A 53,836-nucleotide genomic window follows, 5' to 3' on the forward strand; every position below is an offset into this window, starting at 1 on the left:
AACCAAGATGGAAGGTATAGGTAATAAGAGTTGAAGAAGAGGGCTCTCCACTTTATTGATAGAGCAAAGGTAGCAATCAATATTTATGTCGATGCGTGTTATGTGCATCAATTTATCATCAACACTGAGTACTTATGGTGATGATTAATGCATCCGTTACTGTACAGATTCTTTCCTCTGATGTATATATAGGGGTTGTATAGAATTCATAGGTCAGTAACGCATCTCAGTGGATACGTTGATTATTGCATTGTGTGCAGATTAGTTTCCTTGGGTTAGATGTGCTTATTAGTCATATTATAAAAAGCACCTCTTTTTTCTTCACAGAGAAATGAATAAAGGACATCTATTAGTGATAGATAGATGTTAGGAAAGTCGTCTATCACTAGAAAAAGCGTTATATAGACATTAGATTCCCATTAATAGCAGAGGGAAAGTTATGTCTAACTCCACGCATATCGCAATAGAGTAATTGAATTCAATAGATGACTATTCAATTCTCTAATTGCATAAAACGGAGCTCCTTATAACTGTTAGATCGATATAGATCTTACATCAATTCTGTCTGATAATAGATCAGTGCATTCAATTTTCAACCATGCACTTATAAAGGACAAGTCTTCCCTTATGCATCACCCAGTTTTAGGTTAGATGTTAATCTCACTGGGTGATAGCTAGTGGAAGACTAATCTGCCTAGGTGAACTGTTCAGCTTGAAAGCTAAAGACTGATATTAGCCACACTAGGAGATAGAAAGATGTACAACTGATCTACCTAGTTGAATTATTTAGTCAGAAGCTGCAGACTGATATTAGACACACTAGGAGATAAGAATAAATGCCCAGCAACGCGTTTCTACTGCATAGTATACACTAGCAGTGTCATCAGGATGGACATAGAACTGCAGAGCAGTCAATGAAACATTCAGCACGATGGCTGTCAGACAAATGAGCATAGGGGTTAAAAGTGCACTTTAGGCAATTGAGTTCTGTGTCCAATATATTCACAGGAGACAAATTTAAAAACTAAAAAAAAAAAAAAGGGGACTTTTGGGAAAGTTTTCCAATTTTAATGCGACTATTAGTGGGTTAAAGTCTATGGAAGCCTTCGGGGTAGGGGTACGACACTTTTTAAATATTTTTTATTTAAATGCATGTATTTTGGGCTGGCAGTCATTTTTGCAGTAGGGTTTAACTCAAATGGTTGCACCATTTGTATTCTGCAGTCTACATATCACAGTTTATAGACCCTGCAGTCTAAGGGTGCATTCACATGACCGTATATCGGCTGGGTTTTCACACCCAGCCTATATATGGCATCTCTCTCTCTGCAGGGGGAGGAGGCTGGAAGAGCCAGGAGCAGTGCTCTGAGCTCCCGCCCCCTCTCCACCCCTGCACTATTTTCAATGAGGAGAGCCGGGACAGGGGCGGAGCTAATTCCAGAACTTAGCCCTGCCCCCATTCCGCCTCCTCTCATTGCAAATAGTGCAGAGGGGCAGAGAGGGGGTGGAGAGGAGGCAGAGAGGGGGGCGGGAGCTTAGAGCACTGCTCCTGGCTCTTCCACCCTCCTCCCCCTGCAGAGAGAGACGTGAAAACCCAGCCGATATACGGTCATGTGTATGCACCCTACTACACTTGACAATTATTGCTGCTGAGCTTTCACGCAGGAGCAATAATTGTTGAGTGAATGGAGATTGAGCAGGCCGCAGATCGCTTCCATCCGCCGACCTCCATTCACAGTAAGAAGGCCAGAGTTCATAAATGAATGAAGCCCTGTTTACACAGACCAATCATCATTTGATTTTCATGCCTGTATAAACTGAACAATCAGCGATAAGCGAAGTAATTATCGTTCGTTGTTAAGCCGCTGGCAGTGTTTACACTGGGCGATTATTGTTCAGTTTTGCATGAGACAGAGATAAATTGAGTGATACATTCCATGTAAAAGGGTGCAAGGTCTCAATAGGAGAGCCGCCAGTGAGCGGGACTGATGGCCTAGGGAGCTTTTAGATGGAATGATTCACTCAAAAGGTAAAAGAGCTGGAGATGTGCACGGTATGGCGAGGTAGAGAGTGAGGGATGCTATACTCATAGACAATGGTCATATTTAAGCCGTATATAGTGGCTGAATCAGTATGACTGCAGGGGGTGGTTGATTGCGGCTGGCAGGGACTGCAGTCAGTAGGACAGGGAGTGTTTAGGCTGCAAAAAACAAATGGCGCAAAACTTTTAATTAAACCCCATTGTGAAAACGATCGTCAGCCCAAAATATATCAAGTTTAAGTTATAAAAAAAATGCCCCACAAAGTGTCTGTAGCCTTCAGAAGGCATCCAGGAAGTGTCCCCCTTCGTGCAGGATCTTCTATTCTATAAGACAGCAAGTTCTGTAATTAGCACTTGTTACACATCTCCATACTTGTCCTGTTGCATGCCTGCCGTTGCTGCACAGAATTTGTGCCAGGGTGTATATCATAAAGTTGGACCTCATTTTGATTTCAGCCTCTAACTACTGTACTTCAGAGGTCTCACCCATAGTCCTTCTGTCTTTTATGAAGGAACAGTACTATAAAGAACACACAATATTTGGGGGCCAGTTTACAGAATTACATGGGGGCCAAGGAGTCTCAAATTATGAAGACCACAGGGTTCTCTCCAGAAAAGGAGAGCAAGATGGCAAGTGTTGGAAGTTACAGATTGGCTACATTCAGAGATTGCATTCTTTAACAGTCCATTAGTGTCTCCAACATGATTATGATGAACTTACTCAAAAGACTGTCTTGTGTGTCCATAGATTTCTGCCATGAGTGGGCTGTTTCTATACGCCTCTTACAACGAGGACCTGTCTCTCCAGACCTCGCTATCCACGCTCAGTACTGGACCACTCAACAGGGCTGATCAGGCTGACCGAGGGCGAAATACCAGCGAAACCATCTGGCTTTGGATTGCCATTCTGGCCACTGTTGGGAATATCATGGTCCTGGGGGTGGTGTGCGCTTGCACCTTCTGAAACCTTCCATAACGCAAATGCATAAGATGTAAATGAACAGAGAAGCTGCAGGCAGTGCGCAAATAAACAAACTCCAGAGCCAGATTTGTGTCCATAGGGGGCAGTATTATAATAGTACTGCATGGTCAACAGTTGAACAAGCTTAAAGAGAGATAATCACTGAAACCTGTTCATTGGCAATTATCATATCCCATCCCTTGCTGAAGGCCCTTTTATAGTGGAAGACTGTTGGGTACATAAGCGCCCAGACAGAAGATTCAGCGACTATTGCTTCTGTGCTTTACACAGTCGTTCAAGTGAATGGAGGTGGCGCAGGCTGGCGATCGTTCCCACCCACTTCCATTCGTAGTAAGCAGGCAGTGGCTCAAACATTCAGCAACTCCTGTTTACACTCAGCAAAAAGCCATTCCGCAGCCGTTCCTCTTTAGTGAGCTGAAGAGGAATGACTCAGTGCAATCTGCGGCCATGTGTACGCGGGCCGAGAGTTGCCCCAAATCACTCATTTGAGCGATTGATCATGCAACTGTCGGCCTGTGTAAAGATACCATAATTCTGGCAGCTGATATATTACCCAGCAGGGGGTGACAGTGAGCAAAGGAGAAAGTTCTTGTGGTAGAAATAGCGTGTTTTTCATCCTGAGGCATGATGGGAGTGATTCAGAATAAAGACCTACAGCATGTTGCAAAACATACTTCAGGTGTCCTTGATCATTCAACAAAGCACTTTACTACACCGCTGCTGTTAATATCAAGTGAGAATGGAAAGGATTTGTCATAGTAAGGCTGCCTGCAGACGGCCGGGTAGGATCCGGCTGCGAGAATTCTCACAGCGGGGCCCGACCCGAGCCCCTGCAGGGACCAGCACGTACTCACATGCTTCCGCAGCTCCGGCTGTTTTATGTGCCAGCTGCTGGGCAGCCGGCGCATGCGCAGACTGGAGCCGGCGGCCAGGGAGTGAGATTTCTGTGAATGCCACGATTTGTTTTTTGCGCGTGATTGCGCGCAGACAAATCGCGGCCATCTGCCTAGGATTGCGTTTGCCAACGCAATCCTATGGCAGCTTCCACGGGCGGAAATTCTGCGGGAATTTCCACCCGTGTGCAGGCGGCCTAAGGCCTCATGTCCACGGGGAAAATCAGATCCGCTGCAGATTCTACATGTAGAATCTGCAGCGGGTCCCTCCTGCCCCGCGGACATGAGCGCCGAAAATAAGAATTTAAAAGTATTTACCATCCGGCGCGGGCGGAGAACATCAGCTGTTCCTCACGGCCGGATCTTCATTTTCGGCCGGCGGATGAATTCCTGACGCCGGCGGCACGTCGCCGGCACGTCGCCGACGTGCCGCGCGCATGCGCCGGGCACATCCGCCGAGCCGAAGCAAGGAAGATGCGGCCGTGAGGAACAGCTGACCTTCCCCGCCCGCGCCGGATGGTAAATACTTTAAATTCCTATTTTAGGTCTCCCGCGGATCCGGACGGCTTCCATAGGCTTCAATAGAAGCCCGCGGGAGCCGTCCCCGCGGGAGACCCGCACGAAAATGGAGCATGGTCCGGATTTTTCCATGCTCCATTTTTTTTTAAATCCCTTTTATTGACGATCCGCGGGTATTTATCTACCCGCGGGTGGTCAATGCATCCCTATGGGATGCGGATCCGCACGCGGGAGATCCGCTGCGGATCCTAAATCATATTTTGCCCGTGGACATGAGCCCTAAGGGGGTTACTAAGAGCTTTGCGCTAGTTTTCTGATGAAAAAAAAAAGTCAAACATTTTGGCACAAGCAGTGTTTACAGAATTCTTTTTTTACTTTTTTCATGCAGTGCAACACTGTAAAAAAAATTTTAAAAGGTGGGGTTTAGTGCAAGGGGCACAGGACCATAACATTATGGCACATGGTCTGCCAATAAAGCACCAACCAATCTACTGCCCCCACAGACCGCATATATCTATATTACACTCAAGTTCGGCACTACCAACCAATCAGGTTGAATCAGGGAACCCAAATAACCAATGAGGTTGAATCAGTCAAGCCAAACAACCAATGAGGTTGCTGGAATTGGGAATCAGAACCAATGAGGTTGCTGGAATTGCTCCATAGTGCCGAACTTGAGTGTAATATAGATATATGCCCACAGATCTGGCGGGCTGAAGGACCTGCTGTGGCATCACCTCCACGTCACCAGCGCTGCTGTGAGAGGAGTCATTCTGGAGTTTGGTAGAAAGTACTGTATACTTGATAAACATAAACCCAAAGAGCCACCTACAGAGCCAGACAGCAGCTACCAGGATCTGTGATTATGTCACCGTCGTGTGTTCACCTGTGTGGGTGAAGTTAGGGATCACATTACCAGGGGCTGATCACTGTATCGAGGAGTCGGCTGTGCTGGTTGTCATCCCTGCTGGATGAGCTAAAGGATGTAGTAGAGCTGTGTGGAAATCAGGATGAATATAGTAGAGCTGTGTGGAAATCAGGATGAATGTAGTAGAACTGTGTGGAAATCAGGATGAATGTAGTAGAGCTGTGTGTGTAATGTCTGGGAATCAGGATGGAAGTAGTAGAGCTGTGTGTGTAATTCAGGATGGATGTAGTAGAGATGTGTGTGTAATGTCTGGGAATCAGGATAGATGTAGTACAGCTGTGTGTGATTTCTGGAAATCAGGATGTAGCAGAACTTTGTGGAGTATTGCGCCACCAGAAAACACTGGTATTATCATTTCCTAATAATTACTAGACCTTGTATTAAAAAGACAGCTGTTCATCTGTATGGTCGTCCTGTAGTGCTACATTTCCTCTGCAGCGGATACTACAAGAGGAAGTTTTTGACCATCCATGGCTTCCCCCAGAAAAGTCAGTTGTTTGCCAGGAGTGGCACCCAGGGTGCCCAGATGTTCTTTCCAGCCACTGCACTCTAAAAGGGGTTGTATCTCATGGTATAGCCCTTTTAAGAGCCCCTGAATAAAATTTGCCACACATCACTCTAGCACGCCAGTCTTACTAAATTCAGCTAAATATCTACGGATTAATTAAGTACTCCTGCGCCTAATGCAGGGAGGAGAGGGATGCGGAGAGTCTCTTTCAAGCAGATGGAAAAGAAAAAAGGGTAACTCTTTACATGTTTTAAGCCTCACAAACTGGGCTCCTCCTGGTTTGTGAGGCTCAAAACATGTAAAGCACTGTCATTTTTTCCATCTGCTTCTATGAGGAAGTTTTTAAGGATGCTATAATAAAAGTTTTGTTTTTACTTGATATGAGTGCTGGAAGAAATCTTGTGTTTTGGAATTAGATCCGAGGCCGAAGCAGCTTTCTTCCCTGCACCATGCTACTTAGTTTTCAGGATAGAGTCCGGTGTGGGTGAGCTGCTTTCACGTTTTCTACAGTTTTTTTTCGTTCTTTTTGTTTGTGAGCCGGCATGCTGATAGGACAGAGGGGATGGGGCGGCTCTAACTGCAGCCAGTAAGCGGACCTCAATGGCCTATCATTTATGTACTAGTGTGTGGTGGTTTTAAGAACTTACAGCTTCTTTCTGCAGTTACTGGCAAGAGATGAGATGCACTTATTCATGAGGTGTTGCCAACCCTAACCAACATCCATGACTGTCTGTTTTCCCAGTGTGTAGTGTAATAGCTAGAAAACTGGCAATTGGGGTAGAATGCTGGGGGTAGGAAGCACCTCATCAATAAACTGGATTCCTCTCTTGCTGAGAGCTGCAAGAACAAGCTGCAAATTATTTAAAAGCAGCAGACTTTACCCCAAAACTGATAGACTGCTGAAGTCGGCATGTCTAATCACTACTCAGTGAAGGCACCATAAAGGGCACGACAGGTTCCCTTTAAAGTATATTGTGGAAATATCTTTTACAGTGGTCTCACAAAAAGAACCGCTGCCCATATGCCTAAGTAGGTAGATATGGATATCATAGGAGGCAAGTCTCCTGCTCAAGATCCCACCTCTGTGAGTCAGAACAACTACTCACTAAGAGCAGCTTCTGCTCTAGCGGACTTACAGCAACCCTTTGGGCCTGGAGAAATAAAGATGGGCGAAAGGCTTCTCTGACAACCTGGTGCACACTGTGCATAGCATACATTGGTAGACTAAGGCCTCATGTCCACGGGCAAAATATGATTTAAGATCCGCAGCGGATCTCCCGCATGCGGATCCGCATCCCATAGGGATGCATTGACCACCCGCGGGTAGATAAATACCCGCGGATGGTCAATAAAAGGGATTTTAAAAAAAAAAATGGAGCATGAAAAAATCTGGACCATGCTCCATTTTCGTGCGGGTCTCCCGCGGGGACGGCTCCCGCGGGCTTCTATTGAAGCCTATGGAAGCCGTCCGGATCCGCGGGAGACCTAAAATAGGAATTTAAAAGTATTTACCCATCCGGAGCGGACCGGGAAGGTCTTCTCTTCCTCACGGCCGGATCTTTCTTGCTTCGGCTCGGCGGATGTGCCCGGCGCATGCACGCGGCACTTCGACGACGTGCCGCCGGCGTGACGAATTCATCCGCCGGCCGAAAAAGAAGATCCGGCCGTGAGGAACAGCAGACCTTCCCCGCCCGCTACGGATAGGTAAATTCTTTTAAATTCTTATTTTCAGCCCTCATGTCCGCGGGGCAGGAGGGACCCGCTACGGATTCTACATGTAGAATCCGTAGCGGGCCTGATTTTCCCCGTGGACATGAGGCCTAAGACACTACATGCTGCTCTGACTGGACAGGACTGGGTAATCAAAGCAGGTGTAGAGTCTTGGCTGCCTGCCCACGGGAAGCAGGGGTCCCAGGACCTTAGGATTTCTTTATGGGATGAACCTTATTTTAGAAAACTTTTGTTAATTCATTCTGTTCAAACAAAGGCTGGACAAATATCTGGGATGATTTAGTGATCCTGCACTGAGGAGGGGGTTGGACCCGATGACCCTGGAGGTCCCTTCCAACTCTACCATTCTACGATTCTATGAATCTCGGCAAAAAACATTTATGAAAACATAGTAGAAAATGAAGTACAAAGAAGGACAGGTATCTTATTTTATTAAACAATATTATAGAAAATATCAGGAGACAAAGTATCAGACATACATACAATACAAAAAAAAAGCATAAAAATAAAATATGTCTTAATAAAAATAATGGCACTGAGGTTTACTAATACAAGTTATTGTCCTGAATAGAAATGGATTCAGTTTACCACCTCTCATCACGTCCCTCGAGATCTTTTATGTCCATTGTACTACGGCTATGGGATCCCAGTCTGCTGGGAGCACAGCATTGGGGCAGAGTTTCCTGCCATAGATAAAAGCCCCAATTTCCAACATATCCAAAAATGCTACACCTTTATTTCATGGTCACTAACTTTTAAACAAACCTGTGCTTATGCGATATCCATAGGATAACTACCAAAAGTGCAAATCACTTCACTTACCTAAAATGATGTTTTTGTGCTGAAAAAAAATCATGCCACAGTACTGGCCACAAGGGGTCTCCCTTTCTACTAACTTGCTGTCCACTGCCTGTTGTCACATGAAATCTGTCTCTAACAGCTAAGACACAGAGACAGATTATAGGAAGTGTGTGCGACCAAGAGCTGGCCACATACATTGGATAGAACTAGTTTGCTAATGGAAGTACTAATGAACAATTCATTGGTGAACACTCATTACACAGATGCAGCAATACACATTTAGGTCCATATTAGCAGTCAGTTGTTCAAACTGGCCATACATATACAATGACACTAGACCACAGAGGAACAATCCTTCCGAAAACATTCTTCCAACGAAAAATCGTTAACGAACGAAAAGCTTTCCCTCGACAAATAATCTTCCTTCTACCATCATACAAAAAAGTCAAGCGCAACCAACTTTTTTCCAAGAAGGTTACGGTCATCACTTGGCTAAAACGATTGTTTCAACATGTTTTGGTTGAAAATATCCATTTTCATCAACTTTAGTCTAACCTGCATGGGCACCTTAAGAATCAACTGCAGATTTAAGACACGTCAGCGCTTATTGAGGTCCGCGCATCGTGGTTTAAATATATACGAAAAAAGAAATGGTCTTTACATTTTCCTCTGGTGCCAGAGTACGAAAATTAATACTTACGGTCTTGATTACCTGTCAGCTAACACAGTGATTTCTGCAGTGTGTATATATATATATATATATATTAATTACACACCTGTGAATGTGCAGAGGGAATAGCCCTCGGAATACTGGCCTTATTAGATTGCTTTACTGTATCCAATACTAGATTTGCTGTAGAAAAAAGGTACCAACAGGAGGAACAAGGAAAAGCTTTTCTTTAAGGCTAGGTGCACACCACCATATTTGGGACAGTGTGCCGCCAGTATTAACCCCCAGACAGCCCATTACAGGCTTATAAGGCGATACACTAATTTTTCTTCCTCCCACATGGTCCATGTCAAAAAGTTTTACGCCATGTCCTTTCCCTGTCCATTTCAATGAGAAACTGGACATGCCATGTAAATCGGACAGCATATGACTGGTGCCCACGTGTTGGCTGATGCGAGTTGTGCCTGAGCCGCTCGGGTGCAACTTGAAATAATGGCTAGTGTGGCGGAGGGCTTAAATCTATTCCTTTTTCCTTCTGTCGGAACCCACTCACATTTTAGAAAGAGGAATTAGACAAGAGACACAAACCCACAGAGTCAGAGAAACACCAAACCCACAGACATCGAACAAATTCAATTCCTTGGCTGATCATCCAGTAGGAATACAGAGTAACAGAACTTAAGGGCACGATCCACAATATAAGACACATTACCTACAGCAGATACATTCGCAACACTTTGATGTCTTTCCCAAACTACAAAAAAAAAAAAACTGCAAGAAACTCTAAAAAGAGCAATTGGAGGGGAATACTAGAAGTACAGAAGGAAGATGATGGCTGGGTGGAGTTGTTGTAGAAGTAGGGAGTCAGGAACCACGTAAATCAGTCCCATTACCAAGAACTGTGATGTTGGTAACAAAGGTGGAGGCACCACAAATTCAGGTCCAAGAAAATATAAACTGGTGATAACTAATAGGTAAAACTGGTTTTCTCACAGTGTGTCGGATTTTTGAGGGTCTCAGCAATTTATGATCAGAATTTAGATGAAGCTCTTGCCTAATAACAAGTAATTACTCTATTTTTCAGGCATTAACCCCTTTTACTAATGTGCCATCTTAGGCCCTAATGACCAACTATTGTTTTCCTGTTTTTTTTTATAGTCACATGCCTTAGAGCCATAACAGTTCAATTTTGCCATTAAAGTAACCGCCTGAGGGCTTGTTTTTGCATGACAAGTTGTTTATTTTGGATTTCCTGTGTACAGCGTTTAGCATGCAAATTAATGCGATATTGTCCTCTGGTAACCACGATTCCGACAATACCAAAATTTATGCAGTATTTATGATTTTGCTATTTTTTTTCCTTTGCATTTTTTAGGCTGGGTACTCACAGGGCGGAATTCTGCCAGAAATCTTGCAGTTTGGCCGCAGCGAAAACAGCGAGATTTCTGCCAGGAAAGTGCTGCTTCAAAACCTGCGGCACTTAGCTGTGGGTTTTGGAGCGGCTTGGCTCCATGCTTTGCGCTGCGGCCGGCGCTCCCATAGGAAAGAGCGTGGCTGCAACGGGGGGAAAAAAAAATTGATATGCTGCAGCAGGGAAATCCACACTGCAGCGCCGGCTTAGTGTACAAAAAATAAATACATAAATGTAAAATTGCTTTGGTGCCTCTGCATATAAGAGCCATAACTTCAGTTTTCTATTGCTGCTCTATGGGATCTTTGTTTTGCCAAGTTAAGCTTTACTCTTCATTGATCCAATTTTTGAGAACATAACATTTTGATCCCTCTTTTATTCCATTCCATTTTTCTAGAGGCAAGATTAACAAACGTTCACTGTGCTAATATATTTACATGGGCCATCACGAACGCAGATTATTTTTTTTTTCTAATTCGAAACATAGTGTGGGGGGGGGGGGGTTGACTTTATATATTTTTTTTACTGTATTACATATTTTTACATTTTTATTATTTTTTCCTACTAGGGACAATATTGAGGTATTACAGCGGCCCATTAGGATTATAGCCACTGTAGTTGGCAAACCTGGAGGCCATTTTAAGCCTCCAAGTGGCATAGCAACCCATCAACACCCCACGACCACATCACAGGTTATGGTGGGCGACGGAGCGAGCCTTGCTCACAGCATATAAAGGCTTAAGCAATAGAGATCAGAGCTTCCCTGGTATAGGAAACCCATACCAGCCTTATTCTGATGCGCTGTGAAGAAAGAAAAAAAAAAGAAGGTTCGTGTACTGGAATAAGGCCCCTTAGTGACTTCTGTAAAGAAGCATATTGGCGGTTACTAAGGGGTTGAGAAAAACTAACTCTTCACCCCTGACCTGCAAGCTGAACTGACCAAATCATAGAAACATTGGATGATCAATATTTTAGGTAGAATAATACCTAAATATGTACCCAATGAAAAAGAGCAACAAGCCAAAAGGTCAGGAGACCAAGGTACTGCTTCCTGAAGTCAAATGCCCGTTTCCAAGGGATAATCATTACAAGCCAGTTTACAGTGATAGTGGTACGATCCACGACATTATATAAATGCATCATAGGTTAGAATACTAATACCGCCAGTAGTGATGTCAGAAGGACGATGCTAACACATGACAGTACAGTAAAGCTATGCCCTGTTTATCACAGTGATTAACATGTTATACCTGGTTAGATACCCAATATGACATTACGCTGTGTGATGTAAGTTTATGTCCTGAGCGGCCAGTGCTTGCCGCAACAGGTTGTAAACCTACGTCCCGTGCATGGCATAGACTCAAAAGCTGAGCCAGTGCCATTTGCAGCAGGAGCCAGCTGTAACTCACAACCGGCGTCTTGCTGCATCACTGGAGATCCGTGAGAATACCGATCCCCACTGTTAACTGTTTAGATTCTGCAATCAATGTTGATCGTGGCATGTACAGTGTTCACAGAAAGAGCGCACTCCTCTGTGGCATCAACAGCCCACGGTGCTGTCACCACAGTAGGCCAATGGGTTAGCATGACAAACTGATGCCCTTCCCTGGCATCTGCGTCTGACAGCCATGGCATATGACCACTACAATGTATTATCACAGTGCAAATCCTCTACAGGCATGCAATTGTGTGAAAAAAAAGTCAGAGTAAACATAATAGTGGTTCAATTTAAAGAAAAAAAGAGCATTCAATGCTGCCGTGCCCATAGTGACCTTTACAATAAAATTAAAAGGCCAATTTTGATCATTTCTCTTTCCAAAAAGCTCAATAAAAAAAATAAATAAAAAACAGACGTACCCAAAAAAGGTACCATCAAGAGCTACAGCAATAAACAAGCTCTCACAGAGCTCCATTGACTAAAAAAATAAAAAATAAAAAAAATTATGGGATCTTGAATGCAGCGATATAAAGAAGAATCATCCTTTCAAAAAAAAAAAAAAAAAAGAAGGGGGTTTACAGTGCAAAAGGGAAGGAAAAAAAACAACTAAAAAAATTGATAAATACCAAAACTACATTTTTAGTGATGTCTTTTATGCTGCATGACTCATGCTGTAAAAAACAATGGCAGAAATAAAGCATTTTTCTCTCCGGCCCTCCAAAAAAAATGTAATAAAAAAGTTATACAATACATTATATGTACCCAGAAAATGATACCAATAACAACTAGAGCTCGTCAGGCAGAAAACAAGCCCTCATACGGCCACCGTGTCGTCAGGAAAATAAAAATAAAGTTATGGTTTTTGAAAAGTGAAGATTCCAAAAAAAATTGCTGCATCCTTATGCCCATAATAGGCCAGGTCCTTAAGGGGTTAATACAATGATCCTGTGTTATCAGTTATGCTGGTATAATGACCAGAGCCAGAATGGCACTCCGAAAAAGGCACCAATGAGCAATGCCATTGTTCTAATAAGGCACAAATCAGAATCCAAAGGTGTCAGCTGGGATTTGATTCAGTATTGCTGCTGCTATTAACACATTATAGTAACATAAGTAAAAGAATATAGTCGTATCTAAGAGTTTATAAAAGTGGATGCATAATAAATAGGTAATATGGGGAGAAGGCAACAGAATTGTACAGTAAACGAGAGCATCAGTTGGCCGGAAACAAACTTAGAAAAGTTGTGCTGCCAGATAGATGTGCCCACCCGGACCTCTCAACAAATTCCAATTCCGATTTCCCATGATGCAAACTCTATACATTCGTGCACACGTATTGCATGAAGCATAACATAAGTACAACAGGTAGGGCTCATTCACATCAGCATTTTGATTTCCATTTTTAATGGATCTGTTTTTTTTGTTTTTTTTTAATGAATCGGTCTACTGGATCCATTAGAAAACGGAGACTGTTTTCCATTTGAACTTTGAAGTTTTGTTGGCCGTTCCAAAATAAAAAAACAAAAAAACAGATCCGAGTTCAAATGGAAACCAGTCTCCGTTTTCTAATGGATCCAGTAGACAGATTCATTAAGTGATCCCCCTCTATTCTTTCGTCTCTACCCTTCTGTGCATCTGTGTTCAAAAACAGCTCTGTTAAATGGACATCAAAAATGAAACCAAACTGAAGCCTTTCCGGTGAGTTACGTCACGCATTGACTATAATGTTAAAAAAAGAAATCCATGAGATTTCAGTTTTTTAACCTAAAATAGCGCAGACCGTTCTACTATTATTTGGGGGGAAAAATGGAAATCAAACGAAACAGAATTGAACTGAGCAGAACAGGAGCTCAGAAAATCCCACTGAAATCAATGGGACTTCAAATGGAACCATTTCTTCTCTGTTTTGCAATGCAAAAACAAAAAAAACAAAACACACAACTGATGTGAACGAACTCTAACATTTTTTTCGGACATTGGTCCTTTCAGGATCTCTAGATCCAAGAAGAAAAGTAAGACAGGACACATCTGTACTCTCCCACCCCATCTCCTCTCAGGCATAGTGTGACGCAGAAGCACACTAGATGGGACAATTGCGGAGACAACCAGCAAGCGTTGTGTGCAGGACCTGTTATCCAAAGAAGGACCCCTGCACAGTATTTGCTAGCCATCACTACTGTCCCACCCCGTGTGCATTGAGGTCAGATGGCATGGGATAGTATGCGGGCACAACCCATTCAACATGCTCTTGGACAACAAAACGGTTGCCAGCATGAGCCGCACTCCTTGCTGCTTCTCAGTAGAACTGTGATGGTCAGAAAGACGTCTCATTCAGTCTGGGCTTTGGTGGGGGTTTAGGCGGAGATGGTGAAGGTGTGGGAATATCAAATACTGATGCCAAAGACTGAGAAGACAGTGATGGAGCAATGCAAAGAGGTGATGGCTGCTGAGGGGCCGGTGAAGCTGGCCGTTTCACCGATGCCGAGCTCCGTGATGGCTTGGCTCTGTTAGCAATCACATCGATGCTTGATCGACGGGAGTCCGACAGATGGGACTCTGTGAAACGGGCAAGCTCTTGACAGCGCTCCACAAAATTTCCACTGATGTGGGGAGATGGCGGATTAGAGACTTGGGCCTCAACTTTCAGATGGTTGTTCTGAGCTTTGCTGGGTCTTGTGCTGGAACGAGGCAACGTGTCCGACTTGTGCAATGAACTGAAGCTTCCAGATAGCTGCGGTTGCAAACTGCATAGAGAAGCCCAAGCATCAGAGGGGCGAGCAGCTGCAGCCTGAGGGCGATGAGAAGAGGACACCACAAGCCTGGAGAACCGATCACGTGTGCCGTCGCTGAGCTGGGACTGCAAGCTGCAGGAAGGGACCATGAATAGAAGAGTGAAATAGACACTAAGGACATCACCAAAAGGTTACATGTGCAAGTAACATACAGTTCCAGAATGAGTCAGAGCTTATTCAACTTCTCCATCCAAGGTCAAAAAACATTTTTTTCACGGTCCTGGATATGTCTATTCTACTACAGAACAAAAAGGGAGCAAGGCACAAGAATCTGATCATGCGGTCTTAGGGTGCGTTTATATGAGCGGATCTGCACCAGCATCGGCAGCATATTTTGTGCGGCCGATTTTGGTGTGGATCAGCATCAAAATTTGCACCATTTGGTGAGGATTTTGACACATATTTTGCTGCGAACCTGAAGCAGATTTTACCCTTTCGGTTGAGGGGACGAAGTCTGCCGCAGATCACATCAAAATTACGCACCAATGGCTGCAGATTTTGACATGGAATTTGACGTGTTTTAGTGCAAATTTACCGCTCGGAAAACCTGCACCAAATCCACTACATGTGAACGCACTCTTATGGCTCAGGTCCACGGACGGGTTTGAATTCTGGGATCCGCGTGGGGAACCCGAGTTCAGGCCGCTAATATACAATCATGGGCTCCTGCCGCTTAATTAATGGGTGGGTTTCTTTCCCGAACATTCCAGGCCGGAAAACAAATCGCAGTAGTCTCCGTTTTGCCACGGATCCCCCAGGGACAGCTTACATCGAAGTCAATGGAAGTCGTCAAATCTGCGGCACACCCTGAACTGTCACCCCGGGTGTGCTGCGGGTCCCGCAGGAAAGCAGATTTAAAAAATTTTTTTTTTTATATTATATATATATATATTCACTGTGCATGTGGTGTGTCGGCCGGCGGGCCCACCCACATGCACGGAGGAGACGACGAATGACCCTCACGCATCCGAACTGGTAAGCAATGTCTTCATGCCGCGGGCAGGTCGGGATCCTGCGGCAGGGCTTCCGCCCAGGGAACCTGATGTGCTCATGGACATCAGGCCTTAGGGTGGCTTTAAACTGGGCAACTACTGTTCGAGTGGTCAGTGAAGATAGTCACTACAGCGAGTTGTCAGTGTATGAACAACTGCTTGTGTGCTTTTACACAGAGCTAGTGTTGTTCAACTTTACAGTCCGTGAAGCGCACACCTCTCTGCAAAGTTATTGGCTAGTCGTTGGAAGACAAATGCCTGCCCGTTTACACCAGACTATAAGTAAATCAACCAGTGACTACTTTTTATAGTAGAGCTTCAATATAGATTTTGTCCTTCAATAGCAGAACATACCTGGATATTGATGCACGAGGGTTCACGGTGTGAGAAAAGGATGTGGCGGGGCTCATTTCAGGAGTACGAGTCAGAGCCAGGTCACATTGCTCCAGCTGTTCCAGCAGCTCCTCCTGTGTAAGGCCGCCCTGCTCTGCTGTAAGGGAGAAGGAGGAAAACGAAAGATAGAAATTTATGGGAGAAAACACCAGCTTAAGACTCAAATCTCCATTGTGGCTTCCGTTATAAAAAGAAGCCACAACGCTCTGCTGGATCATTCAGCCAATGGAAACTGGTGGCTTATGAAATGGGATCTGCCAAGGTTTCCATCATTTTGGCCAGCAAACAGCACTGCACTTGCAGCACTACTTCTTCAATTAAACATGACCAACTCTTCAAAAGAGGCCCCAAATAGGCCTACAATGTAAATGTAGATCTGCATTTGTAACACGGAGTATCCACAAAGCTCAGCTATAAGCTCTGCAGCCAAAATTAGTGAACTCCTTATTTTAATGGTCGCTGATATAGCAAAGGTCAAAAATCAATGCCATGAACTTGACTGGTGAAGCCACCAGAGTGTAAGCCTGTAAAAGTGGGCTAACGGGACTGTTACAGCAAAGGTGACAGATTATGCGGCAAGACTATAGTCGGATGATATAGGCAATAAAGACCTGCTAAGGGATCACAGTCATTTAGGTCCAGAGAGCAGGGTAATAAACCAGTCATGCATTAGAACAGAGTTTTCAAAACTCCAGTCCTTACGACTGTACCAGCAGATCATGGTTTGAGGATATCCTATAATTACATCACCTGTGCAATGCTATGGAAATTCTGAAAACCTGACATGTTTGGGGGTTGTTGTTAGGACTGGAGTTTGGGAAACACTGCATTGGATCATACAAGTCTAGTCACCAGAAGATCAGAAAACGCATACCTTTACTTTCTCCTTTATTCACCACCTCCATAGCAGTGGTGAGATCCCACATCTGCAGACAACCACTGGCATGTCCAGTAAAGAGGTAGCGCCTTGGACGGGAGCCTATGCGACTAGATCCTTCACACTCATGAACGGTGAAGGAAGTAATAGGTGTCCCATCCACAGAACGCACCTCACAGATCCTATAGAAAAAGAAAGTGGGATTAGCCAAGGAAAAGAAAAAAAAAAAAAAACACATCAAAACAGATTTGCAAATGACCTGTGTGATCTACATTAGCAGCCACAAATGAGCTCAAAAACAGAGTTGTAAAAAGATTTACCTTTTTCCAGTGGAAGACAGACGGACATAGACAATGCTAGAATCTGGAACAACGCGCTGTATAAAAACCTGCTGGTCATCTCGTTCTCCGAAGGGACCTGAAAGATCAAAACATGAGACAATGAAGCCAAATAGCATAAACCAGTGAATGATTATTACTCGGACCAAAAGGTCAAAAAAGGCTCATTCACATCAGCACCAGAAGTTTGGAACCTCCATCACCGAATTCCATTGAAGAATAGGACGAAGTAGTGCTGCATGCAGTGCCATTTCTTCCAGTCAAATCCTGGATGGATGGCCAGAAACAGAATGGACCCCATTTTAGTCAATGTGGTCCGTTCAGCGCTGTGGTGTTCTGTCATAGGACAGTTCCAGTCGACAACCGGGTGCCGCTTCCCCGCTGCCATAACAAAATCCAATAGCGCTTGTGTGAATGAGCCCAAACACTGTCCCAGTTATTACCGATTGGGAGAGAGATTTCATTGGACATGGCTGCCCAAACAAGACATTTCTACAGTCTTCAATAGTTAACTTGAGTGATCCTACCGGCACAGCAATACCTCTACGACTATGATCAGCGCAAGTCTCCAAAAAGTCTGGAATAAAGTTGCAGCAATATAGCAAAAGAAAGCAGCTACAACTAGCCACTACTACAGATACAGCACGGCTCCCTAACATTGGTCTCCACGGAAAAAAGGAGAGTCAGGAGCGGGATCTGCAATAAACTTCTAAAATCTGTTATTTCAGAGAAATATATATAAAATATATATATAAAAATCATCACTGAAAGACGTTTATTGGAGGGCGTTCAGTCAGATGCATTTACCAATATCATTTCCTGCACTGCAGCCAGCGTGTCCGTCAATGTCTTCTAGAGAAAGGATTTTGAAAGATGCCAGAGGGGTGGATCCAGGCTGGGTAGAAATCATCCCACGGAAGCGAGTGACCGTCCACGTGCGCACATGGTTATTATCGGCACAAACTGAGCAGGAGAAAGAACATACAGGGAGTTACAGCTGAAAACTGGTGCGGCCTCATTCACAGGGCGTAGGTGTATTTCAGTTGCGTATTAATGTATTTACACAACAGAAATACGCATATTCCCTGTGGATTGCATTTTGATTTACACATGTATAAAAAAAAAAACGTAAGAGTGCTGCTATTTTTGGCAAAGGGCAATTTACTTTAATTTGGGCTACTTTGGGACATAATATGCCCAAAAATAGGTCATACTGCGATTTGTTTACACTGCGTAAATACTCACATGTGAATAAACCCATAGAAATGAGAATGAGCCATAAGTGAACAACTGTTCATATCTGCAGTCTGCATTAGTACTAAACTTATCACTTGAAAGCGGTAGTAAACAAGGATGGGCAAACATCACCCACATGACCTCCCAGAGACGTGTTCTTGGCTCAGAGTCAAATATGGATGGGCGAGTTGGCATTAAAATATAAAGCGTGTAAGGCTACGTTCACATCTGAGTTAGGAACCTCTGTTCAAAGGTTCTGGCACAAAATGGCAGAAGAAAATGTCCTGCATGAAGGACTTTTTCGGCCTGTAATATGCTGGACAGCTGAACGGGGACCAAACGAACACCAATAAAGTCAATGGAGGGCCGTTCGGTGCTGTTCTGTTCCGTTATAATACAGATCTGTTTAGCTAGGGAATTATAACGGAGCAGGAAAACAGAACTCGTGAACGCAGATGTGAACATAGCCTAAGGCCTCATGTCCAAGGGCATAATTAAATTGCGCATGGGTCACCTGCGCGGATGATCCACAGGGATGATCCACAGTTCAATATGCCCATACACTAGCATTGGGCATCGGCAGGTATTTAAATATCTGCGGATGTAATTTTTTTAAACACGGTGTACGGATCGCTTGCACGAGAAAATATGCAGCCGTCCGTGTGGGACTTCCCACACGGACGGCTTCCAATGAAGTCAACCGTGAGAAAGCAGGAGTTTAAAAAAAAAAAGCCACAGCTCATGCGCGCGGAAAGCTGCAGCTGTCCCGAGTGCATCCGCCGTGCAGAAGAAAGAAGATCCCACCGTACGGAGGAGACCCGCACCGCGTCCGGACAGATGAATATAATGTATTTTTTGGCCTCATGTCTGCGGGCCGGGTGGAATCCGCTGTGGGATTCTGCATGGGGAAACCGTGCAAGCCCATGGACACGAGGCCTAAGAGTATATGAATTGGCAGAGGTTTCTAAATCCTGTGTGCATTCTGCATGAATAAGTGTGTGTGTGTTTAGGGCATGGTCTGGAAACTGAATTCTGCAGCATGCATTAATTAGCATTTGCAAATTCTCCTATAGAAAATATTGTGGCTTTCATCATTTGAAGTGTACGAGTGTGTCGCAAAATCCATATAGGTCAATGCATTAAACTTTCAAACTCAGCAGTAAAATCTATCCTTTGTGGCAGTGCAGCCATTGCAGTGAGGAGTGTCGGCCACTAGAGGGCCCTAGTGTAGGAAAGGAAAATAGAGAAGACAGGAATTTTGTAACCATGAAATCCTATTCTCAGATGTTCGTTGGGGAACACAGCGAAGCCCTTTGGATATAACGCCTGCCACTAGGGGCAGAGTCTAAGCAAAGGAAGAGCTCATTCCTCCTACCCGCTATATCCCTCCTGTAGCCACTCAGCTAAATAGCAGTACATACACAGGAGGAGAGAAAAAGCCCACAGGATAATTGAAAACAACATAACTAAACAAAGTAGTGAAGGGGGGAAGCTCAGAACAGAGAAACAGACAGTTTCTGAACATTCGAGAAAAAGATGCGATGGCAAGCAACAAAATAGCCTGTTTTCTTGGCCGTCATTGGAGGGCACAGCGTAGACACTGGGACATCCAAAAGCAGTCCCTGGCCAAAATAACCTCTGATGCGACCATGGTCCTGCTGCCTGCAGAATCCTGCGACCAAGAGCAGCATCAGAGGACGCAAAAGTATGCACTCTGTAAAACTTCATGAGGGTATGAAGTGAAGACCTGGTCGCAGCCGTGGAGTAGAAACGTTATGTGACACCACCCAGGGGCACCACTAAATGTTAACAGAAACACTCGTTTTCCTGTAAAGCCAGTGGTCAACCAAGACTATTTCCATTATTATTACAATACTGATATCTTATGAAAACATTTATTAGAATTTTTGGTTTTTATTTTTCCTTTGTTTGTGTCCATTCATGCTCACATTTATATCATTTATCTGGACTACATTGTATCCTTTACTAATTTGTACCCATGTCACCCCTTATTGCAACATTGATATGAGATGTTGGAACACACACACACACACACACACACACACACACACACACACACACACACACACACACACACGGAAGAGGTTCACCAAACTTTGAAACATGTGAATAAGAGAGATAAAACAATACGTCCAACTCCCTTATTAGTATATTGCCCAGAGGAGCATGAGTGGCCTTTTAACTCTCCTCACTCACTGTCTAGGTGCTCTCCCTAAGGAGAAAAGATAGAGTTTCTGACCCTCAAAACATTTATACGTGCTGTTTTTATTGCCAAAATTCTCTATTGAATAAACAATCTTATGTAATTCTATTATGCCTGAAGGTCGCGCCACATGCCCAAGATTGTTGACTATATAGACAAGGAAAATATAAACTATATCTACCCAGCTGGTTATAACATTACTTGGAATTGGTTGCACCTTCTATATTTAAGGCCCCTTCACTGTGTCTCTGGAACCAATCCCTAGCGTACCACCCTTCAAAATGAGGACATGGTTCCCACATTTTATACCTCCATTTAGATTTCCATACACTACTGGGGTTGCGTCACCACTTTTTCTCTTCTACTACTCTACACTGCGCTGGTAGATGACTTATGGACTATGCGAATGTGAAGTTTTGAGGTGCTAGGCCTGGCAAACACTTAAATGTATAGCAAGAGGCCAGACGGACAGGATTTGGTTTGTTGTTCCTATGCTTTATGAAAATTGCTGCATTGAAGCACTAAACCCAGTAGAAGCCAATTTTGAATGTGTCTGGTATTGGACCAAGTTGTTGAGCGTGTGCAAAATGTCTTGTGAAAAAAAGATGGCGGTCCCAAGCAAGTGATGAATCCCCTGAGGTCACATCTTATATATGAATCCACAGGTAAAAGGTTAATAAGCGCTTCCTAGTGCATGCAAAAAAATAAATAAAATTACCCGATATGAGGTGTCGCTCTGACAGCATGATCTTAGTGACCGGGCTACGGTGAACTGTAAAGGTTTGGAAAAGTTGAGGCCCAGACCCAACAGTCTCCGGGTGCTGAACTATAACTCTGACAACTCCAGAACTTGTGCCATATGCAATTTCAATCCAATTACCACTGTCACCTGCACAGGAAGGAGAAATGTGACACATGGGTGACTTTAACAAAGAGAGGAATATCGCAGAGCAGATAGATCAGAACTGAATTGGAGTTAGAAGACTTTGGGTGGGGGGGGGGGGGGCGTACTTGTCTTCGGTGTGAGATAGACACTGAGCGCAGTGATGGCATCCTCTGAGGGGTCACGGTAAAGCTCTGTAACAAGAAGATCATTGTCCTTCATGCGCAAAGGAAACTTCTGGACATCTGTGGAAAAACAAAAGGTGGAATGTAAGATAATCACATAGAGATGAAAGAAAACAATAAGTGGAAAGTAACAGATTAGTTAGTAGAGAAATAAGTAGTCACAGTTACTCGCAGAATATAGATCAAGACTGGATTTGATTTTCTGCAGCTCAAGACAAACCTGGGTGTGCATCATAGGGGTGCAAAATACATCAGACATTTACCTACATAGTAGATGGACCCATTGTTACATCCAAGCAGAAGGAAGGATCCTGCCGTGTCATAGCTGTTTATAGGTACCACATCCTGGATCTGTCACAGAATACAGAAGCAGGCAGTGTCAGGGAAGGGGTAATAATGAAAATATGACAATCTTTGGACTAGAGTTGCAACTAATTAAGGAGATCAAACTATAGTCTTTTGCAATGACAGATTTGGTCTCAAACCTGCTATGAAGCAGTCTTCTATTACAACATAAGAGGAATGTCATTTAACCACATGAAGTTCTATCTGAAGTTTGAAGAAAGTTTACTTAAGGGCTTATTTACAAGGGTCGTAAATGCTGTGGATTTTCCAAAGCAGAGTGGGCTCCAGAAAATTTGAAAATTCAAAGCATTTAGGATACAAGCATTGTGGATGGAATTTTACAAAACCAATCTACATGCTACAAAGAACAGCCGCAGTGTAAATGTATCTATGCAGTGGATTTTATATCCACAGCATGTTAATTTATGCTGTGGATATTCAGCTGAGGTTTCACTCCTGCAAATAAAAGAGGCGAAATCTGCACCATTTAGGGCTGTGGGTTTTCGGCAACACGTGAAAATATCCTTGAAGTGGTTATCACATGAAGAAAACCCTCTTATGAAATGAAGTTGGCTTGGTGATCAGCTGATTGCTGCAAGTCTGCCTTCTGAAGTCTCCGCCAATCAGCTGTTATTGCTAGGAAAAGTTATGAACATTTGCTTTGTAGCAGCTGCTATGGAAGAGATGTCATTTGACATGGTGGTCATTTTAAATGAATAGCTATTAGAGATGAGCGAGCATACTCGCTAAGGGCAATTACTTGAGCGAGCATTGTCCTTAGCGAGTACCTGCCAGCTCGGAAGAAAAGATTCGGGTGCCGGCGAGATCTCGCTCTCCCCCCCCCCCGCCCCCCCCCCCCCCCCCGCCTCCCTCCTGCTCACTCCCGCAACTCACCGCTTCGGCAGCCGAATCTTTTCTTCCGAGCGGGCAGGTACTCGCTAAGGCGAATGCTCGCTCGAGTAATTGCCCTTAGCGAGTATGCTCGCTCATCTCTAATAGCTATCCATGTAATACATGGACACAGGATCCACAGACAACCCCTATGAGTCCATATGCTCTTCAGGTGGCCATACACATTAGACAGAAGTAGGTTGATAGTTGAACAATTGTTGCCTGAACGATGGTCTAGTGAATGATTGTTTCGAATGCAACCATACCCATTTAGCCTAGATTGGCCACTGCAGTCGCTCAAACTTGCCTTACATGTTCAATGGCAAGGAACAAATGATCTTTCTGGGAATTGTTCTTTCAACAAAAGATCTTTCATGAAAACGAAAGATCTTTAATCGGACTATCGAAAAAAAAATATCAAGCATGGACGATTTCTTTCCAGAGATGACAGTTTGCCATTGGTCAGCTAAGACAATAACTTGTTACATTTCATCTAAAGAACAATCGTTTTGATTCAAACTTTCCGGTTTCATCAACTTTAGTCTAATGTGTATGGTCACCTTTATAGAGTATCTGGAAAGGGGTTATTTTAGAGAGACAATCTACTACTTGTAGATTAAGAGTTGCATGTGTGGACAGGCGTGCAACAATTCCACATGCACCTACCCACATTGCACATCTGGCTGCTGTTTTAAAGGGCAAAGTAGCATCATAACCCAATATGCAATGTAGAAATCTCACCTGCCAGTGTTTGGTTACTGCATTCCACACTCCTATCTTGCCTGTGTGGCTGGTGGCTATAAGCTGATTTCCCACGAAAAACAAGGCTTCTGCCGGAACCCCAAGTGTGAACACACCTATAATAGATAACTACAATGTTAGTAACTAGCAACATCCCAACATGGCGCTTCTCTAGAGAAATGCAATGATTATAGCTGGGAAAAGTCTAGCAAATGTGAAGTCAACACATTTCCCAGAGCTAAGGGTGCTTTTAAATGGAACGATCGGTCGGGCAACAGATGTCTGACAGGCTGTCCCAGTGATAATCATTCCTATGCAGAAACAAGCAGCGCTGACTGAATGGAGATGGAGTGGGCTAAGGATCATTCCGGTCCGCCCCGCCTCCATTCACAGTAAGCAGCACATAAGCAAACGACTGCCTATTTACATGGAACGATACGTCATTCAGTTCTGCATGCCGAAAACGGAAGTGAACAAGTTCTTGTTCGATGCACGCATTTACACTGAATGACAATCATGAAGATTATCGCTGGGTCGAGGTAATCCGAAAGATAATCGTTCCATGTAAAAGTACCTTAATTATAAGTGCTTTATATGCTTGTAGTCTCACCTATTTCACTTCCTGTGCCATCACCAGTGATCGCCCACAAGATAATCTCACTGCAGGAAGAAACAGCGAGCATCTTATCATTGTCTCCAAGGGATCCTCCAATGGTCTTGGCATTAAGAGCTACCCGCTCAATCACCCAGTCCAGACAAGGGCTTGTGAAAATCAGCTGCCACCCAGATGTCTCTTTCATTCTAGAAAAGCAGAATCATTATGGTGGACAAATAAAAGGCCAGAGACCCTGAGATGTACATTTTCACTTCATTATTTATCCTTAAGAACGTAAGGGAATGACTTCTAGCTCAGAGCCCAAGTATAAACGTCTGACATACCTTTATGACATGAAGTTGTGTGAAATGACAGTAAGACCTAATGTGCAATAGATTATGGCCAACTGATGTTGTATACCACTTATGACAAAAAACTAAAGCCCCATTTACACGAAAAGATGATCGCTCAAAATTTGTTCAAAAGATAGGGAGGATGACAGTTTGAGCGATCATTTTGCATAAGCTGATAATGGCCACTAATACCCATTAGCAGTTTATTAGCTTCATTTGCATGTAAATGAGCCTCCATGAGCTGTATGCAGAGAACAGCAGGTGGTCTGTTATCTGCATACAGCCCCTTTGCTCTGCCGCTGAATACAATGCTATCAGCACTTACGTGGAGAATCACAGCGTGTGGTCCCTGCTATCAGCTCCCCAGCCGAACAATGGATTTTAAACTCAACTAAAAATCATTGTTCCGACAAAAAGCAAATGAGGATAGCATTTACACGCAACGATTATCGCTCAAAAGACATCGTTTGAGCAAATTTTGAGCATTAATCAGTGTGTAAACGGGGCTTCAGATTTCTTTTGATACCTCCATAACATTACCTGTAACAGACTATGAACTGAGCAAAAGCAACAGCAATCCAGTTATGATGTCCGCAAATTATTCGAACCATGCCAGGGTCTCCAGACAGCCCTAAAATAGACCAAGTCATATATTTAAGTGGGGTATCAAAATCAAAAGGAAATTTTAAAAGGTTTTTATCGTCTTTCCACAAAAATAAAAAAATTTAAAAAAAAAAAACAGGAGGGAATATTACTATGTAATCTATGAAGGTTGTCATCAATGCCACCTAATGTACAGGGTGTTCCACTCAAACCTCCCATATTTTATCAGTTTGTTGATTTGAAAGTATAAAAATCGTAAGAAAATGCATACTACAGGGAATGTAAAAATTGTTTTTTTTTGCACACATTAGTTAATCTATACATGTGCCTTATTCGTACCACAAACAATATCCGGTCTATACTTAGTTTCTTGCCACATTTCCTCCAATATGTCCACTGTTACAGTAGCATCGTATCACAGATGCAGGTTCACAAATCTGGGAGATCATATACTGTAGTCAGGAATACTCAGTCCTTCATGTAACCCTAGAGTAAGATCGGGTGAGCGAGGCGGCCACCATATTGGTCAGCCACATCCAATCCAGTGATCTGGAAAGGCATTACTGAGAGAACTCCAAGCATCCATACTTTAATATGGAGGCGCCCCATTTTTCTGGAAGATGTCAGGTTGCAGATCGGCTGCTTGGGGATAGAGGAAATGTTCCAACATGTCAGGGTATCCGTGGCCAGTTACTGCACATTCACCAAAAAATATAAAACGAAGCTAATCCTATCCTACATAGCTCAAAATTGAATGTTTGGGGTGGAGCAATCTTGGACATGTTCTCTGTAGTGTAGACATGGGAATTATTGGTTCCCCATAGGGCACATTGTGTCGATTGACGTATCTTGACGTGAAATATTATCTTTCATATTTGAACAAGATCTTTCAAGGAAAGGGACTGTCAATGTTAATACAATAACAGGACTTTTGTTACTTACAGTAAATCCTATTTCTTGTCCGTGTCATTGGGGGACTCAGCAAGATCTTGGGAGGTTCAAGAGCAGTCTGCAACGGATGGGACAAAGATCCACAAAAGTGATCATAAGCAGTAGGTCGTCACTTGTGGGCCAGAGTGAGCGATAGGTGTAACAGAGGATGCAAGGAAATACATTCTGTAGAACCTAGGACAACAGGCGAGGATTGGGAATTGCCTTTGTAACTAGGAAAGCTGAAGCGCTTAAGGATTCTCTGTTGTCAGGGGACTGTCTATCAGAAGAGACAGTACCCTAGGTTTACAACAGGTACCAGAAGATAAGAGTATAATAGGGTGAATAGGAGCCAGGGAAGGGGGGGGGGGGGGGTTCATGTGCCAGCAAGCCCTTCTGGAGAGGAACAATATCCCAAGAGAAAATATATACTAGTGAAAGGTGCTCCTGAACATGCAGGCCAAACTTTGTAGAGGGACCAGATATCTGAGGGGACTGAAGGAAGTGCTAGAACTTGACCTTCAGGAAAAGGAAAAAGGCAACTTGCAGGATCATTGCGCTCGCTCAAGGCAAAGGACATAGCAATTATGGTTACTCTATGGTGAAAACGAGCCTTGATCTGCACCAACCTGATATCAAGAAATGTAAGAGGTGAAGAGAGCTAGGACTCTGTAAGTAATCCACCACAGATAATGGGCATCCTCAACATGGCAATGTGGATACAGCCCTTCCTTGAGTGATTAGGGCAGCCATTGTTGTAGCAACCCACGACTGACCGTGAGAGAGGATCGAACAAATCTAATGCCTGAGGGACAGAATAGTGGCCTGAGGTCCCAGAGCAACAATCATGAAGGAGGAGTCTGTACTGGAAAAGTTGAAGGGAAACATCAAGAGCGTGGAGGTAGAGCTTAGGACTGTGCCGTCCCGTTGTGTAGTGTGAGCCACTGTGCTGCCCTTTGCTCACAGGCTAGCTAGTAATACCGTTTATAGAAGAAAGAAAACGTTGTCAAATAAGATTGACAATAAGTGTGCATCAACGTCAGTTATACGACCAGCAGGGGAGGAAACCTGCAAACACAGAACTACTCCACCTCTGAAGGGAGAAGCATGGAACACACTTATTAGTGCAGCATTAAGGATATAACGAAATCAGCTGTCGGGTGACCAGTAGTTGGGACTCTACAGCAAGTCAGTCATGCAGGGACAGTCAAAATATCAGCTCGCCCAGTGGGATCATATAAGCTGTTAAATATCCAGCAAAATCTGAGTGATCATAGTAGTAAAAGGAAGCTGTGGAAGACTGGCACTTACTGCATTATCGTGTAACTGTACGGTGGCCATATGCAGTAACCCTTCCATAGGAGGGAAAAGAGGAAAGCTGTTGCCTAAACAGCCTGACGACCTAGTAATCAGCATTTAGCAACGTAGATAACCATGTCCACGGAGAAGGTAATACGATGGTCTGATGCTCATTAGGAGTAAGTAATGTTAGCATAGTCTATCAGAAGCATAGTTAGTTTTCTTACAGAAGCATTCATACACTGGGTGACCCCCATGGCTGGAGGTTAACAGAGTATTAGAGCTGCGCTGTTCCACTTTTTCTTCTTGGAAGAGGGAGCATCAGTGTCCCTAAGGCTGCATCAGACACAAATCAGGAAAGTTAGCTCCTCCCAGATTCCCACTGGAGGCAAAAAAGGAAAAATAAAACTAGCCGAGAAGACCTGCAGAGCAGGAGGTCTGCCTCCTACCGACACTAAGCTATAGCTGGTAGAAAGGCCAAACTCTTGCTTAGAGTCTGCCTCCTAGTGGCAGTAGTAAAACCCTAGGTCTGCGGTGTCCTCCAATGACACGAAAGAGAAAAAGTATTTTGGTAGCAAAATCCTGTCTATGCGGCTTGTCATCTGGCTTCAACCCTTGGCCAATGAGCACTTTATAAAGATTCTAGCAATTATAGTACCAGTGTTTCTAGTGGCGCAATGCGTCACTTACTAATATAATATAGTGAAAGGGATTGGAGTTGTAAGCACACGGCTGCTGTTTTAGGACCTGTGATGACATCATAGTCATGTGATCAGGGGCAAAGCTCAGAGCCCTGGTGACATCATCACATGTAACTCACGGACAGGTACTAGTTAGTATTTTGAAATAAGAAGCCGTTTATGTACAACTATATGCACTCTCATTGGAACTATGTTAAATTGTCTTGATGCTTGGCAAATTGATTTCCTCAAACATCTGTGAAACAATGATCAAATTTCATCCACTTTCTCACTGGAAACAACTTGACAGGCTTCTCCAGACTGTTTTAATATTCCTTCAGGCACCAGAACCTTCTGGAAATACAATTCATGTGTGTTTCCATCAGATGCATCTCCTCTGTACACTTTTTGGTAAGTCCTTTGCACTGAAGATTATTAAATTTGCTGTTTCGGCATACAGCACCGCTGTCTGTGCACGCCGTTTCAGAATCACCATTTCCATTCATGAAGCCGTAGTGCTGTGTAATGAGCAAGAACTTCAAAGTGAGACAAAAAGTCTCACTTACCAAACTCATCTGGTGCTAATTAAATCCATCCTATTGACTGAAATGTGAGAGGTTTGAACAGAACACCCTGTATAACACTTGTGAGAGAAGTTCTCTGATGGAAACCATCCTTGTAATATATGTGTACAAGCCATCTCATGATAGTCAGGATCCATACACTGGTTATATACAGCTGCACCTCTGCAAGATATATGCCTGTATATCTATTATAAAATAGACACTATGAAACAAACCTCCATTTCCAAACGTCCTCTCTTCTAACAAGCGTCCAAGAATGCCAGCACCCCCCAAATTAGGGGGCATAGTGTTACTCCTGCGAACAGGTGCACGCTCATTCCCCGCACTTCTGGAGCTGACCTGCAGCCCGGACACACTGTGCCGATTCCTCCTTTTGGCTGGAAAGACTGAAACACAAAATATTTTGTGAGTAGAAATCAAGTTATGGTAAACTACTTGATGGTTAAGTATTAATCACATCGACGTGTTTAGGGCTATTTCAGACGACCGTATATCAGCTCGGTTTTGACACCAAGCCGATATACGGTGTCCTTGTCTGCGGGGGGGGGGGGGGGGGGGGGGGGGGGGTTGGGAGGATTGAAGAGCCAGGAGCAGGAACTGAGCTCCCGCCCCCTCTCCACTATTTGCAATACGAGGGGCGAGACGGGGGCGGAGCTAATTGCTAGCGCTTAGCTTCGCCCCCGTCCTGTTCCTTCCGTTGCAAATAGTGGCAAGGGGCAGGAGCTCAGTTCCTGCTCCTGGCTCTTCAATCCTCCCTCCCCCCCCCCCCCCCCGCAGACAAGGACACCGTATATCGGCTCGGCATGAAAACCAAGCCGATATACGGTCGTCTGAAATAGTCCTAAGGCTGTATTCGCACAGGCGACCGTAATTTTGGTCAGTGAGAAACTGACCATTTCCCTTATGTTTTCCACTTTTTACATCTATTTTCATGCACGTTTTTTCACTTTCTAGTTCTTTTTGTCATGTGGTCCCCATTTTTCCAGCTTGGGCTATTTGTCCGAGTGTAAAATGACGTATGAATTAGCCCATTCAAACGAATGGGTTTTTGTCTGTGCGAGTTCTATCCATCCCTCACTTGGACAGCACTTGCACATGAAATTTGCCTGTGTGAATACAGCTTTACCGTCCGTGCCTCCTAAAAATCTGTACATCCTGAGAGCAAACATCTAATAGTGGAACATTTTAGTTACTTGGTAGCCCAGTGCAGGGGAAACTTATAAACTCTGCTTTCTCCTAGCAGCCACCACTAGGGGGAGCTTGTAGAATACAGTTATATTCAGCTAGCACAGTTGAATTGCAGCTGTAATCCTTATGCAGTGAGCTCCCCCTAGTGGTGTAACAGTGGTAGTAATAATGGTAAAGTGAAAAAGAAAAAAATACAATTACGGATAAAACTTTCCCCCACCCCCAGAAGACCATGTATATCTTTGTCAGTTCCTTAAACAATGAAAAGAGCAGCAGTGTGTTTGCATAACCACCAAAGCATTCACACATGGGACTAAAGACACCCATGTTTATGATTGGTGGGGTCTCGGCAGTCAGCCCCCCAGCCTAGTGATCATATATTATCACCCATCCTGTCTACAGGTGATAAATGTTGCTTATGTTTGTTTCAGACCCTTTGCCCATTCATCCACAATGACTACTATTACTTTTTGAGCCCAGTGCTAATCTGCTATCAATGAACAGTTTCCTTCACCCACTGTCAATCAAAGTTAACATCAGCGCTTTATACTAGGTTTTTAAAGACTGCTCACCTGATACCGGACTGATATCAGGTTCTGAAAATAACGGGAGCCATTCCAAGATAAAAAGGGAGGAAAAGGGGGCAAAAAAAATAAAAAAATAAATAAAAACCCTAGAGCAATCAGCAGGGCACGGCTGTAAGGGTATCCAGCTTGTCAGAAGACATGGCAGGGCCTCTTCAGAAGACTCAAAGTAATACATCAACTATATTCACAAGACATGAATTCAATATCCACAATTATGTAAAGGTGTTTGGTTGTTCTTTTGAGCGATAATCATTTAGTCTAAACGCACCTTAAGGCTCACTTCACACAGGTGAGCGCGATATGGATCTGTGATTTACAACCCATATCGTGCTCCCCACCATGTGAATTCCCCATTTATGTCAAAACAGCCTTGCATCACTTTGCAGAAGCAGCAATCCTCCATCATGGAGGACTGCAGAGTTTCTCACATTGTTTTTAATGGGAGACCTGGCATCAAGTGCGCCTAGTATGTGGTGTGATGCTGCTGCCAGCCCCATTGCAAACAATGGCCGCTGTGATGCGAGAGCTTGCAGAAAGATAGAACATGCCGTGATTTGTTTCCTGCATTGCATCGCGGTGCCATGCGTGAAAACATCGCTCATGTGCACAACCTCATTCAAAAGAAGGGGGTTCATATATGTTCATCTTCCAACGCACAAATCTAGCGCAATTTTCTCACCCGTGTGAAGGCAGCCTCAGGGTAGTTTTATACGGATCAAATGTCAAGTGCTGCAGCTTCCAACAGCCATCCCAGCAACTACTGCTCCCATGCTTTCACACAGGGGCGAGTGGTTCAGTGAATGAAGGGATGCTTTTCCGGAAGCTTGCTTCCATTCACTGTGAACAGGCAGTCAGTGAGATGAAACAAAGTGAGTAGCAAATAACGAGCACTTTCCTGCTCAGAACTTGGTCAGGTCCCGCTTTTACACGGGACAACAATAGCTGAAAACTGCTTATTTGAGCAATTTTTCAGCCAATAGTCGGTCTGTGCAAGTACCCCAAGACATCACAAACTGTTTTGATTGGCTAATGCTGCAGATATTAGCAGCACTAGACAATCAGGGCAAAATGTAGCGCCTTAAGGCCCTTTTACATGGAACGATAATATTTCAAAAGACTGAAAGATTTAGCAATTTGCATAAAGTGATAATGGCCATTAACACTTTATCATCTTCATTTGCGCATAAAAGGGCCTCCAGGAGTTGTTTACAGAGCCCAGTGTGTGTGTTTAATCACACTCCCAGCTGTGCAAGCAGCTGAATTGTTGCCTGCAGATTATATTGTTCTCTCCTGGTTACTGTAAACATGCCGTGGGAAGAACAGTGTGCAGTCTATTGAAAGATAAATGTGTTTGCTTTATCTCTCAGTGGCTGAATGATTGATTTAAGTTAACCTTAAAATCATCGTTCAAACAAAAAGTGCACAATGTCCGCGTTTCCATCTAAAGATAATCGCTCATTTGAACTCATTTTGAGTGATAATTGTTGCGTGCAAAAGAGCCTTTAGACTACTGATGCGTACTAATGCAGAGGGGGCATCAGTAGTCAGAGAAGCAGCCAACTTTGTTTCTCTAACAATTGGATTGCCACAATGTATACAACTAACCTGTTCATGCCCCTGCTTAGATTAAGCCAGAAAGCCATCTCTTACCTGGAGGGGGGAGGTAGCCATTGAATAGTACACTCCCACAAGAGGAGCGCTCCAACTCTTCACACAGCTGAAGGCGTCTCACTGAGGAGGAGGCACAGAGTTAGCCGAGATGCTTTCAGTCTTATACGACCACCAAAGCAAGAAAAAAAAAATGTTACCTAGTGGGGTGATCCCATAAAATTCTGCTTCATGTAGCAGAAGGGAGCCATTCACACCTCTGTAAAACAGCAAAATACATCAAATAAGAAAAACACACAGAAAGTATATATGTACGATGACAATAAGAGGAGCCTCTTGTCCGCCTCTCTCTAGACCAACCTGGTATCTAGCTCTTTGGTCCGTAAGAAGTTTAGTATTGGAGCGAACACTGTAGGGTCCCGGTCAATGAAGATCTGTTTAAACAGAAAACAACACTAAGTGAAAAGGGTCTCATCAGACAGATGCAAACGGCGTCCTGCGAGGGGTCGCTCAGCATAAGGCTGCATATTGCTAAAGAGAACTGCTGCAGAGAAGCCCAAGATTCTATATCTGATCCTTCCAATGTGCTGCTGTACACAGTCTCTGCTTCCATTATCCATGGCATGGACAACCATGCGGCCCTCTATGGTAATGGCCCCCATAAGCACAACTCTTGCATGCTTCCGGTCACATTAACCTTGTGGTTCACAGTCTTGTTATCAGGGACGGTCCACGGTCCCCAAACTCTGCAGCCATATAGCGTTTAACCGCCCTTTAATTGTTGGTGAGCGAGGACAAGTGTACACACCACACTTTCTGTTCTGCCATGTCGTGATGCCCCCTGCCAGAAATAGTTGCTTTATGTTCACATGAAGGGGTAGGTCTCATGTCCAAGAGCGGATCAGAGTCGCATGCGGAATCCAACCCTGCCCACGGCCAGGACACTGAGGGTGTTCTACTTACCTGTCCGGGTCCTCATTTTTTTCCACTGCGGATGTGGTCGGGAGTGCTGGTGGCCCACCGCCATACATGCACAGTGGAGTTTTTTTTTTTAACTTCTGCTTTCCCATGGAATCTGCGGCTTGTCCGTAATTCAACTGCGGACGGGTCACAGATCAGACGGCTTCCAATGACTTCAAGGGAAGCGGTCTGTGTGGGATCCGTAGTAAAATAAAGCATGCTGCAATTTTTTTTTCCCAGACCAAAAAGGTCCTCAAATCAAATCCAGATGCTTTATTTCCCTTGCGGACGCCCATGTATCCCTATAGGCGGCTGGATTTGCGGATCTTCCACAAATCAGATCCGCCAGTGGACATTGGGCCTTACTGTGAAATTTGAATTATGTCACATTTGAGGCCCACAACATGTTTACAACCATTTTATGTATAATTTTAGGACACTCTGCAGTCACATACTCAAATCAATTGATCGCATACTGGTCTCTAGCCATTAGCCTGTAGCAATGACTTGCCATACCAAATGGACAGTGACATGAGAATACGCAGAGCTTCCAGACACTTACGGCACCAGTTTCATCCTTCAGAGAAGATATGCGGCCACTAAGAAGGCTGAAGAAAAAGAAAAGGAGGAGAGAGAAAAAGAAAACCAATATCAGTGTCAGTGGAGGCCGCACAAACATTGCATTTATGTGACAATCCACGCTATTACTCAAAACATGAAAAGCTGAGCTGGCTCACCCACACGGGGTTATAGGATACAAGTGGAGAGAGAAACAGAGGAAAATTAGATCTGTGGTCTGTAGTGTCTCAGATTAACTCCCATCAGGAAAGACAGATATGGAGCACCTACTGACGCGTTTCCGATGACATACACGCTATGATTAATGACTGTCAGCTTGAAATGCGCCAGAAGGTGCGCCATATTCGTCCTTCCTGATGGGATTTTATCTGCGACAATGGAGGTCATAGTTTATATAAATGCTGATTATTTCCCTCTGCTCATTTTATTATTCAAAATACCTACAAATACTTTCCGCTTAAGGCCCATTTACACGCAAAAGATAATTGGTAAAAAGATAGTGAGTTGTGCAAAATAATCACTCAAAACCTAATGTCCATTAGCAGCTTATCACCTTCACTTACATGTAAATGAGCTTCCAGGACCTGTATGCAGAGAACAGCATGTTCTCTGCATTCAGCTACTTTGTTCTGCTGTGGGGCTGCAAGCTGAATACAATGTAATCAGCGCTTCTGTGGAGAATACAGCACCATGGACAGCAAACAGCATGCGGTCTGCGTTATCTTCTCTTCGGCTGAAGGATGGATTTTATGCTCACCTAAAAAAAAAAAATCCTCATTCAGCTGAAGAGTGAAAGATGGGAGCATTTACACACAAGGATTATCGCTCAAACAATAGCTTTCGAGCGATAATCGTTGCATGTAAACTGCCCTTTATACATTTTAGTGCAGGTCACTTACAATTGTGAAGATGCATTTGTGTGCACGCTGCGGTCACTCTGTCGCCTCTCATATTAATAACGAGCAGATGCACATTTCCAGCTGAGAACTGCGACTCCCTTAATGTCCTTTTACACGGAACGATTCGTTCAAAAAAACGTTCAAACAAGCAAAATTGGACAATAATTCAGTGTAAATGCAGCCGACCATTGAATCGTAAAACGTTTGCTTCAGGTTCATCGGTCATTTTATTAAGGCATAAAACTCATCGTTGACTAGTTTGCTAATCGTTCGGTTTACACTGCCTTCCATCAGTCGTTCTCGGTCAATTACACAGTGAATGTGAACTACTTCTTATTTGAACGAGCCAGCGATGTATCTGCCTGTATAAACAGGCCGCCCGAGCGAACGCTGACATCGTTCCCCTGTTCAAACGATGAGTCATTTTGTGTAATCAGGCTCTTACCCTAAGGCCTCATGTCCACGGGGAAAATCAGGCCCGCTACTTATTCTCCATGGAGAATCCGTAGCTGGTCCCTCCTGCCCCGCGAACACGATGCTAAAAAATAAGAATAAACTCACCTGCAGCGGTCCATGCGTGTCCTCCTTCCGTCGTGGACGGATCTTCTTTCTTCGGTCCGGCGGATGTGCTTGGCACGCCGGCTGCGTGCCGCGCACATGCGCCGGGCACATCCGCCGGGCCGAAGAAAAAAGAAGACCTGAATCACCCGGAGCAGGCGAGTTTAATTCAGGCGCGGGTCTCCTGCGGATCCGGACGGCTTCCATAGGTTTTAATAGAAGCCTGCGGGAGCCGTCCCTTGCGGGAGACCCGCGCCTGAATGGAGCATGTCCGGATTTTTTCCTGCACGCGGGACCCGTGCCTGCAGGGAAGAATGACATCCGCAGGTATTTAACTACCTGTGGGTGTCTAATGCATCCCTATGGGGCGCAGATCCACGTGCGGGAGAAACGCTGCGGATTTTAAATCCGAATTTGCCTGTGGACATGAGGCCTAAGGATTGGCATCCTATTAGATAACATTTGGACATCCACCAATCACATTTATCTAATTGACACACTACAAATAAGGGTTAAAAAGGGCTGCCTCACCAAATTCGATATAAAAAAATGCAGCCCTGCCCAACTCAGAGTCCCATCTGGCGCACTACCTAGAAGCCCACGGGCTGTGGCCCGTGTTGGAGATCCCCTCGCTGCTCTCAGGTAAAATGCTCCCAATACACAAATTGTGATTTGGCCAATGGATCTTGCCAGTCTCCAGATTTGTAAAGCCAGACATTATCGTACATACACCTCTGTGGCGAAATCCCGGACTTCCAGAGATGCTCAAGTTACAAGACGACCATAGATGGGAAGGTCGAGGCATACAGACTTCAGGAACGCCATCTACTCTTAATACTTTGCTCTCATTTGGACAGCTGCAGACTAATTATGAATTACCTCCATTACACTTCTACAAATTCCTACTAGTCAGGCATGCACCGCAAACACAATTTTCAACCCCCAGGTGCTACATATCCTATTAGCCCTTAATAGGCATTTTGCGCTCCCAAGGCCCTCAGGGCCTTATATCCATATTGTATTCCCACCGCATCCCACTCAAAACATCCCAGACAACACCTCCTGCCCTGGTAAAGTGGAGAACAATCATTGAAAACGGCCCAAAACTTACTGATACAGGAGAGCAGAATCCAACTAATAGCTCGCATTTATTATCTATCATTCACATGCAGTGGGGCTTTAAATACCGGGGGAGCCCAGGGTGGCTGTACCAATGTGGCTCACTTTTTGAGGTACAGGGCAACCCGACAAACTATTATGGCGTCATTAATGGGTTGCTAGTCTGCATGGTGCACTACATGTATCAGGATGGTCTGCCACTCTGTATTTACTCTGTGAAGGAGTATACACCAAGCAGCCACACCCCCCCTCCCCCCCCCCCCTCTATATAGGAGGTTGTGTGAGTGGCTGTCCCATCGGTGTCCTACTAACTGGCTCCCTCATTTGGCTGTTTGGCTGCCAGCATACTGAGGTTGGTGCACATGTTTGCCCTCCTGTATCAGTAAGTTTATGTCCGTTTCCAGTGATTGATTGTTTTTATATTTCCCTTTCTGTGATACGTTAAAATGGGGAACACTCATTCCGACATTGACAGACGATACTTATCAGGATTTGTTGGAACCTCCTTTGTTTCACCAGCAGCAAACAAAATGGTTAAATTATATACTGTATTTCCCCAAATATAAGACCCTGTCTTATATTAATTTTAGCCCCAAAAGAGGCACAGAGTCTTATACTCACCTAGCAAGCGCCGTCCAGGTCCCTCCTGCTGCTCTCCGGCGTTCCTGCAGGCTTCTGTGCAGTTGTCAGCACAGACCATTCAATGAATGGCTGTGATTGATGCATCGAGCGCTGGCTCTGATTGGCTGAGCGCGGCGCTCAAGAGCAAATCAGAGCAATATCTTGCTGGAGGCGGGATTTTCAACCCTGTTACCAGCAAGAGATGGTCTGTTGAAGCCCGACAACTGCATGGAAGCCTGCAGGAACGGCAGAAAGGAGTGAGAGGGATCCAAAAGCGCCTGCTCGGTGAGTATTGCTTTTTTCCCCCACGTAGTGTAGCTAGGGCTTATTTTCAAAGTAGGGCTTATATTTCAAGTAAATAGCACTGTCAACACTACAGTGTCCCCGTTTGGTACTGCAGGCACAACTCCCACTGAATTCAATGGGTGCTGTGCTTGCAGTACTAAATCGAGCCGCTGCAAAACAGACAGCGCCATCTGCTTCTTCAGCATAGTCCACACTGACAGCAGGCCAGGCGATTGGCAGGAATCACAAGGGGCAGACCCCCGTTGATCAACTGTTCATCAATAGAGAAGTCCCAGACAACTCTATTAAAGGGATGTTCTTGACTTTGATTGATTCGCTACCTTCAGAATAGGCCGTACGTGTGTGTGCATAGCGCGGGTCTGACCTCCGTGAGATAAGAGTGATCACCAGAAGGGAGGGGCCACAGTGCTAGCTGCAGCACCTAATGCAGTGCTCTGCATGCCTCTGTGTCTGCCCTGTACTGCCAGGTCATGTGAATGGGTTAAGATGCAGTACTAGACACACGCTCGTAGCTGCTAGGTGGCGCCAGTAACTGCAGTGAAACGGCTGCCGTCCGCCCGTAAGCTTCTTTTCAGAGATCCCCTTCATTGCATCAGTAATGATGAAGAAATCCAAGATCTAACTGGAAAGCCTAATTTGGTGAGTCGCATACTTCCTGAGGGAACGCAGTTTTAGAGGGGATCCATGCTAATTGTATTCTGTAGATGTATGCCATAAAGAATTAGCGCATACACTTATAATATACAGTGTGTTAGGTTCTACAGGCAGCTGCATGTACAGGGCGTCATGGTGGCCGCAGGTCAGTCGCTGCAATCTGCTGCCCAGATGAGGTGGCTTCAGTGCTTCTCAGCAGAACTAGTCCTAGCAGGGGGGGAAGCTCAATAATAAAGAGGTCTACAAATGTAGATTATACATACCTGGAAAAGAAGGAGTCTGAAACCCATGTCAGGGTCTGCCTGGAGGTGCTGAACCTGTGGATGAGAAGGATAGTTTATGATGGTGTGAGACACTGACGTCACGCATGTGCAGAGCAGCGCAATTTTCTCAAGCTGTGTGATGCGATTAAATGCCCCAACCACTGATTCTGCCTAGAAAGGGACACAGACACTTCTATCACAGCTACTGATGATGATCACAGAGCTCCTGTCACGCAGGTATAATAGAGGAGATCACAGCTTATCCTCCTGACTGTATACGCAAGGTCTGTAGCTGATTTTGGTGACTACAGAAGGTAATGATAATTAAACTGTTTTCCCCCCAGAAGAGAAAAATGGTATAGAATCAGCTAATGCTGTGCATCATGGGATTGATGTGGGACTGAAATCAAAACAATCTCACTCTGAAGATGGTGCCTGATAAGTATCAGACAGGGGCTGCACTGCAGGGAAGTATACACAAAGGAGACCCTCAGTCTGTGATAGGCAATCAGGTGAGGGGAGACAGGAACAGACAAAAGCTTTTCGCCGAAGCGGCCCTTTAAGAGGGTCCACCACAATCCCTAATTGTTAGAAAGGTCCCTCAACAATAAGGCTCCTTTCACACTTTGATTCTTCTGTAAGTGCAAGGTTTCTGTTGAGAGGTTCTAGGACAGAAACCTTGGACATATACGTTTAATGGATGCCGCTATATAAAAACATACTGCACAATATAGGTTGTTTTTTTACTGGATGCCTCTGAATGGGATAGTGCAGACTTCCATGGGAGATCATACAATGCCTCTTCAGCACGACCTCTTGTGAGGCAGCGTCCCTAGAAGTCAATGTCTGACCTTCTAAAAGGCCAGAGCCAGAGCCAGAGCCAGAGTCTTCTCCAGAAGGAACAGATCACCAGGTACAGACAGCAGTTTGGGGGTGATCGCCCCTCATCAGTGCGCAGTAGGTGATCGGCTGGGTGAGAGGCCTATGATTTAGGCCAGGAACGGTATTGTTTCTCCTTGTGGAGAGTACATAGAAGGTGCGAAGAAACGTATCCAGTCACTCTACAAGGTGTGTTAGAAGGTCTGCTATTGGCTTATATTGAGGCTACCTTCCAATAGGTGGCACTCTAGAGGCATTGTACCATCTCCTATTTGCATACTAAGTTTCCCAGAGGAGCATGCATGGCCTTATAAAGCTCCATTTAGACAGGACGAATGTTGAGCAAACAATGCCTGACACTCGTCCCGGCACATACTCACTCCTGTGCTGCTGTGCGGGAGCTGGTATCGCTGGCTCACAGCGGAGCGGCAGGAGGAGATTTCTCTCTTCACTCCCCTCCACCCCATTGACATGACATAGCGGCCATTCAGTACTGAATGGCCGCTATTTACACTGAGAGATCAGCTCATTGTCCATCGTTTATGCAGCATAAACAATGAGCCGATTGCTCAGTGTAAATAGCGGCCATTCAGTACTGAACGGCCGCTATGTTATGTCAATGGAGAGTGAGGAAAGAAGTCTCCTGCACTGCCCCGCCATCCTGCTGGCGCTCTGTGAGCGAACCAGCGATACTCGCTCCTGTGTAACAGCACGGGAGCAAGGACACATAGGGAAGAGTGTTGGGCATCGTTTGCCCGACGTTTGTCCCGTCTAAATGTAGCTTAAGTCTCCTGATAACCAACAGGTGCCCTACCCAACCTACATCATAGGCCTCTTAGTCAGCCAGCAAACTACTGTACTCAGATGATGAGCAAAAAGCTCAAACAGTCTGTCTGTACAGGGTGATCTTTACCTTCTGGAGAGGACTCTAGATTTGGATTATATGCCCATTAATGTTACAAGGCCTATTAGAAGGCCTGACACTGACCTATAATAAAGCTGCCTTCCAATAGGTGGCGCCACAGAGGCAATGTACCATTTTTTATTTGCATACTAAATTTCCCAGCGGAGCATTGCATGGCCTTATAAGTCTCCTCACACCTACTAGTGGCTCTCCGACTAGCAGGGCTGCAGAGTCGAGTCCTAGTTTGGCGTATTCGGAGTCGGTAGAAAAGTCTCAACTCCGGCTTATAAAAAATAAATATATTATAAATATGGTATAATTCATTGAATTCAGAATTCGTCGCATTTCCTTTCAAAGGAATTTAGGAAAGTTTTGAAATGTCCTATAAATATATGTTTTAGTCATCTAAGCCCCTATTAATAAAAAAAAAAAGTCAGTTATTGCCCTTCCTCTCCATCAGATGAAGTATCCTCATGCTGCTCCTTCAAGGCGCTAAGGGTTCTCCCACACATGGACGCAGCAAAGTGCCAGCAATTGCAGCGCTTTGCAATGATTTTACTTTCGTTTTTGTTCGAAGCTTCAACAGCGTGTTATAGCGCCCCCCATCGTTGTGTTGGGTGATGAGGTGCACTAAATGCCCCAAAAAATAGAGCAGACAGCGCTCAAAAATCACAACGCTGGAAAGTGCCATCCAGTGCAGCGTTATACTGCGATTACCACGGCGTTCAAAATGCTGCGTTAATCACGGTAAAAAGCACCTGTGTGAGAGCGGCCTTAGCTGAGATGAATCTGTGCTGCACTCTCTGCACATGCTCAGTAGTGAAGCTCCGCCTCTACAGACCGGCGGAAGGTGCTGGGCAGTGGGCGGCAGCGCTGGGCAGTAGGCATGTCTGCACTCCTCTCAGAGCCGCTAGAGAGAACAGGACGACAGGATTAATTAAAAGTATAGCTAAACTTTCAATAAACGTTGTATAACTCGGTAGTCCAGCGGATGTTCCTCCTCCAGGGCTGTGGAGTTTGAGTCTCTGGACCCATCATGAGTATTTTCGGCACATGCGGTAAATGTACATGGTGGTGGCTCCCTAGGGGGACTACCAGCAATCAACTGTTATCAGTGAAGACACCCGGCCATACACAGATGTGTATTGGCTGAGCCTGCCGATTTCTGCAGAAGCGGCTGACCATCTAATGTGTATGGGGGGCGGGGGTGATCGCTTTATAGGTTAGAGAAGGAAAAGAACGCACAACTTCTTATTTTTCCGCTCCATGTAACAGCATGGATGACTCGCGAATGCAATCCCAGGAGCAGGCCTGGTATTTTTTTTAGTGGCCTGATGCAAGTAGCCAATTTGTAGGTCCAATGGCCACCTAGATCCTGGGCTTTGCCCCCTATCTCTTTGTTTCTTGGACCCCTGGAGTAAGATGAGAAGATGATGAAATATTTTGGATCTGCATCTCCTTCTCTAATGGTAACTTACAGTATTCATGTAGCTCACATCACTGCATCCATTAGGGAAGGAGATTTACGAGTAGGCGGAGGCTTTATTAGTTGGGCGGAGGGGTAGATTTTAGTAGTATAAATGGGGGTTTTGTACAACTTCCTGAGACAAGTCTCTCCGCCTAAATGTATTTATGGAAAAGGCCTGAACAATGGCGGGACTGTGGCCAACTCTTCACATTGTTCTGTGAGCGCCGGGCAAACGCACCACTACCTCCAGCTGGCACATGCATGGGAAAGGGGACAGGCTGGCAGTCTCTCCACGTCATCCCCGATGCCACTGGGGCAGAAGAGCGCCACCATCTATACAGCCGCATACAGGATCACACGCTGACGCAGCCATAGAGGGGCGAGTTGCATCATGTAGCGGCAGCACTCCGGGGGGCATAGGATGTGTTGTACAGCTTTTATTACAGGTTGTTGCACTTTGTTTTTACTGCCATGACCATTCGGTAAAACTAAAATGATGGATCAGCGCAATTACTACGATACCGAGTTGTACGGTTTTTTGGGAGATGAACAAAAAAAAGCTAACAATTCTGGCATTACTTATTAACATTATTTTTACAGCCTTCACTGGACGGATAAATACAATATTTCCGTTGCGTCGGTAAACGCCGTAATGTCGATTATGGGCTTTTTTGGGTTTTTTTATTTGCAAGGAAAAATATAAATATGAAGCTGAATTTTTCTCCTTTAAAATTAGGCGGGGCTCACACTGCTGCGAGTGTAAAAGCGGGGGTCACGCAGCGTTCTACCGCTCCGGAGCCGGCGGTGACCTGGCGTACTGCGGCAGAATTGTACTGCACGTGAAAGCGTATTCGCACATCCTGTCATGCACAGTACACCTGCTTTTGTTTATATTTAATGCAATGTTCTTGTGCATGGGCACGTGTATATACAACAATGGGCTCGATATCGTGTATACACAATGACAATAGAACAAGTTGCTTTCTTTTTTGCACTCGTGTAGAACGCAATTCCGTCACGCTAATGTGATCAGAACTGTGTAAGGCAATGCCACTGCCGGTGTAGTATGAGGCAACCATACGCCCGTGTGGCCCGGCCTTAAACTTCATTGCATTATTTTGACACAATCTTTTAGTCTCTGAAGGAGACATGAAGATGCGACTGATAGATTACTACAATACTGCACTGCATTACTTATGTAGTGCAGTCTACCAAGCCGATGACAGCATCCTATAAAGGCCCATTTACACAAAGCGAGTGTCGGGCAAACGATGCCTAACACTCGTCCCTGTGTTTCCTCTCTCCCGTGTTCCTGCACAGGAGCTAGCAGAGCAGGCTCGGTTACAGAGCGACCAGCAGGGAGGCAGGGCAGGAGATTTCCCTCCTCTCGCTCCCCCACCACTCACATAACACAGCCACTGTTCACTACTGAACAGCCGCTGTTTAAACTGCATGATGAGCTCATCGCTGATCTTTCATACTGCATAAACGATCAGCTCATCGCTCACCGTGCAGTTTAAACAGCGGCTGTTCAGTAATGAACAGTGGCTGTGTTATATGAATGGAGGGGGCGAGACGAGAGAAATCTCCTACACTGCCCGCCCCCTGCTGGCTACTCCGTGAACCAGCCTGCTCTGCTAGCTCCTGTGCAGGAGCACGGGAGCGAGAAAACACAGGATCGAGCGTCAGGCATCGTTTGCCCGACACTCGTCCCATGTAAATGGGCCTTTAGACTTTGCAGGAGGCAGGGCCTAGTAGGCCGAGTTACATTGCAGACACTGAAGTCCTTGTCAGGCTTCCGGCTGTCACGGGAGCCCATTGGTACTTTGTGATCGCATTGCGGGATGTCTGTGGGTAAGAAAAGGAGCCCTCTCCCCCTGTCATCTGCTTACATGCTGCAGTTGCTAATGATTGTAGCATGTAAGGGGTTAAACTGCCAGGATCTGAGGTTTCTCTGCTGCTGGCTGTTAGAGCAGGAGCCTGGCTGTCAGTAGTCAGCCAAGCCGCTGCCTTATAAAGAAGTATGTACAGGTTTAAAGCTCATTAGTGCAGTCGGTGAGAAGGCGTACTGCGGTCTCTTAGGGGTTAAAGGGGGGCCGAGTACGGACAATTTTTTTTTTTTAAATTGCTTCAAATGTGTTAAAACAATAAAAGCAGCCGCCTTCACCCATCTGTACCCGCAGCGAGCTGCACTCCGCCCAGGCTTTGTTTATGAATGGCTAGCATGTGGCATTCTCCTGGCATCACAACTCAGATGCTAGGGGGCATGATGCCAGGAGAGAGCCATGTGACTGCTGCCACACTGCGCCAGTCAGCTTGTGGCTGTCCATATATGTAGTCTGGCACGACTGCGGGAGCCGCGGGGATGAAGGGTGGGCACGGCCAAGATGCCGATCCACAGCTTATTTTGATGTAATGGATTTTGCTGTGAATACACGTGTAAACGCACGCTTCGCACACGTTCGCGCTGGGAGGATTTGCCGCTAGTTTTCTGTGCGGAGAATCTGCGACATTTATAGTAGCGGCAAAACGGATGAGATTTTTAAAATTCTATCCAGACGTTGGAAAAAATCTGCACAAAACCCGCGAGGAAATTGAGACGTGGTGCAGAATTTAAATCCGCAGTGTCTCCACGGGCGGATCTGAATCGCGGGATCCGCGTGAGGCATCAGCGTCCTCAGCTGAATTAAAAGCAGGCGCATTTAATTTGACGATCTTTGGATGCGGAAATAAAATCGCAGCGCGCTCCGTTTCAGTGCGGATCACGGAGGGGCAGACGACACAGCGGACGGACGCGGATTACGTGGAAAGAGCTAGAGTCACACACAAAAAAAAATCTGTACTGCACGTGAAGACAGCGAAGTGCGACGCGGCCGGAGACGCTCCGGGGAGAGAGCGAGGGCAGAAATACAGCAAAAATATAAATAAAGATATGACATAACCCGGAGCAGTCACATGACTCTCCTCCAGCTCCATGATCCCTCCGCAGTCCATCACAGTCACCTACATATCACTCCGCCACGTCTTCTCCCAGCAGCCCCTCAGAACTCACCTCTTCCCCCCTACATTCAGGTGTATGACATCCCCATTCCGGCCTCCCGGCACCGCCATGTCTCCCTCTCCACGTCCCCTCACACAGACACCGCCATACTTCCGGCAACACCGGCAGCTCCGGCTTGCATATTACCAAAGGAGGCCTGAGTTCTCCTATGGGGCCGATTCAGCCAATCAGCTGGCTGGAATCGGCACCACGTGACACAGCGGCGTGCCCGCGCATTGCCGTGCACAGGATTGTGCTGCCTGAGTTCTCCTGTGCGGCCGATTCAGCCAACAGCGGCGTGCCCGCGCATTGCCGTGCACAGGATTGTGCTTTGCCCGCGCTTTCACATGCTCAGTGCCTTGCCATGCACTCGTGTGCACACAGGATTGTGCCTTGCCCGCGGTTTACATGCCACTCGTGTGTGTGCACAGACAGTTATTGTTTTGGCAGGTATTTTTTGTGCTTTTTGGCAGGTATTTTTTGTGCTTTTTGGCAGGTATTTTTTGTGCTTTTGCCAAAGGTGATTATTTCTTTTGCGCAAGTGGATTTGCCAGCGGAAGTTTTACATCTTTTGCGCAAGTGGATTTGCCAGCGGACGTTTTACATCTTTTGCGCAAGTGGATTTGCCAGCGGACGTTTTACATCTTTTGCGCAAGTGGATTTGCCAGCGGACGTTTTACACAGGACTACAAAAAGCCAAGGTAAGCTGCTGCATCTGCTCATTTAATTGCGCTCTTACTTCCCCTGCGCGCATTGGCGGAGAGGCGGCCAATTCTGCATGCCGCTGCATTGTCCACGAGCGCGATCCCCAGCATGCCGCTGCATTGTCGCCGCTGCATTGTCCACGAGCGCGATCCCCAGCATGCCGCTGCATTGTCTCCGCGATCCCCAGCATGCCGCTGCATGCATTGTCGCCGCTGCATTGTCCACGAGCGCGATCCCCAGCATGCCGCTGCATTGTCGCCGCTGCATTGTCCACGAGCGCGATCCCCAGCATGCCGCTGCATTGTCTCCGCGATCCCCAGCATGCCGCTGCATGCATTGTCGCCGCTGCATTGTCCACGAGCGCGATCCCCAGCATGCCGCTGCATTGTCGCCGCGATCCCCAGCATGCCGCTGCATTGTCGCCGCGATCGTGAGCATGGAGCTGCATGCATGGTCGCCGCTGCATTGTCCACGAGCGCGATCCCCAGCATGCCGCTGCATTGTCTCCGCGATCCCCAGCATGCCGCTGCATTGCTACGTGTGGAGACGCGGTTACCTGAGATTTGTGCGCTGTGCGCTGCTACGTGTGGAGACGCGGTTACCTGAGATTTGTGCGCTGTGCGCTGCTACGTGTGGAGACGCGGTTACCTGAGATTTGTGCGCTGCTACGTGTGGAGACAACACCCAAGATTTGTGCGCTACGTGTGGTGAGTACGTCACCTGAGATTTGCGCGACGCCACCTGTCTTTTTTTGCAGATTTGTGCGCCTTATTGCAAAATAACGTGTGGAGAGGATCCTGACGTTTGGACACGTTTCGAGAAGAATTTCGCTTCGCTCGGACACCATCTGACATCACTCGGCGAGGTAAGCTGCTGCATCTGCCCAAATGTTCATCGCGTGCATCTGCTCATATGCGCATATTTGGCGCATATTTGCAGGTGTTCGCTTGCATCTGCTTATATCCGCATACTTGGCGCATATTTGCAGGTGTTCGCTTGCATCTGCTGATATGCGCACATTTGGCGCATATTCGCAGGTGTTCGCTTGCATCTGCTGATATGCGCATATTTGCCGGTTTTCTCCTGCATCACCAGATATGTGCATTTTTGCTTGCATGTGGTGATATGCTCTCCGTTTTCCACAGGACGACTCGTGTGGAGAGGAACCTGACATTTGGCTGCGGTTTGTACAACGTACGGAACCGGAGATTGGCGTTTTAGGTGCTGATCTCACATTTGCCCCCCGCCTTTTGGAGAGGACGACTCTTCTGGAGAGGAATTTCGCTTTGCTAGGACATCACGTGACGTCACTCGGCGAGGTAAGCTGCTGCATCTGCCAAATTTTTCATTGCTTGCATCTGCTCATATGTACATGCAGGCATGCGTGTGTACATGCAGGCATGCGTGTGTACATGCAGGCATGCGTGTGTACATGCAGGCATGCGTGTGTACATGCAGGCATGTATGCATGTATTTATGAATGCATCTATGCATGCGTGCATGTATAGATGCATGCATGTATAGATGCATGCATGACTGTATACATGTATGTATAGATGCATGCATGACTGTATACATGTATGTATAGATGCATGCATGACTGTATACATGTATGTATAGATGCATGCATGCCTGTATACATGCCTGTATAGATGCCTGCATGTATAGATGCCTGCATGTATGCATAGGCGCATGCATGGACGCGTGTATGCATAGACGCATGCGTGTATAGACGCATGCGTGTGTAGACGCATAGGCGCATGCGTGTGTAGACGCATAGGCGCATGCGTGTGTAGACGCATAGGCGCATGCGTGTGTAGACGCATAGGCGCATGCGTGTGTAGACGCATAGGCGCATGCGTGTGTAGACGCATAGGCGCATGCGTGTGTAGACGCATAGGCGCATGCGTGTGTAGACGCATAGGCGCATGCGCGTGTAGACGCATAGGCGCATGCGTGTGTAGACGCATAGGCGCATGCGTGTGTAGACGCATAGGCGCATGCGTGTGTAGGCGCATAGGCGCATGCGTGTGTAGGCGCATAGGCGCATGCGTGTGTAGACGCATAGGCGCATGCGTGTGTAGACGCATAGGCGCATGCGTGTGTAGGCGCATAGGCGCATGCGTGTGTAGGCGCATGCGTGTGTAGGCGCATAGGCGCATGCGTGTGTAGGCGCATAGGCGCATGCGTGTGTAGGCGCATAGGCGCATGCGTGTGTAGGCGCATAGGCGCATGCGTGTGTAGGCGCATAGGCGCATGCGTGTATGCATAGGCGCATGCATAGGGGCATGCACGTATGCATATGGCATGCATAGACGCATGTGTGCATGGACGGGCGCATGCATGGACGGGCGCATGCATGTATGCATAGACGCATGCATGTATAATTATTCTGATCTGGTTGGGGGAGTAGTGGTCATTGTAAGTGGGTTGAGCGGATCTAGGAATCAGTAATAATGGTGGGATGTGACTGTTGTGCTGATTTCTCGTCATTTCCTGCAGATCTGACGTCCTTGAGAACAGGAAGGCTGGCGGACAGTGAAGAGACCCTCGACGTTCAGCAATCTTGAAACCCTTCTTTTTATGAACTTTTTTTTCCCAGTGACTCCCTTTTTTTTTTAATACGTTTAAAAAAAAAAAAAAGAATTATGACGCAGGATCCAGAAAAACTGCGCAATATTTTACTGCAATGCAGTAAACAGAAAAGACCTATAAACACAGCGGCCGTTTGTCTATATCAGGGAATGAACCTTGTTGTAACATCCACACTAGCAATAAATTATAAAATCTGAATTGGGTGGAGTCTGTCGTGTTTTGACTATGTTGCAGTTGGCGGTGTGCCCTGTCCTCCTCCTGATGCAGTTGGCGGTGTGCCCTGTCCTCCTCCTGATGCAGTTGGCGGTGTCTGTTATGTGGCATGTGTATGACTCCTGTTCTGTGGTGTGGCTCCTCGGATCTGCTAGGGCCCAGTTCTTAAGATCGCTGGGCCGCCCTCTTACTCGGCTGATGTCCCCGCTTAGGTAGGGCCACTGTCATCCTCCCTGTAGCACAGGCTTGGTTGCCTGGATTCTGTGTGACTCTCCTGTGTTCCCTGTGTGCGTGTATACTACTAGACTACCACTCCTTTGGTCACGATCGTGTGGGCCCTCTGCTTTATCTGCTCACACGATTGTAACAGTCTGTTCAGAAAGCCACTGACTACTCCTTTCTTTTAGGGCCCAGTGGTGCATACAGACATAACATTAGGGCCACAATGTGTATACTTGTGAACATGAGACAAAACAGGGGTATCTATTTCGGAGGTTCAATCCTCCTTTTGATGTGCAATATAGAAAAAAAAAGGTCTTGAAAAGGACATTTTTCTAAAAATTAAATATTATTTGGTCTCCTAAATTGCATTAATTCCTAAAAATAAATGTGGGGTCAAAATACCCCTGACCCTCTCAGAGAATACATTAAGGGGTGCAGTTTTTAAAATGTGGTAATTTGTAAGTATCTATCATTATGACTAAGGATGAGCGAGTATACTCACTAAGGCACTACTCGTTCGAGTAATGTGCCTTAAACGAGTATCTCCCTGCTCGTCCTTAAAGATTCGGGGGCCGGCGCGGGGGAGAGCGGGGAGGAACGGAGGGGAGATCTCTCTCTATCTCCCCTGCGACTCACCTGTCAGCCGCAGCGGTCCCCGAATCTTTATGGACGAGCAGGGAGATACTCGTCTAAGGCACATTACTCGAACGAGTAGTGCCTTAGCGAGTATACTCGCTCATCCTTAATTATGACACCTAGCAGCCTTTGCAAACTTGGATTGGTGGAGGAAAACTAAGTGTTCCTCAAAATTCAGAAAAGTAATGTTAAATTTGTACGTTTCCTAAATGGAAAAAATAAATTTACAAAAGTTTTAAACCGTGCATCCAGAATAAGGTGAACAGATGGAAATCTATATGTTCGCAGAGATTTGTACAGGATGTTTGCACTTATTTTATGACATTTGACAATGTGAAAAAATGAAAATTCAAAATTGTGCAAAGTAGCAATTTTAATAAATATACACAACTTTTAACAGTCCTTTTTTACTACCTAACAGAAGTACAACAAGGGGAAGAAAAAAATGTCAGTCACTTGGATATGCAAAACCTTTACGGACTTATGATATGTCAAGTGACACATGTAAAGTTCCAAATTTTCGGTCTGTCACTAAGGCGCAAACGGGCTTGTTCTCTAAGGGGATAAATAGCTTAGTGTATAAACTGTGAACCGACTAACGAGGGACAGTGAGCAGCATCACATGCAACCTGACAATCTTCATCGTACTGCTCCATCAGATCCTGATGATGGATTTCCATAGCAGGTGATGGGCCATTTCCAGCTTTTAAGCGTCCCCCGGAGCCAACATCTGGGAACTTCTGGCTCTCTGGTGATTCAACTCTGTGGTTGCGAGCAGCGGAAACGGTTACCACAGTGCAAGATTCTGACCAAAACGTATCAGCTGACCTATAACGAGGAAGAAAAAAAAAATTATCCCTGCAATTGGCTTAATTCCGTGGGTTTTCCTAGTTATTGCACTGTCCCTGCTTTTCTTCACTCCTACTTTAATAGATAAAGACATCTTATTTGGACAATTGGTATGTTTCTCCGAAGGTTTGTTCAGTTAGTGCAGATTAGGTGCAGTATTGGGATGGAACCTGTACGTGTGCTAAAAAAAGGAATTAAATGCTCAAATCTAATGGAATGTCTTTTTCGGCCAATAAGACGAATTTAACACAGCAAGTGTGCGTGTGAGAGAGAAGGGGTGGCTGAGTAAGTGGGTGAGCATACATGCATGTATACATACATACATGCATGTACGCATAAGGCATGCACGCACGTACGCATACAGGCATGCACGCACGCACGCATGTACGCGTGCATGCAGGCACGCATGCATGTACGCGTGCATGCAGGCATGCACGCACAAGGCATGCATGCACGCACATGGCATGCATGTACGCATACAGGCAGGCACGCACAAGGCATGCATGCATGTACGCATACAGGCACGTACGCATACAGGTACGCATAAGGCACGTACGCACACAGGCACGCGTGCAGGTACGCACACAGGCACGCGTGCATGTACGCACACAGGCACGCGTGCCTGTACGCACACAGGCACGTACGCGTGCCTGTACGCACACAGGCACGTACGCGTGCCTGTACGCACACAGGCACGTACGCGTGCCTGTACGCACACAGGCACGTACGCGTGCCTGTACGCACACAGGCACGTACGCGTGCCTGTACGCACACAGGCACGTACGCGTGCCTGTACGCACACAGGCACGTACGCGTGCCTGTACGCACACAGGCACGTACGCGTGCCTGTACGCACACAGGCACGTACGCGTGCCTGTACGCACACAGGCACGTACGCGTGCCTGTACGCACACAGGCACGTACGCGTGCCTGTACGCACACAGGCACGTACGCGTGCCTGTACGCACACAGGCACGTACGCGTGCCTGTACGCACACAGGCACGTACGCGTGCCTGTACGCACACAGGCACGTACGCGTGCCTGTACGCACACAGGCACGTACGCGTGCCTGTACGCACACAGGCACGTACGCGTGCCTGTACGCACACAGGCACGTACGCGTGCCTGTACGCACACAGGCACGTACGCGTGCCTGTACGCACACAGGCACGTACGCGTGCCTGTACGCACACAGGCACGTACGCGTGCCTGTACGCACACAGGCACGTACGCGTGCCTGTACGCACACAGGCACGTACGCGTGCCTGTACGCACACAGGCACGTACGCGTGCCTGTACGCACACAGGCACGTACGCGTGCCTGTACGCACAAGGCATGCATGTACGCATACAGGCAGGCACGCACAAGGCATGCATGCATGTACGCATACAGGCATGTACGCATACAGGCACGCATGCATGTACGCATACAGGCATGTACGCATACAGGCACGCATGCATGTACACATGAGCAGATGCAAGCAATGAAAAATTTGGCAGATGCAGCAGCTTACCTCGCCGAGTGACGTCACGTGATGTCCTAGCGAAGCGAAATTCCTCTCCAGAAGAGTCGTCCTCTCCAAAAGGCGGGGGGCAAATGTGAGATCAGCACCTAAAACGCCAATCTCCGGTTCCGTACGTTGTACAAACCGCAGCCAAATGTCAGGTTCCTCTCCACACGAGTCGTCCTGTGGAAAACGGAGAGCATATCACCACATGCAAGCAAAAATGCACATATCTGGTGATGCAGGAGAAAACCGGCAAATATGCGCATATCAGCAGATGCAAGCGAACACCTGCGAATATGCGCCAAATGTGCGCATATCAGCAGATGCAAGCGAACACCTGCAAATATGCGCCAAGTATGCGGATATAAGCAGATGCAAGCGAACACCTGCAAATATGCGCCAAATATGCGCATATCAGCAGATGCACGCGATGAACATTTGGGCAGATGCAGCAGCTTACCTCGCCGAGTGATGTCAGATGGTGTCCGAGCGAAGCGAAATTCTTCTCGAAACGTGTCCAAACGTCAGGATCCTCTCCACACGTTATTTTGCAATAAGGCGCACAAATCTGCAAAAAAAGACAGGTGGCGTCAGGTGGCGTCGCGCAAATCTCAGGTGACGTACTCACCACACGTAGCGCACAAATCTTGGGTGTTGTCTCCACACGTAGCAGCGCACAAATCTCAGGTAACCGCGTCTCCACACGTAGCAGCGCGTAGCGCACATATCTCAGGTAACCGCGTCTCCACACGTAGCAGCGCACAGCGCACAAATCTCAGGTAACCGCGTCTCCACACGTAGCAATGCAGCGGCATGCTGGGGATCGCAGCGACAATGCAGCGGCATGCTGGGGATCGCGGAGACAATGCAGCGGCATGCTGGGGATCGCGGAGACAATGCAGCGGCATGCTGGGGATCGCGCTCGTGGACAATGCAGCGGCGACAATGCATGCAGCGGCATGCTGGGGATCGCGGAGACAATGCAGCGGCATGCTGGGGATCGCGCTCGTGGACAATGCAGCGGCGACCATGCATGCAGCTCCATGCTCACGATCGCGGCGACAATGCAGCGGCATGCTGGGGATCGCGGCGACAATGCAGCGGCATGCTGGGGATCGCGCTCGTGGACAATGCAGCGGCGACAATGCATGCAGCGGCATGCTGGGGATCGCGGAGACAATGCAGCGGCATGCTGGGGATCGCGCTCGTGGACAATGCAGCGGCGACAATGCAGCGGCATGCTGGGGATCGCGCTCGTGGACAATGCAGCGGCGACAATGCATGCAGCTCCATGCTCACGATCGCGGCGACAATGCAGCGGCATGCTGGGGATCGCGCTCGTGGACAATGCAGCGGCATGCAGAATTGGCCGCCTCTCCGCCAATGCGCGCAGGGGAAGTAAGAGCGCAATTAAATGAGCAGATGCAGCAGCTTACCTTGGCTTTTTGTAGTCCTGTGTAAAACGTCCGCTGGCAAATCCACTTGCGCAAAAGATGTAAAACGTCCGCTGGCAAATCCACTTGCGCAAAAGATGTAAAACGTCCGCTGGCAAATCCACTTGCGCAAAAGATGTAAAACGTCCGCTGGCAAATCCACTTGCGCAAAAGATGTAAAACTTCCGCTGGCAAATCCACTTGCGCAAAAGAAATAATCACCTTTGGCAAAAGCACAAAAAATACCTGCCAAAAAGCACAAAAAATACCTGCCAAATCAATAACTGTCTGTGCACACACACGAGTGGCATGTAAACCGCGGGCAAGGCACAATCCTGTGTGCACACGAGTGCATGGCAAGGCACTGAGCATGTGAAAGCGCGGGCAAAGCACAATCCTGTGCACGGCAATGCGCGGGCACGCCGCTGTTGGCTGAATCGGCCGCACAGGAGAACTCAGGCAGCACAATCCTGTGCACGGCAATGCGCGGGCACGCCGCTGTGTCACGTGGTGCCGATTCCAGCCAGCTGATTGGCTGAATCGGCCCCATAGGAGAACTCAGGCCTCCTTTGGTAATATGCCTCCGGCTTACAGATAGCGGCCCGCTGATTGGCTGCGGCTCCTGTCACTCACAGCCTTGTCATTCATTAGAGCTGAGGAGGCGGACTCACAGTGGCGACGCGCAGGAGTGTGTGGAGCCGCCCGGCGTCACCATGGAGACTGCGCAGGCGCAGAGTTTCTGACGCAAAATGTCCTGCAATTTGGTGGCGTGTTTAGCTCTCCTATCTCTATCTATAGTTTCCACGTAGTATTGTGATGTGTTGTCAGGTGGCTTCACGGCTCATTGAAATTAATGTGTAAAAATACACAATAACTGGAAAAAAGCATTAAAAATTGCAGTATATTAAGCATCATAATTTCCCCTTGATTTAAAGGGAGCTTTCGGTTACTTTGTGTTTTTCAAGTTTGTACCCAACTGCTACATGAATGGAAACCGATAGATCAGTGAGCGCCTGACCGCAGTGAGGAGGAGATTGCAGCGCAAATTTGAATGGTGCAGAGCCCCGGGGCCGGCTTCACACGGCCGAGATGCACAAATCTCGCACAAATATGAACCCCATTTATTTTAATGCGGTCATGCGCAGGAGCGAGGTTTTCCCATATGACATCATGATGTG

At 46.2% G+C, this 53,836-nt stretch overlaps 1 protein-coding gene and 2 long non-coding RNA genes across 3 annotated transcripts; 1 reads left to right on the top strand and 2 right to left on the bottom strand.

Annotated features, from left to right (window-relative positions):
• Positions 1–8,016: 8,016 nt before the first annotated feature.
• On the bottom strand, positions 8,017–44,597 carry SHKBP1 (SH3KBP1 binding protein 1). The gene is made up of 18 exons (XM_066581203.1): positions 44,509–44,597; positions 38,206–38,259; positions 33,769–33,814; positions 32,607–32,680; positions 32,447–32,505; positions 32,289–32,369; positions 29,079–29,249; positions 25,308–25,398; positions 24,430–24,620; positions 23,820–23,935; positions 22,106–22,193; positions 21,786–21,902; positions 21,493–21,663; positions 18,122–18,277; positions 17,297–17,393; positions 16,974–17,158; positions 16,061–16,196; positions 8,017–14,786 (listed from the first exon to the last, which is right to left on the bottom strand). Exons 1-18 carry the CDS (start codon positions 44,565–44,567, stop codon positions 14,237–14,239), a joined length of 2,442 nt encoding a protein of 813 aa, XP_066437300.1. The 5' UTR covers positions 44,568–44,597; the 3' UTR covers positions 8,017–14,236.
• A 91-nt stretch (positions 44,598–44,688) lies between these two features.
• LOC136579767 (uncharacterized) lies at positions 44,689–47,994 on the top strand. Its single transcript, XR_010786911.1, has 4 exons — positions 44,689–45,197; positions 45,959–46,066; positions 46,347–46,520; positions 47,704–47,994. It is a non-coding gene; the product is annotated as an uncharacterized lncRNA (long non-coding RNA).
• Positions 47,995–49,231: 1,237 nt separating this feature from the next.
• Positions 49,232–53,233, bottom strand: LOC136580557 (uncharacterized). Its single transcript, XR_010786965.1, has 4 exons — positions 52,662–53,233; positions 51,686–51,793; positions 51,232–51,405; positions 49,232–49,695 (listed from the first exon to the last, which is right to left on the bottom strand). It is a non-coding gene; the product is annotated as an uncharacterized lncRNA (long non-coding RNA).
• Between the last annotated feature and the right edge of the window lie 603 nt (positions 53,234–53,836).

Source organism: Eleutherodactylus coqui, chromosome 10 (assembly GCF_035609145.1).
Source record: "Eleutherodactylus coqui strain aEleCoq1 chromosome 10, aEleCoq1.hap1, whole genome shotgun sequence".
Taxonomy (NCBI): Eukaryota; Metazoa; Chordata; class Amphibia; order Anura; family Eleutherodactylidae; genus Eleutherodactylus; species Eleutherodactylus coqui.

What these genes read in the sequence shown, in the direction of transcription:
- SHKBP1 (XM_066581203.1), bottom strand. Translation starts at nt 44,567, where the DNA reads ATGGCGGTGCCGGGAGGCCGGAATGGGGATGTCATACACCTGAATGTA. An exon ending in CTGAATGTAGGGGGGAAGAG is followed by an intron (nt 38,260 to 44,508) that starts GTGAGTTCTGAG and finishes TCTCATCCACAG; the next exon opens with GTTCAGCACCTCCAGGCAGA. An exon ending in TGGCTACCTCCCCCCTCCAG is followed by an intron (nt 29,250 to 32,288) that starts GTAAGAGATGGC and finishes TTTGTGTTTCAG; the next exon opens with TCTTTCCAGCCAAAAGGAGG.